At 57.7% G+C, this 68,766-nt stretch overlaps 2 protein-coding genes across 3 annotated transcripts; one reads left to right on the top strand and one right to left on the bottom strand.

The window, feature by feature from the left end:
• Window positions 1–12,387: 12,387 nt before the first annotated feature.
• On the bottom strand, window positions 12,388–15,766 carry CIMAP1C (ciliary microtubule associated protein 1C). The gene is made up of 4 exons (XM_004316022.4): window positions 15,496–15,766; window positions 14,566–14,676; window positions 13,558–13,671; window positions 12,388–12,954 (listed from the first exon to the last, which is right to left on the bottom strand). Exons 1-4 carry the CDS (start codon window positions 15,614–15,616, stop codon window positions 12,473–12,475), a joined length of 828 nt encoding a protein of 275 aa, XP_004316070.1. The 5' UTR covers window positions 15,617–15,766; the 3' UTR covers window positions 12,388–12,472.
• A 10,580-nt stretch (window positions 15,767–26,346) lies between these two features.
• On the top strand, window positions 26,347–61,972 carry CSPG4 (chondroitin sulfate proteoglycan 4). Of its 2 annotated transcripts, none has more exons than XM_033852024.2 (10): window positions 26,347–26,544; window positions 45,489–45,652; window positions 47,144–50,665; window positions 52,042–52,524; window positions 52,857–53,033; window positions 54,669–54,867; window positions 54,947–55,081; window positions 55,181–55,347; window positions 58,773–58,956; window positions 59,274–61,972. In XM_033852024.2, exons 1-10 carry the CDS (start codon window positions 26,457–26,459, stop codon window positions 61,100–61,102), a joined length of 6,948 nt encoding a protein of 2,315 aa, XP_033707915.1. In that variant the 5' UTR covers window positions 26,347–26,456; the 3' UTR covers window positions 61,103–61,972. The 2 variants fall into 2 exon arrangements, with proteins under 2 accessions (XP_033707915.1, XP_033707916.1); XM_033852025.2 differs by lacking the exon at window positions 26,347–26,544 and adding an exon at window positions 35,592–35,755.
• The last annotated feature ends 6,794 nt before the right edge of the window (window positions 61,973–68,766 follow it).

The following is a 68,766-nucleotide window of genomic DNA, read 5'->3' as shown; positions in this document are numbered from 1 at the left end:
GGGGAAGGGGTCAGGAAGGGTTTCTGGCCTGATCAGTGTGCTGTGGGCCCCAGGGGTTCAGAACCTGGTCACCCCGTCCCCCAGGCAGCTGGCAGTGGCCAAGGGGTGGCCAGGAGAGAAAAGCTCAAACCCCCAAGGCTCCTGATCCCAGAGCCAATATCGGAGGGCTGTGCGGGTTCTTGCTGCTGTAGTAAACCCAGCCCCGCTCTGGGACCAGGCCTGTGTCCCTCATCTTTCAGCAGCCCTGGTTACTTCCTCTGAGAGAAAAGGCAGGGCGATTCCCATGACTGTGTTTCCTGCTGCCCTCACAGCCACGAGGCTAATTTTAGCCCTGACATCAGCTTGTAGCTTGGGCGCTGGGTCGGAGGGGGCCATGTGTCTGCCCAGCTCAGAATGTAGGCCCCGGGAGCCCTACCCCCAAACGAGCCAAGCAGCTCAGCCGCACAGCCCTTCTGACACTCCCACCTCCGCCCCCAGCACCCGCCTCCCTCTGCACACCCTCGCCCACCCTCAGGCCTCCAGGAGCTGACCCTGCCCACTTTTCAGCTAACTCCCGAGGCTCTGGGCTCTCTCACCAACCGAGTTTAGACTGGTTGGCAGTCAGCTCCCCCAGTCCCCAAAGCAGAGCAAACATGCTACACCATCTATGTCGACAAAGATAGGATGCTTCCAGCAACCCCAGAACCACATGCTAACCACATCCCACCTTGTGGCGCTGGTCAAATATCACCCCCTCCGTGAAGCACCCCTACTCCTCAGTCAAAGCTAAATTCTCCCTCCTCTGTGCACCCCAAGCTCCCCGTGTCCCCATATGTCACTGTTTTGGGACACACTGTCTCCCGCGTGAGACTCTAAGCCCCTGAGAGTAAGGACTGAGTCTTGTTCATCTCCGTCCCCCCATAAGCCCAGCGTGGTGCTCGGCACACGGTAAGCATTACTGGACCCCAGGTGGAGGGGTCCGGGGTGGGGGGCGTGAGTGTAACCTCTGAGCCAGGGAAGACAAGGCTGCTGAGCCCAGCTCAGCCACCAGTTTGCCCGGTGGTCGTGGTCCCCCGTCCCCCCTCCCTCCCTCCAAGGAAAACAGCATCACTCCCAGGTCTGATGGCTCCCTCTGGGTCACCCTGGAGCCTATGAATGTCTGACCTCTGAGGCCACGCTGTGGGCTGTTCACTGACCGTTGGCCTGGTGGGAAATAACCCAGACCAGACTGTCCCCCTAAGTAACTTGACCTGGGACCTTCCACATGATGCAGTCAGTTCATGGCAGAGGCAGAAGCAAAGAGCATACGTCTAGAGTGGCCAGGATGTAGAGTCAGGACCATAATGGAGATGTAGGAGATGAAGATGAGGAACAAGCAAGGAAGAGAAGGAACAGTTCCACCCGGGGCTCAGCCTCAGCCCTCCCTCCACTGATGCCCCACCTCCCACTCAGCCCGCCCACCCAGCCCCGCCCCAATCCCTGCTCTGTGCAGAGGCCCTGGGCCATTCTGCCTGGCAGGTTCATGAGGCTCATTCAGTGCCTGCAACCCCCCTAAATAGACTCCCCATGCAGCCCAGGTGGTGGGTGACGGTCCAGCTCCCTCTTGCCCGGGTGGGCTCTCGCTCAGGGCAGGGAAGCCCAACCTTACCCCTCCCTGGAGGAGAAGGCTCAGGGACGGTGGAAGGACCGCAGCAGGGAGAACACTGTGCCCTCCCACGGAGGTCAATGGCTTCTCTGCTGGGGGAAAGTGGGCTCCCGAACACGGCTATGGGCCCCAGCTCTAAGGAAAAGACACCCCTCAGCTGTACAGGCCACCGGGATCAGGGTCTCCAAGTCCATGCCACTGCTCTGGGAGGAGAGACAGGGAGTTTCCTCAGGGCCTCTACTTGCCAGCCCACAGAGAAGGGTCCAGGAAGCCAGCATCAGGCAAGGCCCGTGACCTCTCCAGCGGGTGCCAGAGAGCTCCCTGCCCACGGGCCACGGCCTCTGCTGTCCAGTCCTGCTGCAAGGACCCTGATGCTTCACCTCCTAGGCTGGCAGCTACGGATGTGCTGGGCTGAGGCAGGATACCACTGGCCACGGGATCCTCCCCCTGGGTCTCAGTTGCCCCTTGTGTGAGCTCCTGAGGGCAGGACCCAGGGTGGCCCCTCTGTCTCCCAGTCTGGACCCTCTGTCTCCCAGTCTGGACATTCTCCCAGGCAGGGGTGGAGCTCTTCTGATTCTATCCAAGGGCACCAGGGCTGGGCACACGCCAGGCCTGACACAGATTTGTTCCCTCCCACCCCCCTGAGCCAGGAGATGCTGGAGGAGGGGAAGGTGGAGAGGCCCCAAAGCCTGGGATACAGCAGGCCCAGGAACGACCACGCTGCCTTGCCTCACCCCCACCACGGGCAGCAGTCCCGAGGAGCCCCTTCCCAGGTGGCAGCTGGTGGTCATATAGCCATCTCAGAAATGCTCCCGGCAGCCAAACATAAGTGCCCGTGCCACCGTGAGTAGCACAGCTGATAAATTACCACTGAGGGCTGCACACACGCCCCTTCTCTATTTACATCCGCCTTGGTGCCTAAAACTGGATATTTATGCATTCTCAATATTCAGGGCAAACGCTCCATCGCTCAGCGCCGCGTGGCTGCAGCACATTACCCCGGCCCCGCCGAGACACTCCTCTTCCACCTGGTGTGCCAAACCACCTGGTGTGCTTCCAAGTACAGCCTAGACCCTGAGCCCCTGCATATCCCCCACCCCCATCTGCAGGCCTGTGTGCCCCAAGGGGAAGTGGAGGGAACAAAGGGCCAGGCCAGCCTCCCCGCGGGGCCCCAGGGGTCCCCTCCCCCACTTTACAAACCAGCAGCCAAGGCTCAGAGAGGTAGGGTGGCCTGGGCAAGGTCACACAGCATCTCCTCTAGGTCGGGGTTACACCCCCATGTCCCCAGGTGGAGTGGCTCCCTCGTCACCAAGGAAAGTGGCGGAGCTGGGCTGTCTCTCCCGCTCTCCCAATCCTTCTTTGCCTCCTTTACTTGAGGTCTGTCTCCTCTGGCTCTGATTCTCTCTCTAGATTCCTCTCTGTGTCTCTGCACCTGGCTGGCTCTCACCAGCTCAGTCTCAGCGTCTCTCACATCTGTCTCTGTCTCTCCTTAGTGTTCCCATCTCTTTCATCTCTGGTCCCTGTGTCTCTGTCTTCCTCCCACACACACCCCCCACACGCACCCTTTCTCTTCCTCAGAGCCCCTGTCCACCCTGTCTGAGATCAGGGTGGGGGGGAGGCAGATGTACTGATGTCCAGGAAGGGCCTCCTTGGGCCATCGTGTCTCCCCCCACACTGGCCCTGTGAAAGGGGAGCCTCCACGGCCCCTGAGCTGACAGACCCACAGAGCAGAGTGGGGCTGAGGTGAGAGGTTCAGGGGGGCAGATTTCCACTCACTGGAAGCAAGTGAAAGATGGGCTGAGTTTCCCATCCCAGGATCTACAAGATTTATACATCAGCCCAAACACTTGACTTTAAAGGACCCATCTGGTTTGGTGATTGGGGCAGAGTGATGGGGTCCTGGGCCTGCCCTGAGCTGAAAGGGCTAATGCCCTGGGCCCTGAGGACTTCTCACACCTGCTCCCACCCCCCCTTCACCTGCACCCCTCCAGCTGCTCCTTTTGCTCTCTCTCTCTCTCTCTCTGTCTCTCCATCCATCCCTCTCTCCCTCTGTCAGGAATGATAAGAATTAATTAAATGTGTCCTCAGCTCCTGTCTGCTCACTTCCCCCAGGGAATTAACCAGTCCCAGCACTTCAGGCCTTGTTAGATTCCAAGAAAAACATACCACTTGTGCATCTGTAACATGTATGTGTGCACATAGCTGTCCCTGCACACAAAAGTGCACGTCCCGTCTGCTGGCTCATCAACACGTACAAGACTGTGTACAGCTCCATATGCGCTCCTGAATGTGGAGACACGTCAGGATGTTGTTGTGAATACGCATACGAGTCTCTTGGTGTGGCTGTGTGTCTACGCCCTGAGTGGGCATGCACACGTGTGCATAGTATGTCTTCACATTCAGGTTCACTCTGTGTGTGGACAGGTCTCTACTGAGTCTCTGTGCTTGTACTGTGAGTCTGGTTAGACCTCATTACCATGCAAGTCTGTTTGGATGTAAACATATATGTCTCTGTGTTCTGTGTGTGTGTGTGTGTGCATAAACCTGTGTGTGCACATCTAACAGTATGCATGCACTGGTGCATGAGCATGTTGGGGGGAGCACATGGGCCGTGTGTGTGCGGTGTACACACACCCATACACCCTGGCTGCCTTGCACTCACATCTCCTTCCTGGCTCCCCGGGAGCCGGCAGCCTTGTCCCCGGCAAGAGCCGTCTTGCCGCATCTCCGGGGGGATGATGGTGGCAGCAGTGGCAGTACAGGTGGCAGAAGCCCGAAGTTAGGAAGGGGGAGGTGGTGGAGGGGAAGACGCTCGCTAATGAGGCCACCTTCCTTGCCAGCCTGGGAGCTGGTGCCACTCATTATCGTCTCAGTAAGCAGCTCCCCTGGGAAGAGCTGCTGCCGGAGCCCTGCTCTCTCCCTCCCCTGGGATCCCTTTCCCCACCTCCCCACCAGTCGTAAGACACTGCAGGAGCCCTGGGCACCAAGAAGAAGGGCAGACAGAGAGGAAGGCCAGTGCCTGGTCCCACCAGGGGACCCAGAATGCCCGCCTGCCTGCCTTCCTGCTGCCGGGAAGCCCACCTTTCAGTGTACTCCTCTGTGTCAGGACCTGGTTTCCAAAAGGCTTCTGGAAATCCAAATGTGCTTCTGGAGAAAGGAAAGCCTACGCACCCTGACCAGTCCCATCACAAACAATGAGCATGCTCCTGTAAAATAAGCACTAGGCGAGAGTCAGCTTGTCTGGCTGATAATCCCAGTGCTGTGTGACCTTGGGCAAGTGCCCATACCTCTCTGGCTCTTGGTTTTCTTGTCTGTAAAATAGGGGAAGAAGACTAGAGCCACTGTTCTCAAAGAATGGTGCATGCATCGTTGGTGAGATATAAGACTATTTTAGATAATACACAGAGATGGGCATCTGCTATTTTAACTATGTATTTATTTTCATGTATATACTCTCATGTATGTGTGTGTGTGTTTGTGTGTATTTAACTAGCACTTCAGACCCCTGACTTCACAAACATTGCTTAAGACAAGGCTTAACACATTTAAATTTTTTGTTTTTTTTAAAGAAAATGTTGGGGGTGGGAGTTTATTTATTTATTTTGCCTGTGTTGGGTCTTCGTTTCTGTGCGAGGGCTTGCTCTAGTTGTGGCAAGCGGGGGCCACTCTTCATCGCGGGGCGCAGGACTCTCACTATCACAGCCTCTCTTGTTGCGGAGCACAGGCTCCAGACGCGCAGGCTCAGTAGTTGTGGCTCACGGGCCTAGTTGCTCCGGGGCATGTGGGATCCTCCCAGACCAGGGCTCAAACCCGTGTCCCCTGCACTGGCAGGCGGATTCTCAACCGCTGCGCCACCAGGGAAGCCCCAACACATTTAAATTTTAAAAGTGAGCCAGTTTAAAGAAAAATATTAAGTAAATGAGAGGAAAGGCTAGCATCTGAGTATGAAAAAGTCCTGGTGGAAGCTGACAAATGACTGTGGCCCTGGGCCGGAGCATCTCTGAGGCCCTTCCCTCTCTGAGAGGCAGGGGATTTAGGACCCCAGACCCCCGAGAATGAGATATACACAGATTGGGCCCCGGTTCCCACCTCATCCTCGTCATCACCAAGACAGACCATCACGAGGACTGGCAGGAGAAGCTGCTATGCAGTAAGTGGGGTGGTCCCTCCTGGCACAGGCACCCATGAGAACTCAGAGGACACAGAAAGTGTCCACACATGTGACCCCTTGGTGTGATTCAGGCCAGATCAGGCCGGGGCACAGGCATGGCTGAGACTGAAGGCAGAGGTAGCCGGGGTCTGGACAGAGAGGGCTCAGGCTGGGCCTGGTGTGCCACGCAGAGTCGGCAGCCACATCTCCCATAGAGGCTGGAGGGGAGGCTGTCTGAGCCCCCAGGCCGGTGAATGAGCTATTCCACCTGTGCTGCCCAGGGAGAAGCAGCCTGTCGCACAGCCCCAATGCCTCTGTCCTCCAAGTGGCCGAGTGTGAATCCCAGGAATTTACAGCCCAGCTTCCAGTGGGATTTGTGAGTCTGCCTCAAGCCTGGCCTGCAGGGAGTGGCCGCCCCCCATCACCCCCCATTGCTGCTGATTGATGAGGATGTTTCCTGCCAAGAAAAACTCCCCTCTGTGTCAGGCAGCAGAGGGAAAGTTTCCCAGGCCCAAGGGCCAGCCCCTCACCCCATACCTGTCCTCGATCTGGTCCCTTCTCCTTCTCTTACAGCCCACGCCTTCCCACGATCCCCGCAGCCCCACGCGCTGACACCCAAACAGGAGGTGCGCCCAAGGAGCCCAACTCCTGGGCCAGAGCTCCACCTTCCCAGACCTGCCACTTGCTCATCCCTTCCCAGTGCCCTTCAAAACAGATCCATCCCGGAGCCCAAGGCTAGAATGCCAAATTCCAGAATGAATTACTGAGGGAATCCAGCACACACACACACACACACACACACACATACTTCACAGATGAGGAACCAGAAGTCCAGAGAGGGATGGGCCTTGCCCAAAGTCACACAGCAGAACAGTGGTGTGGCTGAGACCTGAACCCACAAGACCCTGGACTAGTCATGTCCATGTCTGGTCACGGCTGATTGTCACACAGTCATGCAGATAGTTTTCATCTCCAGATAAGGACTCCTCCTCTCCAGAGAACTGACGGACCTGGGTTTGAATTTCTCCTCTGTCACTTTGGATCTGAAAGTCACCACTTCTCTGTGCCTGTTTCCTCACCTGAAAAATGGGGCTCAAAAATAATCCTGACCTCCTGGGGTCATTATGAGGTTCAAGTGATATAATACAGGTGAAGTCCCAGGACAGAGCTGGGACCCTGGCAGTGCTCACTAGGTGGTGGAGATTGTCCTCCTGCATTCCTGATGTCTCAAAGGGCCCCACTCCCTGATTTGCTAGGGGATGGGATAGGGTAGTTTAGGGCAGCTGGAGCAGGAGGAAAAGGAGAGGATGTATGTGGGGCTGCAGGGCAGGACTGAGGCCATTTTTTGCTGGGGGAAATCCTGGAAGGGTCCCTGGAAGAGGTGACTTCAAGCAGAGGACGCAGAGCTCTACCTCTCTTGCTCTGAGGCCGCTTGGGGACTTCCTGAACACCACAGGGCTGAGGGGAAGCGCCCTGCCCTGGAAGCCAAGCCCAGCCCCAGCCCGAGCTGCTTCTCTGAGTGATCAGGGTCAAGTCCCTCCCCTCTCGAGGCATCTGCAAAACAGGGCCAGAGAGGACCGGAGAACACACTCTACAGGCATCTTCCAGCTCTGACCTTTATGCAAGCCCATCTAGACCCATCCCATGCAATACCTAAGTTTTACCACTGGGTGGAAGAAGAGAGCGCATCTGGAAGCCAGCCTCCCTGCAGCTGCTGCTGGTCACTCCCTCGCCCAGCACCAGATGTTCTTTGCTCCCCCACACCATCAGCTGGCTCTCCAGGGAACCAGAGCTGAGTGATCACCCATATCCAGACATCTGCTTCTCCCCACAGCCCTGCAGTGCAGCCAGCATTCTCTACTTTTCAGATGGGGAAACTGAGACCAGAAGAGGGGAGGCCTTGTTCAAGGTCACACATCAGACATGGCAGAGCCAAATCTCTAACCCTTTTTCCCAGCCCCCCACAGCCAGCCCCCTAGCTGAGGCTGTGTGAAGGGAGGACTGGAGTCAGGTAGACTTGGGCTGGAATCCTGGTGCCCCCACCCCTAGCTGTGCATCACTAGGCAGGTTCCCCACCCTCTCTGATCCTTGGCTTATGTAGGCGTCTGGCACATGGCAAGTGCTGAACACACGAAGCCACTGCTTTGTTTCCGGTATATTTTATACTCCACGAGAGCAGACACGTGTCTATCTTACTCACCTTGGTGTCCCCAGAGCTAGTATGGGGTGGATGTCCAGAGAATAGCTGCCTGGAGGCCCTCTCCCTCCTGGCCCTGTCTGGCACTCAATATAAGGGTCTAGCCTCTTCCCGTCCCTTCCACCATCCCGGATCAACCCCTTTCCTTCCCCTCCCCCCACACCCTTGGCAGCCAACACCCACCCAGGCCCTGAGGTAGTGGTTCCTTCCCACCTGCTCACCTTTTCTCCCCGTGTCTCTCAGCCCCACTTTTCCCTGTCCCTGCCTCTCCCTCAGCCCCTGTCTCCTGCTGAGCCCCCGCTCTGCACCATACACTGTGTTTACAAGAAAACCATGACATTTTTTTATTTCTGTCTTTTGTCTCCCTTCCTCCCCTGAAGGGAACGCGCTTCCACTCTCCTAGGAAAAAAGGAAGGCTCCGGAAGAGAAAGAGCAAACAAAGGACAGTGGGGCCATGGGTGTCCCCAGCCCCACCCATGGGCCACACGCACACGCGCACACACAATCCTCCTCTTGTCCAGGCCTCCAAGAGCCATTCTGTTATTTGGGGGGTTAATTGAAAAATGTCGATCTTTATTGTAGAGGATAAACTAGGCAGAGGGACATGGGGAGCAAGAGGGAGAGAGAGACGAGAACCAGAGGGAGGCAGAAAGACTTAGAGAGGAAAAGAGTCAGATGGGAGAACGTGGACTCGGAGAGGAGAGAGGAGAAGCCAGAAGGAGCAGGTCGGTGGCAGACTCTTCCCCTACAGGGAGGCTGGCAAGGCAGCTTCTGACCCCACTGGGGATCCCGGGAGAGCCGGGCGGCAGGAGCTCCTATTCGAGCCCTCCTGTCCCTGGGCAGCCCCTGGAGTGGGGTCTCGGAGTGCTGGGGGCAGGGAGAAGGGGTCTGGCTTGGTCAGGGAGGGCTCACAACCACATGCGCCCCATCCAGAGGTGGGACCCCAGCCTGGGACCCTGCTGAGCTCCCTTCCCGAAGCCCTCCCCCACTCCACTCCCTCTGCACGGTGTCGGGGAGGGGAGGGTTCTCATGGTTTATCTACTCTGAATCTCCAGGGCAGTGAGCTCTGCAAGGGAGCCTGGGGGACATGAGTACGTACGTGAGATAAGGAGGAGCCTGGAGAGAGGGGTGTGTGTGGTAGTAAATGTGCGTGGAGTATGCGTGTGTCTGTGTCTATGCCTTTCCCTGGGAATGTAATTTAAGGCCCGTGTTTGAGTGGGTTTGGTGTCAGGGTGTGTGTATGGAGTAGGATGCGCGTGCCTGCGCGTGCACGTGTGAGCAGTTCTGTCAGGAGCCTCTGTGTCCTGTCTCCATGCGTATGTGGGTAAAGGACATGTGTTTGTGCACAACCCCCACCTGTGAGCCTGTGTGTGGTGTGGCAGTGTGTCCCCGCAGGCAGGGTCCCTCTTTTGCCCCTGGCCCAGGGCCATCATCCCCCCAGCCCTGGGAGCCAGAGTGACAACTGGCCCTCAGAGTCCCTCCAGCAACAGCAGAATGACGGCGACCTATCATCCACCCCGGCCAGTGTCCAGGAGGGTTATGGGACTTCAGTTTTACCATCAAGCCCTGGCAGGGGCGACCCACGGTGGCCAGGCCTCCCCCTGGCCCTGGGAAAGGAGGGCGGAAGCGCTGGTAGGTGCCCTGCCATGCACTGACCCTCATCCACCCTCCTATGTCTGCCCCCGCTTGGAGAGCGCTGCTTCCACCAAGCCACGCTCTGAATTCCTGGAGGGCGCAGCTGGGACTCCGAGGCACAGCCAGAGCCTGGCATAGGGCGGGAGCTTAGCAAATGTTTGTTGAACGAATGAATGATTGTGTCTGTGTGATCATGTGCCAGGCTCAGGACCTAAGTACCTGAGGGCACAGGCTGAAGTCCTACAAGAATCAGACCAGGGCTTCCTGCCAAGTCAAGCGTGGCCCCCGATTTGTTCAGAAGGGGCAGGGTCATCACCCGGCCAGGCCTGAGACGCCATGCCCACTGACCTTCTCCAAGTCATCTACGTGGTCACCACCACAGGAGAGGCAAGGCCAAGAGACGGGGACTGCTTCGTCCAAAGGTCCGTCTCAAGCTAAATGACCCTGTCACTTCGTGGGCTGAGGCACAAGGGAGGCCCCGTTTATCTTCTCTGGAGGCCACATCCCTTTCTTGGCGGGGCCATCTCTCTTCCAAACATCTTCATCCCCCGAAGATTCATACTGAATCCTCCAGCCTCCTCTCCTTCCCTTGGGACCTCAAACCAAGGGTTAGTTCTAGCTTTAGGGCTAACACCCAGCCCCTGCCCATAACTGGTGGCAGCTGGGGCCAGGCTGAAGGTCTGTCACAGACTGAGCCATGGAGGCAAAAACTAGGATTTAGTCCTAATGTAAGTCAAGGGTCTCACCCCAGACTGCGCCCTCACTCTAATCACACTGCCAAACCTGGTCACACCCTGAGCCCTGACCCTGTCACACACTGAGCCCTAACCCTGATCACAAACTGAGCCTGGACTTTTATTTAGAGACAGGCTATTAATTTGTCATAGAGCCAAAGCTGTTTCCCTGCCTCTGGGCCTCAGTTTTCTTCTCTCTTTAATGGAGGGCCTTGGGATGGGCTGAACGCTAAATCAGAAAACCCCTACTCAGAGGTTGACCTGTAGCTTCCCTGACCTGGTGACACAAGAGAGCATCAGCCATGCCACCTGCCAACCTCCACCCCTACACAACACTTTCAGCCCAAGCTTCCCTAATTTTTGCAGCCGCCGTGATAAATGGCATTGTCAGCAAAATGACATCTTTCCAATCTGCTGCAAGACAGATGGGTCCCCAAGCTCACTTGCTGTCTCTTGAGCCTGCCCAGACCAGCCCTGTGGACAAGTGGGGAGGACAGGACAGACACAATATCCCAGGCATGGGGGCTGGGGCGGGAGGGGGAGGAAATTTCAGGCCCAGAGTCAGGTATGACCCCAGTGGGGTTTTCTACAAGCCCCTTTTTTTAAATATTCAGTTGTTTGTTTCTTTTTGATATTCCAAAGATATTCTCTGCTCCTTTCTATCTGAAATTAGTTCTTCAATAGCATTTTCATTTTCAATGAAAACCTGAATATTGCTCAAATTCGCAGTGATGAGCCACCAGACACTGGTTCCTAGTGGCCCTTTCCTCCCGCCTCCCTGCGCTTTGGGAAGAGTGGCTGCAGAAGGACATGCCTCTGCCTGAGCCATCGGGCCTGGGGGACATTCAGCCTCCACTCCTCCTTCCCTAAGCCCCTCTCCCTCCACAGTTCCTGCCCTCCCTTCCCCACTTCCGCAGGCTGCAGAGCAGGTGTGGAATTCCTCCCCACATCTCCTGTGACCGGGGGAGCTGGGAGAGGGGCTGGTCCTAGGGCTGGGGACAAGTCGGAACAGGGGATCTGGATACCAAGAATTCAGGAAAGATGACTACCAGACCCTGAGACCCCAGCCTCCCCAGACACCGGCAGGAGAGCTGGCACCAGTCTGTCCAAAAGCGGCGGCGAAGCCAGAAGAGGTAGGGGCTGCGGGAACCGCCTGGACTCATGAGTGAGGCGATACTGCCCCCTCCTGGCTGGTTCATGTCTCCTCCTCTCCTCCTCCACGGGGCCCCGGACGGCTAGGCCGTTGAGGCTGGAGACACACAGGCAAATCTCCAAAGACAGCCTGTGACATGCAGACCCTCCTCCCAGCAGCCCCCCTGCGCTTTGCCTATTCCCTAGGCTGATCGGTAGCTTCCAGGCTCTGCCCATCTTGTCCAGCTTTCTCTCACTGCCCAAGGAATTCTGAAAAGACCACGTCTTATCTAGCCCCACTCACCAGCTATTCCTGCCCAGCTACAGCCCAGGCGCCTGCCCTCTGAGCCTCCCCCGGTTCCCTGCCCCTGTACACTTTGGTCCCACCTGCACACCTTCCCTCTCATCTTTACCTCCACCAAGGATACCCTCCCTCCTACACACTGTCTCTGCTTGTCCTCTTGGGTTCCTCCCGCAGGAAAACTGCCCTGTCCCCCCAGCCCAGCCAGAATGGCTCCTCCCTCCTGCTCCTCTCTTGGGGGCTGACCACCGTCAGGGATCAGAATCAAACAGTTCGGAAGCTGGAGGGAACTTGGACATCCTCCAGGTCCACCGTCCCCCCTCACAGAGGCCCAGAGAGGTGAGGGAGCTGCACAAGTCCACACAGCACATTAGTGGCAGAGGTAGGCCTAGAACTCAGCTCCCCGGCGCCTCTGCCCAGGGCTCCTTGGAGGACACCTGGTGAGCCACAGCAGAACATCCCCCAGACAGGGACTCCTACTACACTGCCAGTATCCCCAGCCCCTCATCAGGGCCCAAAGAAAGCCACTGTGAGTGTTTGCAAAACGAAGGACTAAATGAAAATATTTATCTAATGCCTTCTATGTGCTGGACACAGCAGACATCATCTCTGCTACATAAAACCTTGCTAAGTTGCTCGATTTGGTATAGAAACATAACTTCTGGGGACGGGGGGTGGGGTGAGTGCACCAGGAGAGGCCTCAGTCATGAATGTCAACAACCAGTGGGCACAGGTGGGGCGAGTGCTTGATGCCCATGGTGAAAGCAGGCGTGCGGGACTTGTGCACCGTGACCTGCTGGACGTCATGGGAGCCGGGGCCGGGCCGAGGTGTGTGGTCCAGCGGGTAGGCAAAGCGCCTGGCCATGCTGTACATGGGGCTGCGGTTCTGGTAGACAGATGGCTCAGGCCGGGCGTGCACGGCAGGTCCAGGGCCTCCTGCCACATCCTCCTTGTAGAACCAGTTCTTGTGCAAGGGGCTCAGGCTGTAGCAAGGAGCAGCTCTGTTGGCGGGCAGGTTGGGCCCCAGCAGGAATGGCAGCTGGTAGTGGTTGGGGCCCGGGTTGGGGTCCATCACTCTGTATGGGCACCGGTAGCCAAAGGTGTACTTGGGAGCCCTGCGCTCCCCAGGCGGGTGGGTCTTCTCCAGGTGGTAATGGCAGGAGGCCAGGGTGGGGCTCAGGCCTGAAAGTGGATGAATGAAGGGGAGGGGTCTCAGGGCAGGAGCCAGGCCACATCTCCTGGTGTCCAACTAACGGGTCTAGGGAAGGAGCTGAGGTCTTGGTTAGCCTGGTATGACTTCTCTATAACCACCTTAGCATAGGGCAGGAATATCACCGCCCCTGTGTGGGACTAAGGGATGGAGGGACTTCGGCCATCCTATCAGGATTGTGACACTGTTTTCATAATATAAAAACCCCAGGTATCATAAGAACATCACCCTTGGGCTGTCATTGTCCCTGTGACAGCACCAAGAAAACATCCTGAAATCACTACAGTCCGTGAACTCATTAGCATGACAATATTGCTACCGAGACATGAGCCCTTTGATATTTTTATCATAACATCACCCTGCAACATACATGCATAACGTTGGCCTCAAGACGTTAAGTACTGTGACACAGACACTGTGACATCAGTGTCTTGATATGACATTGCAGGAGGCCAAAATCCGCAGCCACACCTGGCGAAGGGAGTCATCACCCCTTTGCCCCTGCTCCTGTCCCAAGCATGGACCCCCATCCCCCAACCTCCCAAGCCCGACCTCCCTCTCCCGGCCCATCTTACGCAGGTTAGAGATGCGCTCCGCCATGGGAACCTGAGGGCAGCTGGACATTCCAAACCGAGTTATTTTAGGATCCAAGAAATAGCAAGGCCCAGGGTTGCATATGTCCATGATCCCTGCAAGGCAGCCAAGGAAAGGCCCAGTCAGCCCCAGAGGCCGCCCCAGGGTGAGTCTGGCCTGCCTCCAGGCAAGATCCCCCTCCCCCAAAAAAGATCGAAGGCTCCTTTCCAGTTCCTCGGGCTCTTGAGTGTTTCGGGAGCCTTGATTTCCTCATCCGTAAAATGGGGCTTTTAACACATGAACTTGTTCAGAGGAACAGATAAAATAACAGCTGCGCAGGAGTTTGGTCAGCCCCCACCCCGCCGGGGATTGGTGCCAAGGGGATAATAATAGGCATAGTGGCTACTGTTAGTATGAAGAAGGGACCCAGCCCTGGAAAGGGGGTTCCCCTGCTGAGGAGGGTGGGTCACCTCTGGGAGGGGCCGAGGTCTCAGACCCCCAGATACACGCCCCTGCCCACCTTCTCCTCTCACTGGCCTTGGCTGTCATCCCCAGCTCTTCGATGGCCCTCTGCTCCCCACCTTCCAGGGGTTTCTAAGCCACCTGGGAAGCTTTGAGGCCGCCCCCCACCACCACTTTCCCTCCACTCACCAGCTATTCCTGCCCAGCTGCTATGACAGTTGAACCCATGGCAGCCAGAGTGGAAGGGCCCCAGCCAGAGACCACACAGAAGGGAGACCCTTCCAGCTGGATGCAACAGGTCCCTTCGAAGCTCCCTCAGGAGGTCCAGTTGGGAAATGCCCGGAGTTGCCTTCAGAGGGATGGGTCACCTCGCACCCCTGCTGGCTTCCTTGTGGACCCAGCAGGCCACGTGGGTGTCCCACTTAGGACAGGCCTGGGTTCCCAGGCCTCCGGCTACAGATCATGACTCCTCACCTCTCAGCACAGCCCCAAACATCCAACAATAGTAATCCTACGCCCACGGGGATGATGGTGTGGTGGGCACTCACGCTTCTCCGAATGCAGGGTGTGCAGGGTGTAGGCTGGCTCCTGGAACATGGAGACGTCATGGTCTACGTAGCCCGTGCAGGATGGCCGGAGGTATTTAGCAGGCCCTGGACCTGTGAGCACCGACAGAGTGGCCCTCAGCCTGGGCCCGCCAGATCAGAGGCAGGGGAAGCCCCAGATACAGGGTGCCTTAAGAACTCTGGGGTCTTTGCTCTCACTGATGTCGCCCTGAGACAAAGACCACCATTGAGGTGCTTCCTTTGGGGAAAGTGTTCCCAGATAAAATGTGATTTCCCTTGGACAGGCAATGCATAATCAGAAAAGTAATAGTTACAAGTAACTGAGACCTTATTCTGTGCCGAGTACTATGCTAAGCATTTTCTGTGGGTTATTTCGGTTAAGCCTCTCGACAATTCTGTAAGACAGATACCCTTGTTTTTCCCATCTTATGGATGAGAAAATTGAGGCATAGAAATATCAATTTACCCAAAGTCACACAAGCCATTATTGTGAAAATTCTGAGACACCAGCCAACAGAGCCTAAACGTTTAATCACATACTAAACCACCTCCCACATAGAGCAACCATCAGTCATTAACAATGTAGTAAGAATTAGTTTGTCTGCCTTCAGTTGAGAGTAAGATTCAAGGGAAGTGAGGAAAGCTAGAGCTGGGCTAAAGATGACACAGAATCCCTAGCCTTTTTCCAAAACTGGCCTCACTTCAAACCCCTTCCTCCCACCTCTCCTCCCCCCTCCCCCACCCAAAAAATTTCCCAGCAGCTAATACCGCCTGCAAAGTTTAGCTTGGAAGTGCTGATCTTCTGTGGCTTTGAGGAGAGTCTGCAAGGGCTTTGCAGGAGGCAGGACTGGAAGGCTAGGACACCTTCAGCAGCTCTGCAGAGAGACGAATGAGCCCAAGCCCAGGTCTCACCTTTAAGTGTTGCCAGGACAACAGGGGTCTGCTTTATCTCCTGCCCTGAGGGCACCTGCACCTTCTTCTCTGGCTGCTGCCCATAGAACACAGGGTTCCTGACCCCCTTGGGTAGTTTCATGTCTGGGGCCAAGCAGAGGGCAGTAGCAGCTGCTGAGAGACCCTAAGCAGCGGGCAAGGAGCTGGGCCTGGGTGGGGCCTGTTCCAGGGGCCCCTGCCCAAGCCCCTCTTTCCACTTTCTCTCCCTGAAGCCAGAGGCTGTGTGGAGGCTGGGAAGCAAGACCGTCCTCCTGCTTGTGCAGCTGAGGCCGTCTGGGGTACAGCCAGCTGCAGGGCTCGGCAGGCTGGAGCTGGGGATGACATCACTGCAGAACTTAGACTGTTTATTTCCTCCAGTTGCCGTGGCGCCTGAACTGTAGCGTAGAAATTCTACGCTGGCAGCTCAGCTGTGGAACCCTGAGAACTCGGCCCCCCTGTCCCTGCTCCCAACCTGGCTAAGTAGCCTGAGGGTCCCCAGAACCTTGGGGCAGGAAAGAAAAATGGAGAAGTGGAGTGACAGATCCAGCTCTTCACTCCTGGTGGGTGCCCTGAGGTTTCTGAAAGAGCGGACGGGTCATGGGTGAAGGGTTCTTGCCACCTGCACAGCCCCCTGGGGTGGTCCTCTGTTCCCTGTCCCTCCCACCTATCTCCCAGGCTCTGGACACGCCCTCCCTTCTATCACAGTCTGTTTTTTCTTGGGAAAGTATCAAGCCAATTATTTCACACTAAGGTGTGACTGTCTGGTAGCTTCCCAGACTCCTATCCCACAGTGTCTTTAGGGATCCACGTCTAGCTCAAGGAATACCTGCCTGCTGCTGGCATTTCAGGCAGGCAATGGGGAGCAAATAAAGGAGGAGGGAGGGTGGTGCTGAGGCCTCAAGAAGCTACTTCCTGTGCCTGCGGTCAAGAGCACCCCCTGTGGGGGCGGAAGTGTGAGAGAAAACATTGAGGGATAGGGAATATACCCAGCTACCATATGATTGATGGATAAGCCCCAGGGCTGAGGAAATGCTAAACACTCCTTCACCCCGAAGAACCCCAGAGGCTCAGGGGCCCTGGGGCCTGCTTGCACCTAGCGATTCATAGCTCAAACTAAGGGTTTGATCTAGAGGTGTTTCCATCTCGGGGAACAGATGACTGCTGGCGTTAGAGAGAGTGTCTGTCACAGCCCCGGTACACAGATAAGGAAACTGAAGACCAGAAAGGGGCAAAGACTTGCCCAAAGTTTCCCATTACATTAGTAGCAGAGACAGAACCAGAACACAAACCCCAGAGCTCTCTTTAGATCCTAGCCTCTGATCTAATGGAAACCAAACCATGCTCTGAACTCATTCCAACCAACAGGCGCAATGAGGACTCAGAGCAGACCAGCCAGGTGTGCTGGGTGCTCCAGAAACCCCTGGTGGGGCTGAAAGGCTTGGAACAGAAGGCAGGGCTCCCCCCTCCACCAGCGGCAGCAGATCTTTCCTGTGCCTCTCTCATAACCTGTGGGGCAGCCAAGCCTCTGATTTCTGGAGACGGAGGGCTGGGCAAGGCTGGGACTGGCCCAGCCTCAGCTGGCCTCGGGCCACAGGCAGTGCCTCTTCCTCACCTCCGTCACTGTCAGCTTTTCCTGGAGGAAGCTGCAGGCCTGCTGGGCCCAAGCCCTGACGGTCCCCTCTTGCTGATGGGGGCCAGATGTGGGGCTGGGCTCTTCACCTTCCTGGGCTGGGGGGAAGGTGGTGATCTACAAGTATTTCAGACCCAGGGAGCCTTCCTGACACCCACACAAACACTGTTGCTGTCTGCCATCCTTGTACCTGGCTCTCTTAGGGAAACCGAGCCACTCTACACCCCGGAATGTCACAAGCCACCCCACTTCTGCTCCAAAGGCTCCCTTCCCTCCAACTTTAACAGAGACTTAGCTCACCCCTGGAGACAGCCTTTGGCTAGCTTCAAAGCTGCTGCTCTGTCCCTCAGAGCCCAAGGTGGAGCAAGTCCCTGGTTTCCTTGGTATCCACCCAGGCAGTGTCCCCTCCCTGACAAGAGCACATCTCCCCAAGACTCCAGCCTCCAGGGTGCCCCGCCTCATCTCTCAGGGGCGCCATCTGTCTTGACGTGTTGACCTGGTGGCCCTGGCTCATGGTCTTCTTCCCCAGCCCCCAACTCCTGCTATTACCCCAGTGACTTAGGCCTCCCCAGGGACCACCCACCATCCCTTGGCCTCCCAGATCCCAGACCTCCTCATCTCCAAATGCCTCTGCTCCACTCCCTCTCAGCCACCCTCCCCAGCACATCCTGGGCTTCTCACCCTCCTCCCAGGAGCACCATTCCCTGTCCTTCCATTTCTCACCCTGTACAGATTGCCTGCTACCACTGAGGTCCCATCGGTGACCCTGCACCTCCTCCGCATCCTTCAGGTTGCTCTCCTTGTCCCACTTCTTTGCTGGTAAATCCCAGCCCTGAGTCACCGTGTCTGCCTTGCCCTCCTGTACCAGGCAGCTAAAAGCTGCTGGGGGTAGACTCATGACCCACAGACACTGGACTTTTGTCCATGCCGCCCAGTTGCCCATGTCCGCGCTGGTCAGCTTGCTCTCTCCCTCTCCCCAGAGATCATTCAGACATGGCTTATTCCCCTCTGTGTGCCCGGCCCTCCCTGCAGCCCCTGCTCTACCTCCTGCTCACAGAGAGAACAGAGGACATCAGACTGGCCTTGGACTCAAACCCTCCGTACTGCGCTGTCAGAACCAGCAGCTTCCATCTGCTGTCACCTGCTCCCACTTCCCTCCTGGGGCTTAGGAGGACCCACCAAGACCTCCTCCCATCTCCTCTGTGTCTCAAGAACATTTCACTGTTCATTGTCACCTTCTCCTTTCTTTAAAGGAGCCTCATCTGGCTCCTTGCTATCATGTTCTACATACTCTGCATCCCTTCCATCTATTACGAACCATCCAACACAGGAAACTATATTCAATATCCTGTGATAAATCATAGTGGAAAAGAATATTTAAAAAAGAATGTCTCTATATGTATAACTGAGTCACTTTGCTGTACAGCAGAGACTGGTACAACATTGTAAATCAACTATACATCAATTAAATTTTTTTTTAATTACTGCTATCAAAAAAAATAATTAAAATATTTTTTAAATTTAAAAAATAAAAACCATCTTCCTGGCCACGCACACCTCTCCCCAGTCCACAGACAAACTTCCCCAAAGAGGCATTTTTCCTACAGTCTCATTCTTACCTCCCTTTCACTTTCTGACTCCCTGCAGGCTGGCTTCAAGCCCATCGCTGCACCTAAACTGTGACCTGCATGTGGAAGCTGCTGCCAATAGCCACCTCTCACCCTCACTGGACCGGCCTCTCAGCAGCCCTGGGCCACAATGACCGGCCACTGCCTCCTTCTTGCAGGACCTCTTCCTGGTTCCAAGATGTTCTGGTCTTCCTCCCATGTTCCCATTGCCCCTTCCCAAGCTTTCTTCCTGGCTCTTCTTCCTCAGCCTGACCTTTCAGTGTTGGCATATGCTCATTAATTGCAAAGGGAAAAACAGTAACTTTACAGGGAGAATCTTGGCAGGCGCCACCCCAACCAAGGGATGTAAGTTAACATTATTGGGACTTCCCTGGTGGCACAGTGGTTAAGAATCCACCTGGCAATTCAGGGGACACGGGTTCAAGCCCCGGTCCACGAAGATCCCACATGCCGTGGAGCAACTAAGCCCGTGCGCCACAACTACTGAGCCTGCGCTCTAGAGCCCGCGAGCCACAACTACTGAGCCCACGTGCCACAACTACTGAAGCCCGCATGCCTAGAGCCCATGCTCCACAATAAGAGAAGCCACCACAATGGGAAGCCTGCGCACCACAATGAAGAGTAGCCTCCACTCGATGCAACTAGAAAAAGCCCGCACACAGCAACAAAGACCCAACGCAGCCAAAAATTAATTAATTAATTTTTAAAAAAGAGTTCTTTGTACGTTAAAAGAAGAGAGCCACACTGGTTTAAAATAAAGAGAGAATAAAAAGAAAAAAAAAATCATCAACAATGGGAGAGATAGATGCTGTGTACCTCCTGAGAGGATGCACTGAGAAGGACACAGGATCACTTCTGGGGTGTTCCCACCAAGGGTACATAACCTGAATCTAATTGCAAAGAAACCAGATAAACTCGAATCAAGATTCATGTTCCAAAATAAAATAGGTCTGTACTTGCCAAAAATGGCAATAGCGTGAAAGACAAAGAAACACTGAAGAGCTTTTCCAGGTTAATAGAAACTCAATGTCGTTTCTATTCAAATGCAATGTAGGAGCCAGGAGTTTCTTTTGCTGTCAAGGATATTCCTGGGGAAATTGGCAAAGCCAGAAAAAAACCTGTAGCTAGTTAAAAGTATTGTACCAATGTTAGTTTCCTGATCTGGGTTTTGAAAGAGAAGGTCCTTGTTCTCAGAAAATACATATTGAAGTATTTAAGGATAAAGGAGCATTATATCTGCAACTTACTCTCAAAAAATGCTTACAGGCAAAAAATATGTATATACGTAGAAAAGAATTTAAAGGTGATAAAACATTACCATTTGGGAAATCTAGGTGAAGAGTATGTGAAAAATATTTGTAATGGCCTTGCTACTTTCCTCTAAGTCTGAAACTATGTTAAAATAAAAATTTTTTAAGAAAAAAAATGTTGGTGTCTCAAAGTTCAGTCCTGCAGTCTTTTATTGATCACTCTCTCATATATCACAGCAACAAAACATGTATGCAAATTTGTTTAAAATTTGTTTCCTATAACCATAAATAGTAAATAATTATTAAATTAAAAAAAAAAAGTTCAGTCCTGGGCCTTCCTCTCCCATTTCACCACCCTCCTCTCACTGGGAAGTATCCCCACTTGTTGCTTCAATCCCATTATCTGTACCCCAACAATTCCCGAATATATATGTCTCTGGCTCAGATCTTCTTAGGAGTTTAGACTCCCATATCTGACAGCCTGCACAGTGTCACTTGAGATTCTCACAAACATCTAAAAGTCAATAAGCCCAGAGCTTTTCTCATGAGATGCTCCCTGTCCCCCATTTATCTCAATGAATGATGTTACCACCTATCCAAGCCAGAAATCTGGGCTTGTCCTGGACACCTCCCTTGTCCTTACTCCCCACATCCAACAATCACCAAGTCATTTGGGGAGCCTGTGAGCTCCCAAAGGCAGGGCTCTGTCACTTACCCTTGTGTCTCCAGCCCCCAGCATAGTGCCCTGACATATGGTAAGTGCTTAAGAAAGGTTTGTGGAATGAATAAATGAGTTGATCCATTGATTGATCAAGGAAACATCATTCCTCCTCATGGGAACAGAGTCTTACTTTCTGAACCCAGACACAGACCCAGACTGGCTGACTGGACTGCAATTTACATGCGTGGAGGTCTGTGTCAGTCATCTCTTGCTGTGTAACAAATCCTCCTCAAAGCCTGAGAGCTTAAAATAGCAACACACATTATCACACACAGCTTCAAGAGTTTAGGGGCCAGGAGTTTAGAAGCGGCTTAGTTGGATGGATCTGGCTCCAGGTCTCTCCAGAAGTAGCAGTCAAGATGTCAGTAGGAGCTGCAGTCATCTGAAAGTGTGACTGGGACCGGCACATCCACTTCCTAGACGGCTCGCTCATGTGAGTGGTGGGCTGGTGCTGACCATTGACAAAAGGTCTCGGTTCCTCTCCACAGGGGCCTTCCGCAGGCTGCTTAACTGTCCTCAGGCCATGGTGGCTGGCTTCCCCCAGAGCAAGGCAGAGGCCGCCATGTCTCTTGTGACCTGACCTTGGAAATCATACTCCTTCATTTCTGCAATGCCCTATTGGCCATTTGGGTCAGCCTTATTCCATGTGTGGGCAGTGACTCCGCAAGGTTGTGAATGCCCAAAGGTGAGGACCATTGAGGGCCACATCTTGGAGGCTGACTACCACAGGTTTGTCACTATACAAGGACACCTAGCCAATGGGGCCAATAGGAGCTGAAATTCAAGCTGTATGTTCTTGGGTGAAGTGGCTGAAGACAGCCCTGCCAGCTTGCTCCAGCTGCCTCTTGGTCGTCAATCTTGCCTCCCCTTCAAAGGATTCCTGGAAGACGTGCAGAGAACACAACCCTGGCCTCATCATAACCACCAGGCACTGCCCTTCATAGTTTACAAAGCCCCAGCACCTCTGTTGGAAGGCATCACCCAAGCATCATGGCGGTTGTACTGTTTACAAATGAGGGAAAAGGTGCCTAGAAGTGAAGAGACTTGCCTGAGGCCACACAGAAAAGGCTTGGCAGAACCAGGCTTCTGGCTCCTAACCCCACATTCTTTTCACTGCCCTGCCCAGTCGCCAGCTCAGACCCATGTCTCCTAAAGCCCACTGAAGCCTCATTCCCAGTTCTGAGCAGGTATTTCTAACCCTCCTTTTGGAAGCCCCACCCCAGCCCCCAAAGTACCTGTCCCACGCTAGACCCTGAGCAAGTATGTTCACAAATATTCCCTCCAAACGAGGACTATTCATTCCCCCTCCCAGAGGCTCTCTTTGCAGCCAGCTGAATGTCCATTGGTGGAGCAGAGCAGAGGGTAAGAGCATGAACCAATATTTAGAAATAGCACAACCCCAGGAGGAATCAGCTGCAGCCAGCTTGTCATAGCCACTGAAGCCACAGCCTTTGTGGATGTGGTGTGCAAGACGACTTCCTGCTCCCGGGAACAGAGGCTCTGAGAGGGTCCTCTACCACCCCCAGCCCCTGTCTCCCCAAGACAGCTTTCCCCTGGCCAGGGAAAGCCCTGCCACCGGCCACCCGACCACAGCCCACAGCCAGCTCCCGAGGGCAGCAAACATAACATTTCAGCTCCTGAATTGTGCAATGTTGGGAAGAGCTGCCCCCATCCCTCCTGATCCTGGCTGCCTGCACTTGGAGGAGCCCCACGGATGCCGCCAGCCACGAGTGGGAGCAAGACCATGCCTAGCATAGGCCCTGGCCTGGGGCCCACCACCGTGGAGCTCCTGGCCATGTGACTACAGGGCCACAGAATCGGGGCCAAAAAGCCCATGTCCCCTTGCACAGTAGTGGCCTGAGTGCTATATGCTTCATGGCAGAGGTCACTTCCCTGAGGTTAGGACACAGCGTGAGCTGAGGCACTGTCCCATCTAGGACACAAGCACCGGCCATTCACCAGCAAGCTGGCTTTGGCCACAAGCTCCCTGGGTGGGGCCCAGGCGGTCAGGGTGCAAAACACAGAGGCATTCAGATGCCAGGCCCTGGCCAAGGGCAGGACTGAGCCACGGCCGCTGCCAGAGCAGGCGCTCTTCGTCCAAGAGGCATGAGGATAAGAATGACCAGGAGGGCCTGGCCGGCACGCCTGGCTGAACTCTGCCAGCAGAGAAGCGGCAGAGTTGTCTGTTCTCCCAGAGGCCGATCACTTGGGGAAACTGAGGCAGCACAAACCACAGGTCACTGTAGCTTCAGAAAAATTTGAATCCTCCTTCATCCCTGGGGCGTGGGCATCCTTCTTCAAGTGTGTTCTTGAGTCTTCCTCTCCCCTATCCCAGGTACCCTTGTCCGGTGATTTGCTGGGAAGAAATCTGTCCAGGGGGCCAGGAGGCATTGACTCAACTATGTGTGCCCTGGGGGGCACTGGGAGAATACAGAGATCAGTACTCGAGGGAGTCTATGGAAAGGGAGGTCAGTGGTGAGAAGGAAGGCTGCGAGGGCTTCCTGGAGGAAGGTGAGATATGGCCACAGAGGCAAGGGCAGTCGGGGATGGTCACCAGGGACACCCGGCCAACCCAAGCCAGAGAAAGTCAGGGCAAAAGTCAGAAGGCAGAGGAAGAAGGCCTGAGGATGCTAGGGAGGCCCTGGTGGGCTCTACTCAGGATGGGGGTGTGGTGGGGGCTCCAGCGGGGGCACCGCGGAGGCTGGGGAGAGGGCAGTTGGGGAGCAGGCACTGCCTGGTCTAACAGCCTTTGCTCTGAGACAGTAAGAGGAAGTCAGGGATCAGTTCCCAGGCAACAGGAGGCCTCAACTTTCTGCCGGTTTTCCTGGCATGAGGCTGCTCAGCACAAGGCGGGGGGTCAAGTTCTAGGCTATAGGCTGAACAAAGGCCAGGCCTATGTGCGCCGGTGCCCCAGCATCCCTTCTCCACTAGAGCCTCAGTCTTCTCATCAGTGAAAAGGGAACACTGTCCCCCAACACACACACTCCCCAGGGTTGCCAAAAAACCAGGTCAATGTTTTGTAAACTGAGAAGTCCCAGCAGAGAAGCCAGTGTGGGCTCTTACTGCCGTGCTTGTTGCCATTATTTTTCCAGGCCTGTGTTTCTCTCCCCGGTTAGCAACCAGGCAGGGGAAGGCTGCAAGCTAATCCTGACCTGAATCTCAGCTGTGGGCGGGAATTCCGTTTGGAGGCTCCACAGACAGACCAATGACTCCTGGTAGCGGTGGGTAAATCTGTGTGGGTGGGGATCAGGGGAGGACATGGGAGAAGATGGGGAGGGGGAAGGATGGGCAGATGGGGTGGGTAGAAAGCGCCACCCACATTTTTGATTCATAAGCAAAAGTCTTCTCCTCCTTTCTTTTTTCATTTCTAAAAAGAAATCTCTTTTCCTCCAAATGTTGTCTTCTCAGCAGCCTCCGCAACTCTGGGCCCACACTTCGCCAGTAATTAGCCCTTAACAAGGACCAGGTGCCTTGCTGACCTGGGAGAAGGAAAAACAAGGGACAAGTGCAGAATCAATGCTTTATTGCCATCGAGGCCAGCTGAGCACAGCCCCGACCCAGGCTTCCTAGGGTGAACTGGATGGGAGTTGTTGCGTTTGCCAAAATCCCCACAGAACAGCAACAACTGGCTTCTAACTCAACCCCAGCATGCATTTATTGAGTATCTACTGTGTGCAGCCGCCTCTGGAAGCTAAATGCAAACTTTGAGACACATGGAGCAGGTATAGCAGGACTACAGGGCAAGGAGGAAAAAAGACAAGCATATGTTGAACACCTGCTGTATACCTCGGGCTGGGCACTTGAGGTACGTTAAAGGATTTAATTCTGGGACTTCCCTGGTGGAGCAGTGGTTAAGAATCCGCCTGTCAATGCAGGGGACACGGGTTCGAGCCCTGGTCCAGGAAGATCCCACATGCCGCGGAGCAACTAAGCCCGTGAGCCACAACTACTGAGCCTGTGCTCTAGAGCCTGCAAGCCACAACTACTGAGCCCACGTGCCACAACTACCGAAACCTGCATGCCTAGAGCCCGTGCTCCGCAACAAAGAAAAGCCACCGCAGTGAGAAGCCAGCGCACCGCAACAAAAGAGTAGCCCCCGCTCGCCACAACTAGAGAAAGCGCACGCACAGCAACAAAGACCCAATGCGGCCAAAACTAAATAAATAAATTTATTTTTTTAAAACAGCATTTAATCCTCACAAAGCCAATTTTACAGATGAGGAAACTGAACTACAGAGAAGTGAAGTGACTTGCTCAAGGTTGGACAGCTAAGCAGGAGAGCTGGGATTTGAACCCAGAGCCCTGGTTACCACTGTGCTGTGGTGGTAAGAGCCCTGGGCTTGGGGTCAAAGACCCGGCTCCACCTCTTTGCAGCTGTGTAGACTTGCTCAAGTCCCTTAATCTTCCTCAGCTTCAGTTTCTTCTATTGCAAAACGGGGCAAAATTTTGTTGCAAACTCTGAAGGGCTGTACCCATGATAGGACTGTCATCAGGCAAGGGGAGGGGCTGGGGAGACAGCAAGTGGTGGGATGGGGTTGGGGGGTGGGCTGAAGCAGGCAGGTGTGACAGAGAGATTCTGATGGAGGAAAGGAGGGGGAAACACTCCAGGGGTACTCTTCCACCCATTCACTGGACAGAGAAACCGAAGCCAGGCACCGTTGATGCTGGGGCTAGGCAGAGCGCAGGCAGAGCCTCTAGGTGCTGGACGCTCTGCGATAATATTGCCCTTTCTCCTGCTTGGGACAAGGCTGATATTGTTGCCTGGGAGGGAACCAAGAGGAGCAGGACCCCAGCCTGAAGCTGTTAGGTAGGTGCTAAATCCAGGGTCAGATTTCCAGGAGGCAGCCCAGGAAGTTGAAACAGCCAGATTCAGGAGTCAGGCGGCCTGGGGTTCTGGTCCCATGTGGCCAGGGACCTACTCTCCATCTGGCGGCCTTGCAAGAACCACTTCCAGCTCTGAGCCAGCTTCCTCCTCCATAAAGTGTGGGCAGGAGTGTTGTCACCCACCTTGCAGGATTAGTTAGAGGCAACTAAATGATACCAGGGAGTTGAGAATCCCTCCTGCCTTGTGGAAGACTCTAGAACATCTCTCCTTTAGAGACTGGGAAACTGAGGCCCTGTCAGGGTTGCAATGCCAGTGGGCACAGAGCGGGGTAGAACCTCAGGCTGGGGCTTCTCTGTCCAAATGGCGTCCTGAAGAGACTTCAGAGGCAAAGCAGCCCAAAAGCTGTCTGTGGGGTGGAGGGCATCTGTCCTTCCTCCTAGGCCTGGCGTGAGGACGCCCCTGCCACAACCCAGGCGAGAGCAGAGGGCAGAGAAGTGACGGGACTAGCTCAGCTCACATCTCCCGGCGGAGCTCTCCGGGAGCCCTTGCGCCAGAGCCCAGGAGGTCTGGGCTCCTCTGGGATTTTGTCCCAAATCTCTAACGTGGAGCCTGGGGCTGATCGAGCTATAAGGGTCCCCTGACCCCTGGCGGGGAGGAGCAGTCCAGCACGGGCCCTTTAAGAAGACTAGGGGTGGGGGGCAGACAGGACTGCCCCGGCCTGAAACCGGAGCGCGCGCGCCGGTCGGCGCCTGCCCCGCCCCCGTGTTAAGTAGGCGGCGGGACGCCCGGAGCCCCAGCCCGCGCCAGTTCTCTCGACTCGAGACTCTGGCGTCCAAGCTCCGGGCTCCCAACTCCGCTCCTCGCCAGTCCCGCTGCCCAGCCCGCCGCGATGCGCTCCGGCCCGCGGCTCCTGCTCTCAGCCCCCGCCCTGACCCTGGCTCTGACCTTCGCTACGTTGGTGGGACCAGCATCCACAGGTGAGTGAGGGGCCTGAGACGCCGACCTAGACTGGCAAGAGCTGTGGAGGGTTTCTTAGGTAGAGGAAAGGGACAGGAGGACCCAGAGGGGGCCCCCAGACTGGGAAACGAGGGGACTGCACTTCTGCCACCCCAGGTTGGGGTCTCTGGCAGTACCACCCCACCCCCAGGGGATGCAGGACCCCCAGCCGTGGCTCTCGATCTAGGGGGTCATGTGGGCTCTGGTTATCTGAGGTTGGCCCCAGGGTCACTTCCCTAGGGTGTGGCTCTGTGCAGGATTGTTCTCTAGACCCAGTGGAGACACCCCAGTGCCGCCTGGGCTCCCTGTGCCCAGCAGGCTTTCTATGACTGAGTTGGTGCCCAAAGGACACGTAGTGACAGTGAGAAGCGAGTCCCCCACCTCAGACACCCAGGCAAGGAAGGGGGAGTGCTGCAAGGCGTGAAATGGGGAGGAAGCCACCCTGCCCCACCCTGTGTGGGGCCCCACAAGCACCCCAGCCTCCTGGGGCCTCCTCCAGCTGCGCCCCAGCTCTGCTCCTGTTCCCCTTGTTCCTGGGTGCATTTTCTGTCTGGCCTCTTCACCACCACCTTCCTCCTGGCCTCCTCCTCCTCCTCCTGTCTTCTCTCTCCTCTCTCCTCACTGAGAAGGCCTAGTTAGTGACAGACAGGACCACCCACTCTTCAGCCTCCTAGAGGCAGGGCTGGTGCCCCTCAGATATCCTGTGCCCCTCAGACAGCTCTGGGCACCCCCCTGCCACACCTCCCTGTCCCAGGCATTGGTGCTTGCTTCCAGCAGAGACTGCCGTCTGAGAGGTGCTAGGATGTAACCGTCTCTATTGCAATGCCAGAAGTCCCACCATTATGGCATTCTTCCCTTAGTTAAGGCATGGTCTAGTTATGCCGTAGAACTGTGGCCTCAGGACCCATCAGTCATTACTACCCATGTATGTATGAATCAGTGCTTCAGCCTACATCTTTTGGGACCATTCCCAAGAACAACTTTGAGCAGAAGAAGGGCCTGAGTCTCCCTTCCAGGGACCTAGGCCACACCCCTGTCCCCATTAGATGGCGAAGCCAGTTAGAATGGACAGTAATCACGAGGCACCCAAAAGGGAAATGAGTCAGGAGAGGACCCCCCAGTGGGGTGAGTCAGAGCTGGATCCCCAGGCTCCCTCTTCCTGTCCCCAGGGACCCCATCTTTCAAGGTCTCAGGGCCTGGGTTGTGGGCTGGGCCTCTAGAGGGATAGGAAGAGGGCATCTGAGCTGACTAGAGAGGTCTGCTTGCCCAGCCTCCAGCCAAGGGAGGGACTCCGGTACCCACCTCCTTGGGCTTCAACTGAGAGCCACTCTCAAATACCTTCTCGGCATCAACAGTGTGCAGACATTGTGCTGGGCAGTCAGGAGTGCACAGAAATGCATAGGCTGGACTTGGACTCATTCAGGAGGCAGAAAAGCAAATTAAAACTCAAACAGCAATTCCGATCGTGTCTGCAAAGATCCGGATGAGGAGAATGGTGAAGAGAAATTCAGAGGCAAGCTGGGGCGGGGCAGAGGGCGATCCTTGAGCCAAGCCTTGGAGGATGGGAAGGGGATCTGAACTCCAGGCGAGGGCTCGACGAGCAAAGGCTCTGAGGGCGGATGAGCAGAGGGAGGTTGAGATACGGAGTTCCAGCAGCCTGGCTGGAAGGTATATATATTTTGAGCACAAGCCAGGAAGAGCCATTGGGCTGGGGCACAGAAACCTGAGATGGCTGTACCCTATTGGCAGTGGGGAGCCGGCGAAGCTTCTAGAGAGGAGAGCAACATGGTGCCAGTGGGGTTTTATAACATCAAGCTGACCCCGGCCCTTAGGAGGGATTTGGAAGTGGTGAGGGGGTGGGCGAGCTAGTATCCTGTCCCCCTCACAGGCAGAGCTCCCCTCCAAGAGCCCACCTCTGTTTCCATGCCATGTCCCCCTCTGTCCCCCATCCTGGTCTCTGCAATAGGGACAGCCCCTACCGAGGAAGGTATCACTCTCACCCCTCCTGGACACCCATAGCCCCAAAGGCCCCCAAGTCTCAGGTACCAGAGTGAGGCACACTGGGATGCTTTCCCTGCACTCATCAACATTCCAGGGCATCCAGGTCATGGGACCTGAGAGTCAAGCACCTTTGGAGACCATCTGGGCCAACCTTCCAATTGTACAGACGAGGAAACTGAGGACCCAGGGAGGAAGCAAAGTGCTGTAACCCACAGAGAAGCCCAGCTGCCCAACAAGAGCCCCTAGGCGCACTTTGTGGGAGCTCCCCGCCTGCGTGGGCGGCTAGACTTGACCCCTGTGCCAGTGTGGATGCTAAGTGTGATGTCCAGCCGCTTCTAAGCCCTGTGGGAGGCCCAGCAGAGCCACAGGCATTGAGGAGATTGGGTTTGAGCCGAGACTGGGTTTGAGCGGATGTGCTTCCAGCCAGGGGGTACAGCACAAGCAAAACTGGGAGGCCAGAGTGAGCACAGAGCACGCAGTGTCGGTGGCTCCCGCACCTCCTCCCTGCCTGGCATAGCTGACTTTGAAAGGCAGAGGGTGAGGGGCTCACATGGGACTCAGGTGGGAGTAGCTGGCAGAGAGGGTTCCTGCGTAATCTGGGTGAGGGCTCTGAACTGATGGGGGTGTCTTATAGAGCAGGGCTGGGGTGGGGACGGGGGAGCCTCAGGTGCAAGGAATTGAACCAGGGTAGATTCTGTTGCCTCTAAGGATGGTCTGGGGGAACGAGTGGTGCTGGAGACAGCTTCTCAGCCTTGTGTGTGTCTGTGTGTCTGTGTGTGTACGTACACTGCCCCAGCCCTCTAGAGCAGGGCAGGGGCCAGGGCCCTAGGCCCAGCGCCACCCCCCGCCCCCCGGACTCTGAAAAAGCTGCTCTAGACCAAGTATAACTGAGCCCCACTCCCAACATCCACCCGCCTGCCCAGCCAGGACAACAAGAGACTTTCAGTGCTGCCCGCCTGGGGGGCCCAAGGAGGGGGTTGCGCCAGGTGGGCCAGGCGGCTGATGAAGGGCCGGAGGGGAGTGGAGTGTGAGGAACTGGGCGTGCTGCCAAGGAGGGGGCGGGCAGGGGAGGGGGAGTTGGAAATAGCCCTGACTACACACTCGCTGGCGCACACACATGTGAGCCCGTGCAACCGTGCACACAACCAGCGGTGCTCGCAGACCTGGGCTGGGTGGGGCCTTCAGGGAAGGAGGTGAGGACAAGATGGGAGCAGGGGCTGCTGAGCTGCAGCTGGGGCTCCTATTCAGTGCCAAGAGCAAATAAACAAGGGGGCCTTTGGGTCTGGGACTTGAGCCTGTTCCCTTCCAGGTCCCTCCGCTCCTTGCCGCCGGCTCCTGGCCCCATCCAGCTCCCCTCTTGCCTCCAACATGCCCCTGACCCAGCATGGGTCCAGTTCTGTAGAGCCTTCCAGAGTTACGACTCGTCCTCCAGGTGCACGCGTAGGGTGTGTTTCAGAAGTATTGTATTACCATTATTACTGAGTGTGTATGAGTAATTTTTGAATGAACCGAATTTGTGTGAACAGTTTTGTACTTGGATTCTCCCTGGGGTAGGGGCTCCTGGCTCTCTGCTTCTCAGGAGGGCCCGTAACTCCAAACAGGGGAGAGGATGGAGCTGTCTTATAACAGAGCTCCTACCTCCCGAGACACCCCGTGGGGGGCACTAACCATGTTATCCTGCAGCTTCACAGCAGCCCTATAAGTCAAGAAACATTCCCCATTTTACAGATGAGGAAACTGAGGCTCTGAGAACGAGAAGGACTGGCCTCAGGTCCCTCTTGGGGTACACAGGCCATGGTGTTCTCACTCACCCCAACTACAGCCGCCTTTCCCAGATCAGGCCAGGTGGGCGGCCACCGACCAGTGGACTCAGGCCCCCCAGCAGAGGAGAGAGACAGGTCCTCAGGAGAGAGACAGGTCCCTGAGGACCCCAGATCTCTGTTCCCATCTCTGCAGACCCCTCCAGTAAGTGACCCCTACCTTTCCAAACCCTCCCCACTTCCTCACAGCATAAGCAGATCTTCTTCAAGGAAGCCCCCCACTCCTCCACCGACAGCTGGGGTGGCAAATGAAGCCCCATCTGTCTCAGATGTAGGGTGGTGGCTCTGGGGCTGCCGTCAAGGTGGCTTGGTGGCACGGCTCCCTCATCTTCTGGACAGTGCCTCTCCTGTTGACCATTCCTTCCTCCCCCCCAGCTCCTGCCCACGCCCGTGCCGCTCCCCGCCTGCAGAAGAGCCGGCCCCGCCAGCTCTGACGTGCATTAGCCAGGCCTCCCGCCACTGCTCATGCTAAACCGTTTCAATGTGTGTGTCTCTTGCGGTTTAAGTGTCATGGTGGGTCAGTAAGTCAGCCTCCCCTCCCGGACCTCACTGCAGAGACTCCCCAGCCCAGGCCAGCCCCCCATGGTTCATAGGGAAACCAGGGCCCAGAGAGGGACAGCTATTTTCTCAGAGTCACACAGCAGATCCTTAGCAGGGTAGGGGGTAGACCTCTCTGCTGTTTGTCCTTGTACCCTGGTTTGGGTGTGGCCTTCCCCACAGGACCAGCAGCTCCCCGAGGGCAGACCTCCCATCTACTTTTCTCTGAGGTCTCCACTATCTTGCTGCACCCAGGACTGGGCCCACAAGGGGCATAGAGATCACTGAGCCAACCAGGGGTTTTCAAACTGTGTCCACGGTGCTCCGGGGTTTTACATTCCCATATCTGGGAATACGGGATGCTTGCACCGCCCCGATCCATGCACAGCAGTCTCATGAACATGTGTTTACAGATCGGTGTTTGACGTAAGATACAGTTTTGATAAAGTGTTCTGTGGCTTAAAAGAAAGGCTTGAAAACCAATTAATTGCTTTGAGTTACGACATACTGAGAGCAGGGGAGAGTCAGGTCACATACAAGAAAGGACTTCCTGGCTTTCAAAGAATACGGATCAAGATTGATATCAACGGCCCCTGGAAGGTGTCCTTCCCCAGGTGGAGCAAAGTCTGGGGACTTGAAGGCAGGGAGCAGAATGTAGTCCCAGCTTCCTCCCAGCCAGCCCTGGGGACCTGGCCTCTCCTGCCCCAGCATCCCGTTCCTGTCCCTCTCGGAACCAAATGGGACACTCCTGAGTATCCAGGTAGACAGCAGCCTCATGGTGCCACCTGCCTGCAGGCCCAGAGACACCATGGCTGTGGCTGGGCCCTCTCTCCCCCCAGGAGATCAGCCTCCACATTCAAGATGATGCTGTGTCCCACAGGCTGGCTGATGAACTAGACCATCAGATAATAGTCCACAACCCCTGGCACCCTTCCACCTTTGCCCAAGCTGTTCCTTGCAACGGCTCTTCTTTTCTTCTCTCCATCCTTCAAGGTCCAGCTCCAGCATCACCACCCCGGGAGGCTTTTCCAACCATTGATTATTCAGGCCTACAGCCTGGTCTGCCCCCCTTCTGGGGCCCTGCCCTCCATCTCTGTGAGATTACAGGCCTTTCTCCCCCTACCTTCATCTGGCCCCTGCCCCTGTTCTGTGACCTCCATCAGCGTGACACCCAGTAGGTTTACGTACATGGGTGTGCAGACACACACTTGCAAACACACACACACACGTAGTGTTCTCAGAAGCCTGGCTCAGGTCCTAGCAAAGAGAGTGTCCATCCCGGAGCCAGAAGCCTGGGGGAAGCCCCCAACTCAGGACACACAGCCCCCAGCTCCACCACCAGGCCGGGGCCTCTAGCCTGCGCCATCCTTCTCTCTGGGAAGATGGAGAGGGGGTGGAGGAAAGGAGACCAACTTCCGTTCCCACCTAAGAGCAGCCCCCACCCCCGCATTCAGCTATAAATATCAAAGGGCCCAGGATGCTGATTCCCACGACACCAGCCCTCCCTGCCCCTTCCCTTGTGTGCAGTGACTGGGGCAAGTCCAGCTCTCCTACAGCTGGAGGCCAGCCAGGCAGGCCTCCAGCCCAGACACACACACACACACACACACACACACACTTCTCACCGTGGTGAGGGCAGGAACGAATCACCCTTTTTGGGCGTCTTGGAGCAGCTGAGAGTAAGCTTCCCTCCCGCCCCTGTCCTGACTCAGGCCCCACCTCTCCCTCCTCTGAGTCCTCAGCTCCTGGAACCTCTACAGGGCTGGGGGAGACCGGAGGCCAGGCTCATGGTGGTAAAGAACATGGTGTTAGAGAGCTTAGAATTTAATTCCAGCCTCGATACCGGTGACCTGGCCTTTCTGAGCCTCAGTTTTCTCCTCTCTGAAATGGGATAAATAATTCCTACCTCCTATGTGTGTTGGGGATTAAAGCCCTTTGCTTGGAGTAAATGCTCAGTAGATGCCTGGTCCTGAGGTTGCTGTTATCCTCTTATTCCCATCTTCTTCTGGAGCGGGGCAGGCCCAGCAATGGTGGCGGGGGACGGGTGGGGGGTGGTTCCTGCTTAGGAATCTTTGAGAAAGTTTCCAAAGCAGGGGATTGGAGAGGGTCTGTGTGGGATGAAGTGACACGGAAAGGGGGAGGCAGGCTCCCAGGGGACCTGTCAAGCCAGCCTCTGCCTGCCAGCCCAGGACCCTTCAGAAAGGGGGGTGGGGATGGGTCCTGCATCTGACTGACTCACTGGGCTGAGGTCCACACACCTCTCCTGTGTGAGGAGAAGCAGGACAGCCCCTTGCAGCCCCACCCCAAAGCCTAACGGTCCCTTGGATGGAGATGGTTGAGCCAGGACGTAGCACAATCAATCTGTTGAACGAATGACCAAATGAAACTCAGACCCTGTCCCAAGAGCGGATGGGTGGGGACAGAGAGAAGGAGCAGGCCTCGGGACCTTTTATAGGATGGGGAGCCTAGAAGCCTGTCTTTTCCCTGCTCTCTGCCCACCCTTCAGGGGCCCCTCTGGAGGTAGGGGCTGGAGGCCAGGGCCCAGTGATGTGAGACGGCTCCCATGAAGCTCCCTGGGGCTATTACCACCACTCATTAAGCAGTAGTGGCTGCATCATGAGGAGCAGGATCCAGAATGAAGGACTGAGGGATTCTGTCTCTCCTGGGCTGCTTGGACCCATCAGGGGTATTGGTGACGCCTGAGTCCATGTATGCGTAAGATCAGAGTTGGTGGAGGAGAGGGGAAGTGAGTCTCGGGAAATGGCTACAGAGTGGGGTGAGCAGCCTTGGGGAGTGCCAACGGGAGGGACACTGGGTAAAAAGCCTGGGTCCCCAAGTCAAGATCCCAGTGTGGGGGCATCCTCGACTTTCACCCCCAGAGAGGTAACCTTCTGAACAGACTGTTGGGCAAAGACTGGTCAGCTCCCCAGATGTATGCCAATAGAATCCAGGCTCCTGCCCCCGGCTGAGGCTCTATCTCTGGACATCTGGTGCCCATGTGCTTCCAGACACTCATCTGGAGCCCAGCTGAGCCTCGCCAGGGGCAGGTACTCAAATGGGAGCCCATCCTTCCAACTGTTGACAGCCCCGGGATAGAAGAGATATTGTAGGGACATGAGCCAAATGTGTAATGGCAGCCCTTGGGATACCTGGCCCTGCTGTGTGGCCTTGAGCAGACCTCTGTCCGTCTCTGGGCCTCTGGGTAGGATCTTCATTCTCCAAGGTCAGCTCTAAAATGCTGAGCTCAAGCCTCTTGGGAAAAGGACAAAGATCTCTGCTTCTATCCAGAGAGAGCCGGCTGCGTATCTGGGTCCACACAGCAAGGCAGGCTAGGCTCAGAACAGGGCTGAGAGGCGGCCCAGCCTGCCAGAGCTCTCTGGCATCAAGAAACCGTTTTCCTAAGTTGGCACGGAGCCCTGGGGCTCTCCTGGGATGAGAGCAGCGGCTCCTCTCCACCCCCAGTTCCCCTCTTCCACCCCCACCCCCGGCCCCAGCCCCACCCTACCAAAAATAAACCCAGTCACCCCATCTTGTACCAGCCAGACCCACCCAGCCCCTCCAGAGCCAGTTGAGTCACTGCTCAAAGCTGCTCCTTTTTTTAACTGTCTGAGTCACCCGCTGTGGCTGTAGCTGCATGACACACGCCCCAGGCTGTAGCCATCCCACAGCCCCCAACGGCACAACCAAGGGAGGGGAGGGGTCTGAATAGAGGCTGGCAGCAGGTGTGAGCCCAGGCCATAGCCTCAGCCTGTAACTCCTCCAGGCCCGGGGAATTCATCTCCTAGCAAGTCAGAGCCCAGACCTGTCCCCAGCAGTCCTGGAACTGCCCTGCCCGCTCTGTCCAGGACAGTCCTTCCACGATCTTGGTGACAAAGCCCGTGTGCATCAGCTCTGCCCCCACAGCTTTGCTTTGCCTCCAAACGGACCTGGGCCTCCCAGAATTAGATTGCCGGGAACAGAGGGTCTCCAGGTCCTGGGGGTGGGAGGAGGATGCAAGGCCTGGCCTTCTTGGGTACAGGCCACAGCGATGCCTAATTCTTGCCCTTTCTCACCTGGATCCAACTGACCAGTCTGCCCAGAGCACTGTGAAGACTTTCTGTGGGACGGAACCCCCCACTTCAGATCTCCCCTTGCTTCCTCTATCTCCCCTCTATTCAGGGCGTCCGCTGGGCTGCAGATCTCTCTCCCCGGACCCCTGCCTGTCTCTGTGTCCTCACCAAGGCTGTCTCTCCATCTCTCTCTCCCCATCCCTGCGTCTCTCTCTCTGGTTGCCCTGTTCTCTTTCCTTTACCCAGTGCGCTGGCAGGCGGCACCCGCACCCCCAGAGGTCCTTCTCTGCCTCCTGGGCCTTGCAGACATGTAACACACCCTCACCTCCACCCATTCCCACAAAGGACTCTGGGCCCCAGGGACCGATTCTGAGAGAAAATTTCCATCCTCCTCACCCAAGTCCCCTCCTTCCCCTGCCCCAAAGAGCAGGCTACATCCTGTCCCAGGGAATGTCAGGATCCCACAGGCACTGCCTTGGGGGCTGAGAAAGGGGGGCAGGGGGCCTGGGAACGGCCCCACCCCCAGCGCCTGCCTGAGCGGGAGCTGCGCAGCCTCAGACCCCATCCGTCTCCTGTCTGTGGCTGTGGCCTCCAGCTATAAATAGGTGTTCTGATTCTATTTTCTTTAAAAACAAGCACCAGACTGTCACCACAGGCCCAGAAAAGCTCTCCCTGGCTGGGGCAGTGCCCCACTCCGCCCCAGCCATTGTGTCCAGCCTCACCCCACCCCCGGCTGCAGGCACCGGGGCCCTGCAGGGCAGAGGAGGACTGAAAGAAGCTTGGAGGTAAGACAAGTGGGGGGCAGAGCTGGGGCAAGCTCCCAGGTGCAGCCCCTCGCTGCTGGGTCAGCCAGGGAATGTGGCACCCCTCCTGCCCCGTTGGGCCCCTCCCTCCTATCTTGCCATCTCCCGTCACCAGTCTTGTCCCTTTGAGGCTCACAGTGTTAACAGAGAGAGGTGACAGTCACACAACTCCCCAAGCCACGGTTGAGTCTCTTTGCACCCCAAATGCGGAGAAGGAGCTATGGGGAAGGGTGGGGGAGGACTTCTTCCCTGAAGGGGCATGAGGGCATTTCACAGGCAAAAAGGAAAGAGGAGCTTGCTGGGCAGAAGGCCCAGCCTGAGCGAAGGCCAGAATGGGGACCTGTTAGGTGCCCAGGGTCTGGTGAGGCTGGCACGTGGGGTGTTCAAAGGAGTGAACAGGAAAGCCTGGCGGGGCAGGGGCAAGGTCACCCAGCACCTTCAGTGCCACACCAGAGGGCAGGGGCTTGATGGTGGGGCACTGGGGAGCCATCGAAGGCATCCAGGCAAGGGAGGAGGATGGAGCACCTCAGTTTAGGTTAACTGTGACTGCACCTAGCAAAGGGAGGCAGCAAGGGATGGTGACCATGTGTCCTGTGGGATGGCACAGAGAAGCAAGAGGGGGAGACAGACTTGAAGGACAAGTAATGGAGCTGAATGGAGGGAACGTTCATTCATGGTCAGGAAGAGGGAGAGGGTCAGAGCAACTCTCAGGTTTCTGCCCAGCGGTGGGTGCGTGTGGGGCCTTCACTGGGTGGTGAGCAGGTTGGAGGAGAGATGATACTGAGTCTGGCTTGAGCGGGTGGGCTTGGGTTTGGGGGTTCCTATAGATGTTCCTGGTGTAGACGTCTAGGGGGCATTGACCAGCAGGCCCAGAGCCCTGGAGACTTGGTGCTTGAGACAGAGAGATGGGTACGACAGCAAAGAGGCAGTGCCTGAGGTCAGGGGAGAAGAGGTCGGCTGGAGAGAGGGTGGCAGAGGTGGGGCACAGCTCAGTGAGTGCTGACGGACTGAAGGGGTCTGCGGAGTTGTCAGATGGGGGTACTAGGCAAGGAACTATTCCAAGAGGAGTCAGGCCTGCCCAGCAGTGGAGCAGGGGCCGGGGGGTCTGGGGATCTCTGGCAGAAGCTGGTTAGCACAGAGGCCAACAGCAAGGACACTGTGGTGTCCTGGTCCACCCTCCTAGGCCAGGCACAGCACCAGTGCCAGGAACTTGCTCCTCTGCTTGGCTGCTGTGAGACAGCAATGCTGTTAGGAAATCCCTCCTATGGGGCAAATGTCACCACCATTTGATCCTTGCTTTCCCTTAGGTGCTCATGTTTCATCTGTTGGTACCTGTGTATGGGCCTCCTGGATGGCAGATGCGCTGGCCCAGAGATACAGGCCCTGGGTCCTGTCCTCAAGAGCCTCCAGTCTAGCCAGGCCTGTGGCCTCTCAGGCCAGAGGTGGCTGTGCTGTACCCACTGTAGTGATCACACCTCCCCACCAGCCCCTTCCTGCTGGGCTGGGCTGGCCAGGGGCCAGGTGTGTGTGTGTGTGTGTGTGTGTGTGTGTGTGTGTGTGTGTGTGTGTGTGTGTGTGTGTGTGTGTGTGTGTGTGTGTGTGTGTGTGTTGGGGGGCTGATCCCTGCTGGGCTGGCCAGGGGCCAGGTGTGTGTGTGTGTGTGTGTGTGTGTGTGTGTGTGTGTGTGTGTTGGGGGGCTGATCCCTGACCCAAGCCTCTGCTACCCCCAGTCTCCTGGATGTGGGACTTCTGTCTGTGGGGTCATCCCACCCCTCTTTCCTATATTTCAGATGGGGGAACTGAGGCACAGATGGCTGTGGCTTCGCCAAGGCACACAGCCCGTTGAGCACGATCTGTGCCAAATTCGTCCAGGCTTCTGTCCAAACCCACAGTCATTGCTTCCACTGTCCCCCATCCCAGCTCACACACTCACTGTCTCCAAGGCCAGCCTGCCAGGCTGGGGGAAGCCCTGAGACACCTCCCCAGCAGCCCTGCCCTTAGCGGTTTCTCATCCCAGAGCGATGGGGAGACTTGGAGATGAGCAACAGGCGTCCCACCTCTGGCTTCTGCCCAAGAGAGGGGCTGGCCCATCAGAGAGCAGGCTTCTCACCCTGGGCAGAGCCCACACCCCCTGCCTCTCCACCCTCATCTCTCACCTCCAAGACCCCCATGGGCATGGGTAGCACTATCAGAGGTTTCTGGAATGCGCCATCTGCAGCCAGCCTTGAAGAAGGTCCCTCCCTGATCCGGTGGCCCCAGACCAGACCCCATCCAGCCACACTGGGAAAGGCCAGCTGCCAAACCACCCATCGAAAGCAGATGCTTTCCCCTCCCTTCCTCACTCCCCGCCACCTCCATCCCCGACCCTGTCCGAGGACCGGAAAGGAAGGGGAAAAAGCATGTCTTCCCAGGCAGGAGGCCAGCTCTCACACCCTCCTCCCACTGGGGCCAGCCACAGATGCTCCACTTCCGATTCACAGGCAGCAACAAAACCCACCCCCACCCTCCCGCCTTCTGTATGCACACCCCCCTCCCGCCTTCTGTGTGCACACCCCCCCTCCCGCCTTCTGTGTGCACACCCCCCTCCCGCCTTCTGTGTGCACACCCCCCTCCCGCCTTCTGTGTGCACACCCCCCTCCCGCCTTCTGTGTGCACACCCCCCTCCCTGAACCCACAGCACTCAGCTCTGGAGCCACACCCACAGGGGCTCGAGTCCCAGCCTTGCAGCTGCTCAGCAAACAGATAACTGCTGTCTTGGCCCCTCAGTTTCCTCACCCGTAAAATGGGAGCAGCTTCACAAGGACCCTGTTGCAGTGGGGGACTGCAGACCCATGCCAGGCGAGGGTCCTTCGCTCTGTTTCTTCCCTGCCGGGACCCCTACCTCAGCCTGGGCCCACTGAGATGAGGATCCCACCTTGCTTCTGGGGCCAAGAAAGCCAGAAGGAACAGGATGTGGAAAAGGGCATAGACATCCACTCAGCTGCCCTATAAGAAGGAAAATTATAAGGCAAGGAAAGGCCGCTCGGAATTGCTCCATGCCACAGCAGCCCCACCCTGGGGAGCAGCAGGGCCTCCACAAAGACTCCATTGAGGGCCCCGCTTCCTCCACGCCCCTGCCCTCCAGCCTGGGTGGACTCTGGGCTGCTTCTTCCAGCAAAACCTCTCATTTTCCCTCCCACTTCCTCTGTGCCCCACGTGGCCCCGGGGTTGGAACATGTGGCTGGGATCCCAGGACACCAACCCTGCCCCTGTTGACGTCTGTGGACCAAGCTCAGCACCTCCCACCCCAACCCGTTCCCTGCTTCCTCTCCAGGGGTACTCACCTTCCAGAGGGGATCCCTGAATTGGAAGTGTTCCCCAGTGTATGCCACTCAGCATGGGTGGCCTCCGGATGCCTGGTTAGAGGACCAGTAGCTGAGATCAGTGACCAGAGTCAGGGCTCAGCCAATAGCTAAGGAAACTGTTGTCCTGCCCTGGCCTCCTTGGCCTTGCAAGGAACCAGAAAGGCAACCAAAGACGTCAAGTACCCCGAGAGTGAGTCTCAGGGCTCAAGAGTTCTTGGAGCGAGGAGGGATGGGGCCACCTTGACCCCAGCGAGATCTTCGTAGTGTTGAGACGGGGAGGTGGTCAGACAGGGCCTGGCGTTCCTGCTCTCTGCTGAGACAGCTTTTGTCTCCCAAGAGGAAGGCTGCTTCTTTAAGTCCCATGTGATTTTGAACTAACCTACCGTTGTTCCTATGGCTGTGGCTCACAGGGCAGGAGAGGAGCAGGCGGTCGGTAGGCCTCTGGGTTATTCCCCGGTCTGGAATCAGTGGGTAGGAGAGCCAGCGCGGTGAGCACAGTGGGTCTGCAGGTGTGTGAGCCTCTCGCAGGCAACCAGCCCTGGCAGGTAGTGAGCCACCTAGCCTTGGCTCTATGACCCCTGTGTCACCACCAAGGGCAGGTTATGTTGCCCCTTTGGTCTGACCTGAAGTCATCCCCGTCACTTTCGCCCGTTACCTTCAGTGGTAACAGGCTTGGTGGAAGGTCATAGCTCGGTTTGGGAGGGCTGAGCCTTGGGGGGGACTATGGAACATGCTGAGGGAGGGGCAGACACCTGAATAGATGCCGTGACCGCTTCTCCCTTGCCCCAGAGCCCAGGGAGGCAGGTGTGGCCAGGGAGTCATGGTCCAGTACCCAGAGCCAGACTGGGCCCACCGCACCAGATCCTCACCTGCCCACGCTCACCTCGACCCGCTGTGACGCGTGGCGCTGCCCTGCACTCATTCACACTCAGGCCCACACGCAGCCCACTGTGTCCGTTCAGGAGTCTGCAGTGCTCTGTGGGGCTGAGTCCTCATCTCAGAGTATTTGCTTTCCCAGCCCTGAAATGGGCAGGAGCAGTCAGCCTCACCTCCCCCAGGCAGTCCTGGGAGCTGAAGCTCTGGTTCTAAATCAGAGGGAACTTTGCACCCCATCCTCCTCAGGGGTCCCCTGGCTTGGCGGCAGAGTGCTGGTAAAGAAAAAGCAAGTCCCTTGGAGGCGTGAGAGGAGGGGATCAGGCCTGAGGTCCAGAGGGCCTGGGTGATGGGAGCAGAGCCCCGGGCCCATCCCTGCTCTCACACAGGGCCGGCATTCAGCCCGCAGGTGGGCCACTCCACACACACACACACACACACACACACACACACACACACACACAAACACACACACACGAGGGGAGACAGAGAGCCCTTCATCCCTGCCTTGGCCCTCCCGGAACATCCCACCGCGCAGCTCCCCGTCAGACTCCCTCAGGGGGACTCTCCCAGCCTCACCACTGCCTACCCAGGGCCGGGATCTGGAACCAGCATCTGTCACCCCTGGTGCCAAACCCCAAGAGGCTACGGTGGAAGAGCCCAGCTTCGCCCCTCCCTCCGCAGCTGGCTGGTGGGGTGCCCCCTCCTCACTCTCCTGGATCCTGTGCACAGCAGCAGGCTCACTGCCAACATCCTGCCTTTTCTGTCTCTCTTGGTTTTTCCTCCCCCATCTCCTTCCTCAGGCCTCCGTCTGGATCCCTGAGTTCAGTCTTTGTGGAGGAGGGGGTCTTTATGTCTCATTCTCACTTTTACTGCCTTTCTCAGGCTTTCTGTATCTCCCAGGTTAGTTCTCCTCTTCCATCCCCGTCGCTACATTATTATATTTGTGCGTGAATGAATGAATGAATGAATGAATAATGGTTCCCAAGTCTCTCCCCATCCGTCTCTCACCTCCTGCTCCGCCTTGGTACCACTGGATGTACCTTCCCCACATCCTCACGTCCAGGTCTCCCACCACCCACCCTTGACTGTGGGGCCGGGCACTTTCCACCGGCCATCCTGCCGGCAGCTCTGGGCTCCCAAACTTTCTCCCTTATAAAGTCAGGCAGCAGCAGACACCCAGGAATGCTGCCGCTGCCCGTGACGCATGCCGGCTCTGGGGCCGCCTGGCTGCTCCCAGGCAACCAGGAATGTGGTGGGAGGGAGCGCACAGAGATTGACTGCCTGGGGTGGGGTGCCAACAGGTGGCAAGGCCAGGAGCTGCAGGCTTTCTGCTTCTCTCTGTCAGATTGCTTCTCCCCTGGAGCCTCAGTTTGTCTGTCTGGTAAGTGGAAGCCAAGTACCCTACTGCAGACAAGGGCCACAGAGAATCTGATGTTGTGGAACCCATCACCAAGGAGCGAGGGTCCCGGGGCTGGGGAGGCACATCTGGCTCTCTGGACTGTTCTGGGGCAAGGGCAGTACTCCCAGTTACAGCCGGGATGGGACAGAGGGAAGAGGGGGGCCAAAGACCAAGAGAGGGAGAGAAGAGGAAAAGCAGAGGCAGAGACAAGGGAGATGTGGGACAGAGATGGGGAGAGAGACAGACTGGCCAGCCCCAGGGGTTCTGAGGACCCAGAAGGAGCAGGGTCTGCAGCAGCCCCAAGACTGGAAAGGCACTCATGCTTGAGACCCTGCCCCTGGCCAGCCTGGGAGGCAGTGGGGAGCCTGAGAGAGACTGAGAGGCCAAAACCCCGCTGATAGGCAGAGGGTTGAGCGCCATGATGGAAGTAAGCCTCATGTTTGGGGTCCCCCAGGGACAGGGGCCAGGTCCCCATTCATAATCATCCTAGGAGTGGCCCAGGGAGCCAGGAGATGCCAGCATAACCCATGCTGTGCCAGAGGGTGGCTTGTTGGGGGACCTTGGCCTAGGCTTCATCCCCCTGTGTGAGAAAGGGCCACAGTGGGGACGGATACAGACTCTTTCTGTGCCCCCAGCCCTCCTCTCAGGAAGAGGGATGGAGCGCCCACCCTGGGCCCAGACAGCAGCGCCCTGTTCGTGGGCAGGAAGGGTGGGAAGCTGTGGGATTCTCCACCTTCAGCAAACCTCTCGGGTGGATGGGTGCCGGGTGGGAGGGGCTGCAACCCTCCAGGAACACACTGCCCCTTTCATGGAGCCAGGCACAGCCAAAGTCATGGCGGGCGGGCACCGAGGGGCAGGACAGGCCTGGGCACAATCACTGCTCTGTCCTGGCAGCTCCCAGCCCACACGCATACACATGCACAAGCACACAGCCTTATGCAAACCCAAAATACACTCCCAGCAGCCACCCACACACTTGCACACACATGCAAGTACACATCTACACCCCCCTGGACATTCAACTGTGTATCCTCTTCCAGGCAGAGAAACCCATACCTGTGGCACTCGTCCTGACCCTCCTACTTGTCCCCCAGACCCTTTGGGGCATCCTGCCCCCCCCATGCCAAAGGCCTGGAGCCACCCAAGCAGTCCACACCATTAACCCTCCGCACAGTCACGTTTGAGAGCAGACCCAGACCAGAAAGGGACCTCCAGGACTAATCCCCACAGACAGGAGAAGGAAAGAGTGGGAAGGAGTGCCCATTTTACGGAATGGTGACACTGAGGCCTGAGTTGGGCCCCTTCTTCTGGCCCAGAGGGCAGCACGCATAGCTGCTGCAGGCCTGAACTGGTGTTTTGATGAATCATGGGTCTTCTTGGCCCAGGAGAGTCAAGGACAGTTCTCCAGGCAGTAATGATGCCTCCTCTCCTCCCCCCACTGCCCTGGCAGCCCTCTCAGGCTGCTGAGCCTGGTGTGGCCCATGCTTCTTTTCTCTCTACTCCTCGGTCTTCAACATTTCCAGAACCTGTATATCCCTGCCAGTCTCTTGTCCTTGCTTCCCTCTTAGACTGCCCATTTCCCTCCCTCTCTGCTCCTCTACACAACCCTCACCTCCCCCAGGAAGCCCTCCAGGATTGACTCCAAGCTCATGACTTCTTTATCCTGCATCCCCTCTCCATTCGAAGTCCCTCTCCAACTGTCCCCCTGCCCCCAGCCCAGAAAAGGGACTCTGGGTTCTTACAACTGCAGCCCATCAGAGACAGTAAGAGAGGCAGCAGAAGGAGACCAGGAGGTGGGGGGAGTGGCACTGTCAGAGTTTCCAAAATCCTGGCCAGCAAGGCCTCAGAGGCCTCCGTTGGGGCGAGGGGGCTGCCCGGCCTGTGCGCTCCCAGCAGCACAAGGCAGCTTGTGTGAGCCCTTTCCCGCCTGGCCCTGCAGGAAACAGCAGGGCTCAGCCCCTCAATGGGCCCATTCAGCCCCCAGCTCTCTGGAAAGAACCTCTGCTTCCTGTCACCCTCCCACTCTGGCCTGGAGAACCAGGCCTAACAAGCTGCTACTCTCCCCTGCTGGGAGGGTGCTGGAGGCAGGTGGTTCAGGAGTTAGAGACAGCCAGCTACTTAAGTTCCTGCCTGCTCCTCTGCTTGACTGTGCCCTGACAGGTTGACATCCACCTTTAGCGAAAGGGAGTATGGGTGAGGGCTTGTGCTCACTCCCACACAGGGGCAGCAGTGGGCCCCCAACTCCTGCGTGGCAGGCAGGTAAATGTTTAGCAACAGACTCTCCTGGAGACAGGTAGCCCTGATTTGCAGTGTTTGCCTCTTCCCGTGGTATAAATATTCTCACTGGGCAACGTCACCTGGCTTGCAAAATTCCTGAAAATGTAACAATCAGCTCTTGCCAGCCGTCCTGAGTTCCTATGTGCCACCGTGGTGGCCCCACCCTCTGGGGCCACCTGCCCCCACTCTTCGGCTGCGGCTGCCCTCAGCTTAGCGTGCTGCGTTTTGTCCTTAAGAATCGATGATCTTGCAGATAAGGCACCCCCGTAGGTGCCTGCCAGCTGCCAGTTCCCTGGTCTGTCCCTCACGGGCACCGAGGTGCCCTGGGCCTACTGGGCTGTGTCCGCCTGGATGGTTTTGCAGTTCTCCTTTGATTCCTTTAGCTTCGCAGACAAGGCTGTGGTGTTGCCAGCAAGTGCTGGCCAAAGGGGATAAGGAGAAGGGCTTTCAGCTCAACCCCGGGGGGAAGAGCGTCATCCTTCTTGGGCATCCCTCCATCCCTCCAGGCTGTGTTGGCTGCCCTTAGGACATACACGTCTGGGACTCCTCCAGTGGTTGATGCTACTTCTTCAGGTGCATGTCAGCTGGCTCAGGCTGCCCGGGGACCAGCATGTGTATGGCTGGTGCCAGATCATTCCTATCAAGGCCATCAGCCTTTACTCACTCTCACCGGATTTAAGAGAAGCCCAAGGGGGGGTGAATCATCTCTGTAACCCATTCCCGTCTCCCCAGCCCTGGGTGTCAAGTGGGGAGAGTCAACATTATATTTGGCACTAAACTCCACAAAAGGAATGGACCAGAAATTGTGGCATCAGGTTAGAGGCCAAGGGAGGCTAATTTGGGGAAACTGCCTGGAGGGGGTGACAACTTAAAAAGAGGAGGTGTCCCTACCCAGGGACCCCTGACCCTGGGAAACCCCAAATATGACCTCCTGTCTTGGGAGGCCCTCTGGCCTGCCCATCAGGCCATCATCCCCTCCCAGGCCTTGTCTTCAGCCTCAGACCGAGGCTTGAAGAACTCAGCTCTTGTCATCCCTGGCTTCCTGGCCATGGTGGAAATAAAGGGGCCGGATCTGACCGCTCACCGGGGACCTTTAATAGCTAAGCAGCAGGAAGCGATACAGGGTGATGGAGGAAGTTTGGCCCATTTTGGGTCCGGCACTTCACGTGGTCTCCGTCTAGCCTCAGAGCCTTTGCTCTTTGATGGACTCAGGCCAACAAGCTGCCCCCCCTGACCCCCAAAGACGGCTGGGAGCATGACCCAAGAGAGATGCAGGGATGGGTGGGTTGCCTGACTTACCACCACCAGAGCCCAGCTGTGGTCCCAGCCAACCCAGGGGCTAAACCATACGGGCGCTTAGAAGGAATTTGAGCAGAGATCAATTTGGGTAGAGGTGGTTCTCCTAGAGCTTCATTCCTGGGGGTTTTGACCATCGAGCCAGGTGATCAGGCCAGTGACCATTTCCCTTTGAGCCAGACCCAGGATGGAGATTCCTCTGGGGCCCAGGGGAAGAGAGCCAGAGCTGCCAGAGGCCTCTGGCCCCAGAAACCTCCGAGGAAGAGACCTGAGATGCTTGAAATGCTGGGTCTGGCCTCCTTCAGAGCCAGGGTCTGGGCTGGACACAAGGTGAGGCCGTGCCTTCTGGTGCCAGGACCAAGCAGGTGCTGGGACCAGCTGAGGTCACGGGAGAGCGCCACATAGAAGAACCGTGAGGGTGTACCAGCATGCAATGCCCTCCCTGCAGCCCACCCGTCCACCCTGCAGCACCTCTCCTCCAGGCAAGGGGCTAAGCGTCACCACAGCTCTCTCTGTCACACAGCCTCCTTCTTCGGAGAGAACCACCTGGAGGTTCCTGTGGCCATGTCTCTGACTGACATAGACCTACAGCTGGAGTTTTCTACGTCCCAGCCCGAAGCCCTGCTTCTCCTGGCGGCAGGCCCGGCTGACTACCTCCTCCTGCAGCTCCACTCTGGACGCCTGCAGGTCAGTGACATCTCCCTGCTGGATTCCTTCTCTAGCTTTGAGTGGCCCCCAACCGGCTGTGTGACCTTGTGGAAGTCACTTTTGCCTTGAGGTCTCAAGTTCCCCACTGTGAGATGGACAGAAACATCCCAGAAGGTGTGACTTCCTCGTGAACCAGCCCTGCCCTCCTGCCCTCTAGCCACACTTCTCACCACGACCCCTGGCCGGTCCTTTGTGTCCTGACCACCCTGGCTGCTTTCAGCTCCCTGCTGCCTTGTGGTCTCTCGCTTTTGCTCACTACACTCCCTCTGCCTCGTGCAAGCCTCGCTCGTTCCCTGCACCTGCCTAACTCCAGCCTCTCCTTGAAGTCTCAGCATGGGCATCCCTTCCTCACCTGGACTGGGTCCCCTCTCCTGGGTCCCAGCACCCCCGTGCGCTCCTCTGGCGTAGCACCAATCACCCTGATTCACCACGGTCTGTCGATGGAACGACCAATACTGCCACAGCTTCCTCAGTTTTCCGTTTCATCCTTCAAGTCACCACAAGCTTTATTGGCAAAGAGTCTTCTGGCTCTCTCTTGAGGCTTCCCCCTAACCATGAAGAGTTTGAGAACATGAGGTCTTAGTCCAAATTTGGGGGAGCCATCTGCTTCCACACCCCAGGGGAGAGAGGCCTCTGGTCCTCTGAATCCCTCAGCTGCTTTCAGTCCATCTGATGCTGCCATTGCTTCTCACTGCCACAAGGTGTCACTGTTGAACATGGCCTGGTACAACCTAGCACTGATGCTCTTCCTCCCTGCCAGGTATATTGATGCCACACCCCTAGAAAGGTGCTCCATACGTGGACTCTCAAGGCCATACGTTCTTAGTGCTCTGCTCTTTCAGCTTCCGTACCACCCATTTTACCATCTGGTTGTGGGAACACCACACCAGAGCCAGCTCTGGTGTCAGTGTCCTGGGGACAGAACAATGTCTCTCTTCTCTCCCCAAGGACCTCCCCTTGGACAGGTCAAAACACAGAGCATCTGATTGGGCTCCCCATTTCTGAACAGTGAGCCTGGCTGCCTCAATGACCCCACGGTGTTTTGGTCTACTTAGGGGGACTCATCAGGGGATTCCCAGGTGCCCGTTGTGCCAGGGGAAGAATCTTCCGTATTCCAAGGTGATTTTTCTAGCACCTCTCACCCAAGGAAAGAGGGGAGACATAAAGGAATCTAGGCTGAATCCCTAGGAAAGCATCTTGCTGTATGACAGGTCTGTGTGGGCAGGGACCACATCAGATTCACATCGGGGTCTCCTGAGCCCATCCAGGCCTGGCACAGAGATCACTTTGGTGAGTGTTTGGGGGATGCGTAAAGAGATGGCAGGAAAGGGAGAGGAGTGGCGTGAGAAGCCTTTGTCCTAGGCCCTCTGCTCTGGGGACCCCAAGTGTGGGGGACCAGTTATGCTTTTACTGCAGAAGTGATGGATTCAGTGTGCCTCCCCCATCCCCCATTCCCCCGTCTCTCCTCAGGTCAGATTTATCCTGGGCCAGGAGGAGGTGAGGATGCAGACCCTGGCAGAGACACTGCTGAGCGACTCCATTCCCCACACTGTGGGGCTGACCGTGTCAGACAGCTGGGCCTTGTTGTCAGTCGATGGGCTCCTGAATGCCTCCGCCCAAGTCCAGCAGGCCCCCCTGGAGGTCCCCTATGGGCTCTTCCTGGGGGGCACCGGGAGCCTTGGCCTGCCCTACCTGAGCAGAGCCAGCCGACCCCTGCGGGGTTGCCTCCACACAGCCACCCTCAATGGCCGCAGCCTCCTTCGGCCACTGACCCCAGACGTGCCTGAGGGCTGTGCTGAGGAGTTCTCTGCCGGTGATGACGTGGCCATGGGCTTCTCTGGGCCCCACTCACTGGCTGCCTTCCCTGCCTGGGGCACTCGGGATGAAGGCACCCTGGAGTTTACACTCACCACACGGAGCCGGCAGGCGCCCCTGGCCTTCCAGGCAGGGGGCCGGCATGGGGACTTCATCTACGTGGACATATTTGAGGGCCACCTGCGGGCTGTGGTGGAGAAGGGCCAGGGCACCGTATTGCTCCACAACAGTGTGCCTGTGGCCGATGGGCAGCCCCACGAGGTCAGCGTCCACGTGGATGCTCACAGGCTGGAAATCTCCGTGGACCAGTACCCCACACGTACTTCCAACCGTGGGGTCCTTAGCTACCTAGAGCCACGAGGCAGTCTCCTCCTTGGAGGGCTGGATGCAGAGGGCTCTCGCCATCTCCAGGAACACCGCCTGGGCCTGGCTGTCAACGTCTCCCTGCTGGGCTGCCTGGAGGATCTCAGCGTCAATGGTCAGAGACGGGGGCTCCGGGAAGCCTTGCTGACTCGCAGCATGGAGGCTGGCTGCAGGCTGGAGGAGGAGGAGGAGGATGCCTACGGCCCATACGAAGCTTTCTCCACCCTGGCACCTGAGGCTTGGCCGGCCATGGAGCTGCCTGAGCCCTGCATCCCTGAACCAGGGCTGCCTCCGATCTTTGCCAATTTCACCCAGCTGCTGACCGTCCGCCCGCTGGTGGTGGCCGAGGGCGGCACAGCCTGGCTGGAGTGGCGGCACGTGCAGCCCACGCTGGATCTGAGCGAGGCCGAGCTGCGCAAATCCCAGGTGCTGTTCAGCGTGAGCCGTGGGGCCCGCCACGGCGAGCTGGAGCTGGACATCCCGGGTGCCCAGGCACGGAAAATGTTCACCCTCCTGGACGTGGTGAACCGCAAGGCCCGCTTCGTCCACGATGGCTCCGAGGACACCTCCGACCAGCTTGTGCTTGAGGTGTCGGTGACAGCTCGGGGGCCCGTGCCCTCCTGCCTTCGGAGGGGCCAAACGTACATCCTGCCCATTCAGATAAACCCCGTCAACGACCCGCCCCGCATCATCTTCCCGCATGGCAGCCACATGGTGATCCTGGAACACACTCAGAAGCTGCTGGGGCCGGAGGTCTTCCAGGCCGATGACCCAGACTCCGCCTGCGAGGGCCTCACCTTCCAGCTCCTCGGTGTCCCCGCCGGCCTCCCTGTGGAGCGCCAAGACCAGCCTGGGGAGCCAGCGACCGAGTTCTCCTGCCGGGAGCTGGAGGCGGGCAGCCTAGTGTACGTCCACCGCGGCGGGCCCGCCCCGGACCTGACGTTCCGGGTCAGCGACGGGCTGCAAGCCAGCCCCCCGGTCACGCTGAAGGTGGTGGCCGTCCGGCCGGCCATTCAGGTCTGCCACAACACGGGGCTGCGCCTGGCCCAGGGTTCCACTGCACCTGTCTTGCCCTCCAACCTGTCGGTTGAGACAAATGCTGTGGGGCAGGATGTGAGCGTGCTGTTCCGACTCACCGGGGCCCTGCAGTTTGGGGAGCTGCAGAAGCAGGGGGCGGGCGGGGCGGAGGGCACCGAGTGGCGGGCCACACAGGCCTTCCACCAGCGGGACGTGGAGCAGGGCCGCGTGAGGTACCTGAGCACCGACCCGCAGCACCGTGCCGAGGACACCGTGGAGAACGTGGCCCTGGAGGTGCAGGTGGGCCAGGAGACCCTGAGCAATCTGTCCTTCCCAGTGACAGTCCAGAGAGCCACGGTGTGGCTGCTGCGGCTGGAGCCTCTGCACCCCCAGAATGCCCAGCAGGAGGCCATCACCACAGCCCACCTGGAAGCCACCCTGGAGGAGGCAGGCCCGAACCCCACCGCCTTCCACTATGAGGTGGTTCAGGCCCCCAGGAAGGGTAATCTTCAGCTGCAGGGCCTGCGGCTGGCGGACGGTCAGAGCTTCACCCAGGATGACCTGCAGGCTGGCCGGTTGACTTATGGGGCCACAGCACGTGCCTCAGAGGCAGTCGAGGACTCCTTCCGTTTCCGGGTCACAGCCCCGCCACACTTCTCCCCACTCTACACCTTCCCCATCCACATCGGTGGTGATCCGGACGCCCCTGTCCTCACCAACGTCCTCCTCTCCGTGCCTGAGGGTGGTGAGGGCGTCCTCTCTGCCGATCACCTCTTTGTCAAGAGTCTCAACAGTGCCAGCTACCTCTATGAGGTCATGGAGCGGCCCCGCCACGGCAGGTTGGTGTGGCAGGGGGCACAGGACAGTGTCCCCGTGGTGACATCCTTCACCAATGAGGACCTGCTGCACGGCCGGCTGGTCTATCAGCACGACGACTCTGAGACCACGGAAGATGACATCCCCTTTGTGGCTACCCGCCAGGGTGAGGGCAGTGGTGACGTGGCCTGGGAGGAGGTACGGGGTGTCTTCCGGGTGGCCATCCAGCCCGTGAATGACCACGCCCCTGTGCAGACCGTCAGCCGCGTCTTCCACGTGGTCCGCGGTGGGCAGCGGCTGCTGACCACCGATGACATGGCCTTCAGCGATGCTGACTCCGGCTTTGCTGATGCTCAGCTGGTGCTGACCCGCAAGGACCTCCTCTTCGGCAGCATCGTGGCTGTAGATGAGCCCACTCGGCCCATCTACCGCTTCACCCAGGAGGACCTCAGGAAGAGGCGGGTCCTGTTCGTGCACTCGGGAGCCGACCGCGGCTGGATCCAGCTGCAGGTGTCCGATGGCCAGCACCAGGCCACAGCGCTGCTCGAAGTTCAGGCCTCAGAGCCCTACCTCCGTGTGGCCAACGGCTCCAGCCTCGTGGTCCCTCAAGGAGGCCAGGGCACCATCGACACAGCTGTGCTCCACCTGGACACCAACCTAGATATCCGCGGTGGGGATGAGGTCCACTACCATGTCACAGCTGGCCCACGCTGGGGGCTGCTGCTCCGGGCTGGCCAGCCAGTCACAACCTTCTCCCAGCAGGACCTGCTGGATGGGGCCATTCTCTACAGCCACAACGGCAGCCTCAGCCCCCGTGATACCCTGGGCTTCTCTGTGGAGGCAGGGCCTGTGCACACAGATGCCGCCCTACAAGTGACCATTGCCCTAGAGGGGCCGCTGGCCCCACTGCACCTGGTCCAGAACAAGAAGATCTATGTCTTCCAGGGGGAGGCGGCTGAGATCAGAAGAGACCAGCTGGAGGTAAAGGGCTGAGGGCGTGAGCAGGGGTATGGGCCAGGTAAAGGGGATCCTTCCCTCCAGCCTTCATGCCACGCGTGCTTGGATGGTTTGGGATGTGCCTGTGGTGGCTTCTGGGCCAGTGTGTGTATGTGCCTTAGGTATGTAACTGTACATGTGCATGTTGGGTGCCTGAGGGTTTCTGGGGAGTTTATTGTACATACGGCTGCCTATGGGTTACGTGTTCCTCCACATGTCATGTGCACACATGTACATGCTGTGGCCAACCATTCAAATTCCTGGGCCCCACCCAGACCACAGACTCTGATGTGGAGCCTGAGAATCTGTATTCGAACAAGAGTAGGCTCTCTGGAGGATTTTAACAGGTACAAACTTTGAGGACTATAGGCCTTGAAGACAGGCTTGGTTGCCCCCACCGCCCAGCTCCCATGTCCTCAGTTCTTTTTTTTTTTTTTAATATTTATTTATTTATTTTTATTTTTGGCTGCATTGGGTCTTAGTTGAGGCACGCAGGGCCTTTGTTGTGGCTTGCAGGCTTAGTTTCCCCGAGGCATGTGGGATCTTAATTCCCCCGACCAGGGATCAAACCCACGTCCTCTGCATTGGAAGGTGGATTCTTAACCACTGGACCACCAGGGAAGTTCCCCATGTCCTCAGTTCTTTCCCCAGACCTCAGACCAGGCCTCAGGGTCTGGACAGGGCTGCTGACCACCCAGGAACCTCACAGAACAACCACAGGGCATCCAGCAGACCCATTGCCTTGCTGTGCAACCTCACACCAGTTGCTTGCCCTCTCTGGGCCTTATTCTCTTACACTGCCAACTTCTGAGCCTCTTGTGGTTCTGGCTGTCTGGACTTTAGGGCAGACTGTGACTAAACATGTCTGTTGTCGGGAAGTCTTCTGCCGGGAGAAGGCAGCATTTGAGCCAGGCTTTGAAGAGTCTGGGATTTAACAGCAGAGAATGGGGGGACAGTATTCCAGGCAGAGGGACAGAACAAGAATGTGAGTTTGGGGGTGGTGTATAGCCTTTTATGGCTGGACCATCAGATGAGGAAACACCTTCCCTCCAGGCCCTAGACTGGACTGGGGTCTGCAAGCTGCCTGGGGCCTGTACTGTAGGAGTCTGTGTCGCTGAGAAGGATGGGGCGCCCTCTTGTGGCAGTAGCATGGCAGGGGGAGTCAGTGTGTGTGTGTGTGTGTGTGTGTGTGTGTGCGTGCACATGTGTGCGACATATATGTGTCTCTGTCCAAACATTTGTGTGTGGTGAGACTGTGTCCGTGTCACTGAACCTGAGGATGTGTGATTGTGTGCATCGCCGAGGGAGTGTGTACCTCAGAGGCTTCAACAGCCTCCTTCTGTGACCCCTCTCCTAACCAGGCAGCCCAGGAGGCAGTGCCACCGGCAGACATTGTGTTCTCAGTGAAGACCCCACCGAGCTCTGGCCACCTGGTGATGTTGTCCCACGGCGCCACGGCGACCGAGCTGCCCAGCCTGGACCCTGTGCACAGCTTCTCTCAGGAGGCGGTGGACGCAGGCAGGGTCCTGTACCTGCACTCCCGCCCTGAGGCCTGGAGTGATGTCTTCTCCCTGGATGTGTCCTCAGGCCTGGGTGCGCCCCTCGAGGGCATCCACGTGGAGCTGGAGGTGCTGCCCGCTGCCATCCCACTGGAGGCGCTGAACTTCAGCGTCCCCGAGGGCGGCACCCGCACGCTGGCCCCTCCACTGCTCCGCATCACGGGGCCCTACTTCCCCACGCTGCCGGGCCTTGACCTGCAGGTGCTGGAGCCACCCCGGCATGGGGTCCTGAAGAGAGAGGAAGGACCTCAAGACAGGACCCTCAGCACCTTCTCCTGGAGAGAGGTATGGTCAGGGAGGCCCAGGGTGCAGCCCAGCTCTGGGGGCAGGGTCTGGGGGTATGCACAGATAGGAGGCAGGAGCCCGCGTTTACAGAGCACCTCATCTCACCCTCCCTCACTGGCAGAGAGAGATGAATGTCCCCATTTCCTCCACTCCTTCATTCCTTTGCTCTGGGAGAAATGATTGTCCCCATTGCCACCTGCAGAAACGGAAGCTCTGGAGGAGTCAATCTCCTCCTGCACCCAAAGGCAGGGCATGAAACGTGCTGGGCCTGAGACCCACCATGGGTCTCAGGCCTGCTGGGGCCTGACCTCTAGCCCTGGGCCTGCCTGCAGGTGGAACAGCAGCTGATTCTCTATGTGCATGACGGGAGCGAGACGCTGGCAGACAGTTTCGTCCTAGTGGCTAATGCCTCAGAGATGGACCGCCAGAGCCATCCCGTGACCTTCACCATCACCATCCTGCCTGTCAACGACCAACCCCCCATCCTCACCACAAACACAGGCCTGCAGGTGAGAGCATTCTAGGACCACCTCCCACCTCCCCTCACAGAGAGAGGCCAGCACATAGCTCCCCGTCTGTGAGCCTCAGTTTCCTCCTCTGTAAAATGGGGATCCTGCCACATGCCTCACTAGGTTATTGGGAAGAGAGAAGAGCAACTGCACTGAAAATAGAACACAGGTGTGGGGCTTTATCACTGGACACTTATAAGTGCAATAGACAGCCTTGTGAATGGACATGCTTGGTCCTGCTGTTCCCTGGACTCACCCTCATCAGGAAGCTTTTTCCATGGCTCAGGACCAGGACTCCTGAAGAAAGCTCTTTCAGACCCTTAAGGGTGGATTCCAACTGCTCTCTACTCCCACCGCCAGCAAGTGAAGGCCACCGCTTGGCTGGCCGATCCCCTGCCTCTTACGCTACTGCAGAGTAGTGGTGCTGCCATCCAGCAGAGGTGGAAGTTGAGGCCCAGAAAGGTGACGAGACTTCTCCAGGGTCACAGTAGAAGTCACTGGTGGAACAACAAGGGTGTGGCTTGACCAGGGCCGCACAGCAGGGTAGCAAATGGGCAGGGCCTTGAATGCTGACTTCTAGAGTGTGGACTCTGGGTCAGCAGCAGCCATGGAAGGTTTCAAAAGAAGGCTGACTTGGGCTGCCTGTGACGTGGGGCTCTGGGAATCTTTGGTCGTGTAGGATGTGCCTGTGGAGAGCAGCCCCGTGGTGGGGAGGCCAGCAGAGGTTAGGTTTCAGGCTAAGGGCTGCCCTGGACCCACAGTCAGATGGTGCTGTGTAGCACTTCAGCCACCAGGTGGTGCTGTCCACCGTGTTTGTGCCAGGAGCCCGGTGCTAAAGCCTGGCATCTATGCCTTGCCGCCTTCTTTCCAGAGCTCTGGCTGAGGTCAGCCTTGGTGGGGGAGGGAATCCGAGAGGGCTCAGTTTTCCAGGTATGGGAGCCCCTCCCCAGTACCGCTCATAAGTTGCTGACGCAGCAGGACCTGTAACAGGACCCTTGGAACAGGAACAGGATCCTGCCCTGCTCGCAGGTGGGAGGCTTGAGGGGGGATCCCCTTCACTCTGAGCATGGGGTGGGGCTGCCTGCCCCCAGGAAGCCTTCACCCACCTGCCTGGGGGCTCGTGATTGCACTGGAAACACCTGGGCCCCCATCCCAGTGCTGCAAGACCCTGGCCTCTCCAGCTCACCAAGCCTCCCGCCCCATCCCTCACCAGGAAAGGGAGCCCATTTCTAAGTATCCTGGGCAGACAAAAATCACGATTCCCATCGTGTGCCAGCCCCTGCCCAGACTCACCATGGAGGGTCTGAAGGGAAACCCCTGCCCTGCCAGTGAGCCACACTGAGCAGCACTTTGGGTCAGGGTTGGGGATCTCTGGGGAGGGGGTGAGAGCTGGGGTCTTCTTGGGGTTCATGAGCTGGCCTTGACGGACAAGCAGGACTAGAGCAGATGGAGAGCAGGGAGCCTGGGCGTGGGAGCCCTGGGCCAACAGGGGAAGATGAATGAGGTGGAGGGCCCTTTGCGCAGGGGAGCCCAGATGGCAGTGTGGTTGGAGCCCTGATGGTGGCCCCAGGGCCAGGGAGGAAAGAAGTGGGTAAGCTTGGTGGGGGCAGAACCTTCGCACGCTTGTATCCCCAGATGTGGGAGGGGGCCACTGTGCCCATCCCTCCGGAGGCCCTTAGGGGCACAGACAGCGACTCAGGCCCCGAGGACCTGGTCTACACCCTTGAGGAGCCCAGCAACGGACAGGTGGTGCTGCGGACAGCGCCGGGCGCCGAGGTCCACAGCTTCACCCAGGCCCAGCTTGACGGCGGGCTCGTGCTGTTCTCACACAGAGGTGGGTGCCGAGAGGTGGGGGTGCCCCGAGGATGGGCGCCGGCGTGGGCCAGCGAGACCCAACTCCACGTTTGTCCTAGGAGCCCCAGACGGAGGCTTCCGCTTCATCCTATCTGATGGCGAGCATACTTCCACTGGACACTTCTTCCGGGTGACGGCCCAGAAGCAGCTGCTCCTCTCACTGGAGGGCAGCCGGACGCTGACCATCTGCCCAGGTGGGTGTGCCATGCCAGGGGCAGGCTGCCTCCCCAGCAGTCACAGGCCTTGCCCTGTCTCCTGGTCAGAGGCTGACCGTCCCCTTTTGCCTCTCGCAGGGTCCATCCAGCCACTCAGCAGCCAGAGCTTGAGAGCCAGTTCCAGCACAGGCATCGACCCCCACCACCTGTTCTACCGTGTGGTACGGGGGCCCCGGCTTGGCCGGCTATTCCACACCCAGCAGGGCAGCACCGGGGAGGCCCTGGAGAATTTCACTCAGGCAGAGGTAAGGACCACTCTCTACAGCCACCGCTTAGACTCCATCCAGCGTCAAGTGGCCCACTCTGCCCCTGGACACACGTGTAGACACGGGTACCAGCTCCAGCCTCGTTGGCAGCCACTCCCTGGGGCTGCCGTGGTCCAGGTTCTGCATGCCCCGCCCTCCAGGAGCTACCAGGCTGGTAGGGCAGGTGGGGCTTAGCGTTCCAGGGGGAGGAAGGAGGATGCGGGGAATCAGGGCTATAGGGTCCCAGGGCAGGGATCAGGTTCTGGGGCTTGGCTTCCAGAAGGAACTGCTGTTGGACCCTAGGGGGCTGGAAAAGGCACACTGCGTAGGGGACCCTAGACAATCCAGTGGCTGGTGAGGGGCAGTGTTTGGTCTGGAGGGAATAGAGTTTGAGATAAAGGCAGCTGTTGGGCTTGTGGGCAGAGGTGTGAGCCTGGGGCTCAGGTCAAGAGCCAGCCAGAAGCAGAGTGGGTCCTGAAAGCAGACGAGTGGACGGAAGCAGACGAGTAAGTCAAGCTGTGAGTGGAGCTGCCATCCATCCGTCGTGGCAGCTTCAGGACACAGCTATCCCAGAGCACAGCAGAGGCCACCAGCCGTGGGAAGAGGCAGACCTCTAGGCTGCCTCTGCTGGCATCACAGAGCTCTCTGTGCTAACTGCCAGTGGGGCCAGCAGCCGTCGCTTAAATTAAGGCCCCTTCTAAGTGCAGGAGGTACCAAGCATTCCAGGGCAGCCTTGGATCTCCCTGAAGGCGGAGTGCGGTGGAGGTGGTCTTTCAGGCATGGGGAAGGAAGTAACTTTAACGAGGGTGGGAAGATTTCTCAGGTCGCTGACATCAACATCCCCCAGGCCTGGGTTCTCTGTTCTCCCAGCTTCTGCCATGGCTCCCTTCCTGCCCCTCCCCACAATGAAATATTGAGCAGGCTGCAGCAGCTGTGCACCTGAATCCCTGGGAGGCTTTGTCATCGGATGCCCAGGAAGGGGGAGGGAACAGGATGAGCCCTTCAGGCCCCTCCCCCACCCTGCAGTGCTTCCCTCACACCCCAGCAATCTGAAGGACTGAATTGAATGGCCACCAGGGGGCCAGGCTGGCAGCGCCACCCAGGGAAGCTGGGAGGAGGCTTCGTGGCAGACACACCCTCCCCCCTTGGAGAAGTGGGCAGGGCAGGACTGGGTGGTATCTGACAGTGCCACTGTGCCACAATACTCTGAGCTGGGTAGGGCAGGGACCAGGTGTCCCCATTTTACAGATAAGGAAACTGAGGCTCACGAAGGTCAGGTGACTCTATTTAGAGCCCATGGCTAGTAAGAAGCAAAACCAGGGCTATGCCTTCGGACTGCTAGGCCAAGATTCTTTGACCAAAGGACACTACTGATTCCCAGAGGTCAGGGACCCCTCCCCACCTTGCCTGTGACTTACTTCATCCCCAGCCAGACACCTCCCACCCACAAGTAGCTCCTGTACGCAGGCATCCAGGCTGTCACCCCCACTCCTGAGGGTCTCCATTTCCTTCCTGCCCACCCGTCAGCCTGAGCCAGAGGTTACAGCTGGCAGTCCTCGCGGGCCACAGCTGGCCCACAGATGTGTTTTATTTGGCCTGCACATGCATTTAATATTTTAAAATTAGGGGAATCACACACACCCAAAAAAACCAAAACCCTGATTTCCGTTTCTTAAAAGGCCTGTGTTCCCTCTTCCGGCCATCAGCTGAAGAGCAGCTACCCCTCTGACTGGGCTCTGCTCCCCTTCTCGACCATGCGGGGCTCCCCACTTCACCACAACCCCGCTGCTCCTAGAATCTCCTGCACACCGTGACCCCAGTCGGCTTCCATCTCACTATTGCATAAGTCTTGTTTTTCTGAGAGAAGGAAAATAGTTCCCTGTGTCTCCTAAGAGGGGAAAACAGAAGATAAGCCAAGAGGACACACTGGGATTAGAAGGGGGAGGGAACGGATTTCTTGATGGAAGTGGAGACTATTCCTTGGTGTTTAACAGCGGAGGGCCCTAGAGAACAGTGGGTGTGGCTGGAGTGGAGTTGCCATGGGAGGAGTTGGAGGAGGTGAGGTCATGGGTAACGGGGTCACATGGGGTCTTTGAAGCCAAATGGTGGCGAGCCATTTCACTGTCTGAGCAAGAGAGACAGAACCTGACTTTCGTTTTTAAAGACTCACTCTGATTTTTGCATGAAGGACAAACTGTAGAGGGGGGTGGAGCAGGGGCCAAAGCCAGGACACAGTTAAGAGGCTCTTGTGGTAATCCAGACCAGAGATGATGGTGTGTGAGGGGAGGAGAGGAATCAGGGGTGACTCCAGGGTGTGGGGCCTGAGCCACTGGAAGAACAGAGCTGTGCCCTCTGGAGTGGGAAGGCTGGGAGAGGTGGGGCAGGTCAGGGATTGTCTGGGACATGCTGAGTTTGAGATGTCCCTCGGACATCCTCGAGGAGCTGCCCAGGAAGCAGGTGGCTACGAGCCTGGAGTTCAGGAGAGCACAGCCCGGGCTGGAGATACAAATAAGGGGGTCATCTCATGGCTGGCATTTGAGGACATGAGACCCACTAAGAGCACATGGGCAGTGCCTGTAGACAGAGTCTCAAGGCCAAGCCACAGACATTGCGGAGAAGGGGAGGGACCAGCCAGAGCATCTGTGAAGAAGCGACTAGTGAGGTTGGAGGAAAACCAAGGGAGCAGAACTTCCTGGAAGCCACCGGGTGGGCTGGGGGAAGGAATGCTCAATTGTGTCCAGTGCCTCTGAGAACCAGCCACCGGGTCCAGCAACACAGAGGCCGTCGTGCCCTTGGTGACAACAGGAGTGGAAACCTGGGTGGAGTGCACTCGAGACAGCACGGGGGAGAGTATAGACTATTCTTTTTGGATTTTTGCAGCAAAGAAGGGCAAAAGTGCGGGAGGTGGGACAGCAAATGTTGGTGTAAAAAGTGAAGTCGAGAAGTTTCTTCTTTACGGTGGGCGGATAGCATAGTTGCGTAAGGATGGGAATAATCCGTTTGGGGGGAAATGGATGCCATGGGAGAAAGACAGGAGTTGGTAGAAGCAGTGTCTTCACTAAGGAAGAGGGTAAGGGATTTCATGCAGAAGAGGAAAGGCCTGCTGTCGAGAGAAGCATGGATAGAGCATTGCTTTTCCGAGGGGCTCAGAGGTTTGAGGTGACTTGCCCAAGGTGGCAGAGCTGGGATTTGACACAGGCATCTGGCTCTAGAGCCTGGCTCTTCACTGTCACGTGACTGTTTTCTGGCGACCCACTGAGTTGGTGAGGGAGAGCATGGGCTACAGACATAGAGCGAGGCACAGTGGGGAGATCCTCCAGGGAGGCTGGGCTCCGAGGGGCTGCCAGGGAGACCCAAGTGCCCAGTGCTCCTGGGCACTATGGGCTGGACCTGCCTCTCGTCCCAGTAATGGGCTCTCCCCGCAGGTATATGCTGGGAATGTTCTGTATGAGCACGAGATGCCCCCCGAGCCCTTCTGGGAGGCCCATGACGCCCTGGAGCTCCAGCTGTCCTCACCACCTGCCCCTGACATGGCCGCCACCCTTGCTGTGACTGTGTCTTTTGAAGCTACCTGTCCCCAGCGCCCCAGCCGCCTCTGGAAGAACAAAGGTGAACAGCATGGTGGGATGGCAACGTTGGGGGGGCTGGACACTGGGAGAGGCCCAGATAGGAGGGGACACAAGGCCAAGGTCAGCAGCTCATGTCAACTCCCAGGACCTGGTAAATTATAGGGAGGGTGGGCAGGTGGGGAGGCTTTGAGGTCAGAAGGAGGGACACGATCCTGGTCCTCCTGGGACCCTGAGCCCCAACCTGGGGTACCTGGTCTGAGGAGGGAGGGACAAACCTGGCCTTGGGGACCCTAATCTGAGGGTCCATGGCTCTCCCCTCAGTGGACAGGACCTTCATAGCCTGTGTCCCACCCCCAGGTCTCTGGGTCTCGGAAGGCCAGCGGGCCGAAATCACCACAGCCGCCCTCGATGCCTCCAACTTCCTGGCCAGCGTTCCGGCCCCCCGGCGCTCGGAGCACGATGTGCTCTTCCAGGTCACACAGTTCCCCCAGCGGGGCCAGCTGTGGGTGTCCGAGGAGCCCCTCCACATCGGGCGGCCCCACTTCCTGCAGTCTGAGCTGGCCGCAGGACAGCTTGTATACTCCCACGGCGGCGGGGGCACCCAGCAGGACGGCTTCCACTTCCGTGCCCACCTCCAGGGGCCCGCGGGGGCCTCCGTGGCGGGACCCCAAACCTCAGAGGCTTTCGCCATCACGGTGCGGGATGTGAATGAGCGGCCGCCGCAGCCGCAGACCTCCATCCCGCTCCGGCTCACCCGGGGCTCCCGCAGCCCCGTCTCCCGGGCCCAGCTGAGCGTGGTGGACCCAGACTCGGCTCCGGGGGAGATCGAGTACCAGGTGCAGCGGGCCCCCCACAATGGCTTCCTGAGCCTGGCAGGGGCCAGCCCGGGGCCTGTGACCTGCTTCACTCAGGCCGACGTGGATGCAGGGCGGCTGGCCTTTGTGGCCAATGGGAGCAGCGTGGCGGGCATCTTCCAGCTGAGTGTGTCTGATGGGGCCAGCCCTCCCCTGCCCATGTCCCTGGCCGTGGACGTCTTGCCCTCGGCCATTGAGGTGCAGCTGCGGGCACCCCTAGAGGTGCCCCAAGCTTCAGGGCGCGCCTCCCTGAGCCGGCAGCAGCTCCGGGTAGTTTCCGATCGGGAGGAGGCAGACGCAGCCTACCGCCTCACCCAGGGGCCCCGGCATGGGCATCTCCTGGTGCACGGGCAGCCTGCCACAGCCTTCAGCCAGTTCCAGGTAGACCAGGGCGAAGTGGTCTTTGCTTTCACCAGCTTCTCCTCCTCTCACGACCAGTTCAGCATCCTGGCACTGGCCAGGGGTGCCAACGCATCCGCCACGGTGAATGTCACCGTGAGGGCTCTGCTGCATGTGTGGACAGGTGGGCCGTGGCCCCAGGGTGCCACCCTACGCCTGGACCCCACTGTCTTAGATGCGGGCGAGCTGGCCAACCGCACAGGCAGTGTGCCGCGTTTCCGGCTCCTGGCGGGACCCCGGCACGGCCGCGTGGTCCGCGTGCCCCGGACCAGGACAGAGCCCAGGGGCGGCCAGCTTGTGGAGCAGTTCACCCAGCAGGACCTTGAGGACGGGAGGCTGGGGCTGGAGGTGGGCAGGCCGGAGGGTAGCTCTCCTGGACCTGCCGGCGACAGTCTCACTCTGGAGCTGTGGGCCAGGGGTGTCCCTCCTGCCGTGGCCTCACTGGACTTTGCCACGGAGCCTTACAACGCAGCCCGGCCCTACAGAGTGGCCCTGCTCAGTCTGCCTGCTCGGACAGAAGCAGGGGAGCCAGGGAGCAGCGCCCCCACTGGTGAGCCAGGTCTGGCGGCCTCCAGCCCCACGCCCACCGCGGCCAGGGGGCGCTTCCTGGGCTTTCTCGAGGCCAACATGTTCAGCATCATCGTCCCTGTGTGCCTGGTCCTCCTGCTCCTGGCACTCATCGTGCCTCTGCTCTTCTACCTCCGCAAACGCAACAAGATGGGCAAGCACAACGTCCAGGTGCTGACTGCCAAGCCCCGAAATGGCCTGGCCGGCGACACGGAGACCTTCCGCAAGGTGGAGCCGGGCCAGGCCATCCCCCTCACAGCGGTGCCTGGCCAGGGGGCCCCGCCGGGGGGGCAGCCTGACCCGGAGCTGCTGCAGTTCTGCCGGACATCCAACCCTGCCCTCAAGAACGGCCAGTACTGGGTGTGAGGCCTGGCCTGGGCCCAGATGCTGATGGGGCCAGAGACAGGCTTGCTCAGGCCCCGGCCCCAGAGAGCCCTGGGGACACCAGGGGTGGAGGGTGCTGAGAGGAAGCCCCAGGGGTCCGGGACCAAGTGGAGTCAAGAGCTGCAACCTCCCCAGCTCACTCTGAGCCAGGAGAACTGCAAGGGGCCAAGGGCAGAGGCAGGCTTGGAGTCAGTCCCCTGCCCTGGAGCTAGTGTGGGCTGTCAAAACCAGAGCCACTTCCTAGATGGTCAGGACTCTGGGTCCTGGGTCTGTGACCTTGGGTAAGTCACACCTGACCCAGGCTGCTAAGAAGGCAAGGAGAAGAAAGGGAAGGGAGGGACAGATGGGGATTCCTGGCTTTTCCGCTCCAAGCCAGGCCTCCCCTCATCTCTGCCCCAGGACTGAGAGGAAAACTTTTTCCCTTGGTTTTTTAGGGAGATGGTATTTCCTGGAGCAGAGGGCAGGAGGAGAGAGTCCTCCCACTCTCTAGAAGGCATAAGCCAGTGGAGTAATGTATCCAGGGTGTAAGGTGGGGGGGTTGCTCTGGGATGGGTTTATTTAAGGGGCATTGCAAGGAAGCTATTTAGCGTGGTGCTGAGCTAGCCCAGACTGCTGGAGCCCCTGGGGTGAGGAATAGAGGAGGGTCTGAGGCCAGCTCATTCCCAGGGCCCCGCCTTGATGGGCTGATGGCTAGACAAGCATGGGTCTGTGGCCCCAGAGTGGGCTGGGCTGGGGAGCGGGCAGGGTCTCAGGCCATGGGCCCCCGCGGTGCCTGTGCTCCCCTGAGGACTGGGGCGGGTACTTGGGGACACTCGGCTCCATGGGGCCTGGATAAACGGTGCTTCTGGATAAGAGGTTCTGGACAGCCGTGTGTTGTTTGTCTGACCGTGCACTGGGCCCTTGGCCACACGAGCCTGCACTCCACCAGGGTAGGCCATCCCGCCAGACCTCAGCCACCAGGAGAGATGGGGCCCAAATTCCCACCTGTGGCCGCACCGCGCGGCTTGCAGGATCTCAGTTCCCTGACCAGGGATTGAACCCGGGCCACAGCAGTGAAAGCCTGGAATCCTAACCACTAGGCCACCAGGGTCTGTTCCTCTCTATTCATCTCTCAAGAGGTTGGAGCAGCAAAAATGAGGAGGGAGGGGGACTTGGGGATCCCAAGGCTGGGGGCAGAGGGGGACCACCAGAGGTGCCTTCCCTCAGCTCCCTGGAGATTTTCACAAGGCAGATTTCTGCTGGTCTTTACCCTTCCAACAAGAGGACCAGGAGTGCTGCTTCTCAAAGGCAGAGCAAGCAGCAAGGGTTCTGAAAAGTCAGCTGTCCCTGTACATGGCCCGAGCGTCCATCATGTGGTCAGCGATGGACCTGAAACACAGCATCCTCAGAAGGCCCTCGAGTTGCCGAGGAGCCACCACTCTCTGGTCCTTTCCCTCTAGAGGGTTTCCCAGGGTCATGGGCAATGGAGACAGATTCTGGGTCCCAGGGAATACCCCAAGCCCTGGAAGCAGGTTGACGTCCTCAGAAGAAAAGCAGCTGGAGAGCTATCTGTGCTCTGGGGGGAGGTGGGAGGGGGTGGCTGAGGCCTGAGCACAGCTGCATTGGGGGTAGAGAGCACCGGCCAGCTGAGCGGCATCACCTATCCCTTGTGCTCGACATCTGTAACACCTGAACCGAGAGTTAGGGCAAGGGAGAAGATTCCCTCTCCCCGTGGTGCTGCCCCTGGACCACCCCTCCCCACAATGCCTTTCGCATTTCAGCATCCAGCCTCCTAGAGCCTCCCCCACGCTCAGAAGTTTCGGGGAGGAAACCCAGAATCCTGGTAGATCCCTGCCGGAAGGGCCCCCAGAGAACCAAGAGGGGATTGAGAAAGAGGAGAAGAGGCTTGTCCAGAGTCTTACACAGCAAGGCACATAGAGTAGACCAGAGGCACAGCCAACTCCTGTTGCCACACCGAAAGCCTCCGCCTCGTGGAACGTGGCCAGGACCCATAAGTGGGGGGCTCTGCAGAGATCCCTCCATACCCAGAGCTCGCGATCCTGGCCCCAGCTTCCTTTACAAGCCTGGTCTCTCCAGCACACCCCAGGCCAGCCTCATCCAGAGGCCCTGCCCAGGGCATCTCTACGCCACACCCCACACTCTGCCCAGCTTCTCCCGGGAGCTCAAGGCTGCATCCTCAGGGCCCTGATATCTGGGGCCGGTCTCCACCCAGGGCGACGACCAGTTTCCCGGGGAGAGTAAGCCGAGAAGAGGGTGATAGACCTGCCAGGCAGGATCTGGCCTCAGCTCAGGTTTCTCCAGAGGCCTGATGACACCCTCTCTGTTCACATGGCCTGGCCTGGCCTGTCCCCGGTGACCTGGCACGGGCTGACACTGATCCGGCCCCCCTCAAGCCTGGGCTGGACAGTGGGCAGGACCTGGGAGAGAGTCTTTCACTGGGACACCAACCTCGGAACCCATTCTAAATGCGGGGCCTCAATTTATTAGGTAAATACCTTGCAGATTTCAGATATACACCCCAGGCTTAAGGAGGTTGCTACCCACCTTACAAAATAACTCACCATTCGTTCCTTTAAGGAGCTGGTTCCTCCCAGGCGCTGAGGATAGGAGCCAACCTATGCACAAGTGCTCAGGAATGTCCAGGAAACTCTGACCCTCTTACACACACACACACACACACACACTCACACACACACACACAATGTGCACTTGTGCTCACAGCTGTGCACTTACAGACCTTCAGAAACAACACAGAGATCAATACTTTCCTATGTCATTCATAGGCACACACACACAGGTGCACATACAAACTTCAGAGTTAAGTGCTCCTTGCCTATGGCCTTCCCACAGTCCCAGGAGCTGGTCACGTTGGGCCAAGGGCCAGGATGTCCTGCCCATCACCAGACCCAAGTTGACATCAGCAGAGCTGGGAAGTGACCCCACAGTAAGGAGGATGGTGAAGGGGGTGTGGGGAACAGAGTAGGGGTTGCCAGAGAAGCCCAGATTCCCAGGTCCCCAGCTTGGAAACCCTGCCCACCACCCTCAATGGTTTAGCCTCTTGGGTGCTAAAGGTGGGGTTCCTTCTGAGCCCCTCTCCTCATGCTACGAGCTGGCCCTTTAAGTGGAGTTGCTGTGGCAGCTGTGGAACCCATAGAGCTGGAACCATTGTCCTCCAATAGGAAGCAAGAGAAATGGTCCTCCTCCTCCTCCTCCTCCTACCCCCCGCCCCAACCAACCACTCCTGACCAGTGGGAACTGCCAGGGGTGCTAGCATCTTCCTCTGGGCCCTGAAGATTCCAGATTTTAAACGGATAGAGGTACCTGGGCAGCCCCCCCAGAATTCTCTCTTTGGGTCTCCTGTTCTCCTGGGTTTTGGGGGTTTTTTTGCTGTCAGTGGCTTTTATTGGAGTTGGGCACGGTTCCTGCCCTCATGGGGCTCACAGTCTGGTGGGAGGGACGGGTGTGCAGACAGGAAGTTATGACACAGGGCAGTTTGGCATGGCGCAAGCATGGGGCTCTGTGTGAGCAGCTGTCCCTACTCTTATCCAAGAGGAACACAGGGAGTTCATGCAGCGCTGTCAGTCATCTAACCACCATAACACAGCTGCCCTTCCTGAGGGCTCCTCCGGCCGGGCACCACACCTTTGGTCACTGGGTCCTGATGCTGCTGCCACTGGGTGTGTTAGGGGTATACATAGCATCCAGGCTATCCTCCGAGGGGTGCTGCAGCACCTGGGGTTGGCAGCAGTGGGGAGCTCATACTGCCCGGGGCCGAGGAGTCAGAGTTTGCAGAACTTGGAGGCCACGCTGCGCTCGCTGCAGAGATGGGGTACACGGATGATGTCACAAGTGAGGGAGCCCCGCAAGTGAGTGGAGCCAAGATGGAGGCCAGACGTGCTGGACCCCTCTCTCTACAGCCCCTGTCCCATCCCGGGTCCTCTCATAGTTAATGCCATCCCTGGGTAGTTACCGCTAGGATTAGTCAGGCATTTTTGGCAAGGGCATTTGGTGCCAAAAATGCTGTGGGAGATGCAGATAGAAATTTACCTGGCCCTTCCTGAAGAAGCCCAGACATGCCAATGAGTAACTACCACACCATGTATGCCCTAACCCAGCGGCATGAGCTCGCTGGTGCGGGGAAGCCCAGAGTAGGAGGGCAGCTGGCTCTGGCTGCTTCCTTCTCTCCTTACAGAGTGTCGGGCCTTTCCGTGGAAGGAGCAGCAGGGGCTAACGTCAAGCATGACCAACCTACCTCCTGCTCACATTTCTATTCTCAGTGCAATGAGGTACAGTATTTAACTGATAGCTGCTGTCCTCATAAAACATGCCAACTCCTCAGAGAGCCCCTTGTGGCCACCAGGATAACTGGTGGGTTGTGCTTCACATTTCAGATGTCCTAAGAGCCCCTAAAGACAGGAGCAGCCCTTGGTTACATCAACCAGTGGCCAAGAAGGAATTTTCTACCCAAACGCAGCCTCAGCTGGGAGCTGGAAGAGCTCCCCGGGTCCCCAACACGGCGACTGCCAGCTCTGGTAGCCCAGAGCCTAGATCTAAACCCAAGGCTTCCTTCTGATGCCTTGTAAGTTCACAGAGGGCTCAAGTGTCAGTCCTGAAGCCCAAATTAGACGGGTTGTCTAAGTCCTTGAAGCAGAGGAGGGTGAGGCCAGCAGCCAGGTCCGATCCAGTGGGGAGGGTCTGCAGGGAGTTGTCCACTCCCACCCTTACCTCCCAAAGACAGGTCCCTGGACAGTGCAGCAGCTCCCTGCACCCTGCCTTCTGCAATCCAGCTGGTCTTTCCCTCCCAGGCCCCTCCCTGCCTGCAGAGGGAGGGACTAAGGGAGGGGTCCAGCCAAGGTCACTAGTCAGTGCATTGGGTCTCCCCCAGGGCAGAGCAACAGCAGCAGAGGAGTGGAGAAGCTGCTGTCCGGCCCAGGCCTGATCAAGAAGGGAAGACGGGCCTCCCAGAGCTCTCTATCCTACAGAGGGTGGGGAGCAAGAAAGGCTGAACGGAGGCTGCCAAGCTGTCCCTTCTGCCCCCCAAAACAAATGCTGGCTGTGACCCCCAGCCTATGTGCTGCCCTGGTACTGGGAGTGCCTTTGGGGCACCCAACTCCCCTCTCCTCCAAGGCTGCTGAGGCCCCCAAGCCTGGCGAAGGCCTCAGCCCTCTGCACCTTGTAGTAAATGTAGTTCAGGGCTTCCCTGGTGGCGCAGTGGTTGAGAGTCCGCCTGCCAATGCAGGGGACATGGGTTCGTGCCCCGGTCTGGGAAGATCCCACATGCCGCGGAGCGGCTGGGCCCGTGAGCCATGGCCGCTGAGCCTGCGCGTCCAGAGCCTGTGCTCCGCAACGGGAGAGGCCACAACAGTGAGAGGCCCGCGTACCGCAAAAAAAAAAAAAAAAGTGAAATAAAATAAAAAAACATAGTTCAATGCTGTGTGCTCCCTTGGGTCAGTGTCCAGCCAGCCCAGTGCTAGGCATGGAGAGATGACTGGGAAACACCTATTGCCAGACTGTATCCCCTTCTTTCCCGCAGGCCTGGAAGGTCTCTAACCACCAGTCCCACCCAGACTTCCTTTCCCGGCTTCTCTCATCCCCCAGGAGGGCAGGCGAGGCTCCCTACTGCTGCTCTGGCCCCCATCCAGAGCCCAGGCAGACGTTAAGTTTCTAAGGAGCCTGTTTGACTCTGTCCCTTCTCGCTTCTCTGTCTCTCCACGCCCACCCATGGCTCCCTCCCATCCAGACACCTGGGGTCTATCTGCTCCGAACCTCATGGGCAGAACATTTTGACCACATCAAACGTGGAAGCCCACCACAGAGTCAAAGTGGATTAAATAGGGCAGGAGCGGGGAGACCACCCGGAACCCCTCCTACTCAGATTCTCCCTGCTTCTCCAGCCCCTTCTCAGAACGCCCTGTGCCAGCTGGTTTAACCACCTGATCCCAGCCTCTGTGGGCAAGGAGTAGAGCAGAGCCAAGGGTGGCCCCCCTCTCCCCTACCCACGGGACCCCCTGCACTCAACTTGGAGTCCCAACCTTAGAGGAGTGACTTGCCACCATCACACAGCCATTCACTGGCAGAGCTGGGCCTCCTGGAGGCTCAGAACCCCTCCAGATGCCAAGGATGTGTCTCTCAGCAGTGGGATTCCTGGCACCCAGAAAGGCATCGGGGCAAGTGCAGGTGGGCCAGGGCTGCCAGACATATTGGCCAGGACAGAGACCTCCAAGAACCAGAGAGCAGCAAGGGGAGCCCTGATGGGTCTTGTTGGGGAAGGCGGAGCCTGTTGGAAAGGGCTGTTGAGCAAGCAGGAAGGTAGGCGAGGCTGGCAGAGCCTGGGCACGCCTGGAAGGCGGTGACTCAGGCCGGAAGGGCCCTTTCTGAGTCAGCCCTGCTAAAAGGTTGCCTTGTGGGGGTGGCACCTGGACAGGTGGCTGGGGCAGGGCCTGGGGACTCCAAGAAGGTTCCAGGTCTCAGCACCTTAGCCCTTGCGCCCCATGATCTGCCCTGAGAACCTCAGAGTCTGGCTACAGAACACATGAACTGAAGGAGGGAGGGCAGAGGCCGTGACTGCGTCTGCCCAATGAACTTGTACAAGTCCACCCACCTGTTTGAACTCATGATGGGATAATTGACCCTAGAGAGGATGGAGCCAGGCCTGGGGGAGCAGGCTACCTGCTTTCTGCCTAGAGCCCCACTTCTTCATTTCTGCCCCATTTCCTGTCCCTACTGGCAGCCATGGGATGTGGCTAGCTAGAGGGCCAGGCCAGCGCCCACTCCTCTGCCTGAGTTAGGACCTATCAAAACAGAGCAACTGGGGGCTTCCCTGGTGGCACAGTGGTTGAGAGTCCGCCTGCCGATGCGGGGGACACGGGTTCGTGCCCCGGTCCAAGAGGATCCCACATGCTGCAGAGCAACTAAGCCCATGCGCCACAACTACTGAGCCAGCATGCCACAACTACTGAAGCCCACGCGCCTACAGCCCATGCTCTGCAACAAGAGAAGTCACCACAATGATAAGTCCGCGCACCACAACAAAGAGTAGCCCTGGATCGCCGCAACTAGAGAAAGCCCGCGCGCAGCAACGAAGACCCAACGCAGCCAAAAATAAATAAATAAACGAATTTATTTTTAAAAAAGCAGAGCAACTGACCAAGGCTTCTTCTCAAAGGGTCATTGCTATAGCAGCTCTTAGAACAGCACCAGGCACATAGTAAACACTCAGTAAACGTTGACCGTTGTGACGAGTTGCTGTTATAAGAGCAGCTGTTACTGAACAGCCTAGCGTGGGTCTGGTATGGTGTAGGTGCTTCACAAATGTTCAAAGTTGGGGCTATTGTTATTTTTATAATTTATTACAGGCATCACGGTGCCTGGCTCATAGTAGGTGCTGAACAAATGTTCAGTCTTCCTGGAAGGCCAAATGCAAGCATCCCCCATGTGGCAAGAGGGACATGGAGACACTCTGCTTTGCTGGCTTGGGCAGGGAGAGTGAGGTGTACAGCAAGGGGTCAAGTTCTGGGTAGGAGAAGCCAGCAGCCCCACTCTGACCTCCTCCCTTCACCCCCGCCCCACTGATTCAGAGGACCTCCCTGAGGCTGTAGGGAGCGACCATCTGGCTACCTTGGAAGAGGCTTGGCTCCAGGGACCCA

Source organism: Tursiops truncatus, chromosome 2 (assembly GCF_011762595.2).
Source record: "Tursiops truncatus isolate mTurTru1 chromosome 2, mTurTru1.mat.Y, whole genome shotgun sequence".
Classification (NCBI taxonomy): Eukaryota; Metazoa; Chordata; class Mammalia; order Artiodactyla; family Delphinidae; genus Tursiops; species Tursiops truncatus.
Note: the sequence above shows the minus strand (reverse complement) of the source record. Positions and strands in the feature narration are given on the sequence as shown.

Excerpts from the sequence above, each read along its gene's own strand:
- CIMAP1C (XM_004316022.4), bottom strand. The coding sequence starts at position 15,616 with ATGAAACTACCCAAGGGGGTCAGGAACCCTGTGTTCTATGGGCAGCAG. Across the intron at positions 14,677-15,495 it reads TGTCCTGGCAACACTTAAAG|GTCCAGGGCCTGCTAAATAC; the intron begins GTGAGACCTGGG and ends CGGTGCTCACAG. Across the intron at positions 13,672-14,565 it reads CACCCTGCATTCGGAGAAGC|GGATCATGGACATATGCAAC; the intron begins GTGAGTGCCCAC and ends GCTGCCTTGCAG.
- CSPG4 (XM_033852024.2), top strand. The coding sequence starts at position 26,457 with ATGCGCTCCGGCCCGCGGCTCCTGCTCTCAGCCCCCGCCCTGACCCTG. Across the intron at positions 52,525-52,856 it reads GCACCTTCTCCTGGAGAGAG|GTGGAACAGCAGCTGATTCT; the intron begins GTATGGTCAGGG and ends GCCTGCCTGCAG. Across the intron at positions 53,034-54,668 it reads CCACAAACACAGGCCTGCAG|ATGTGGGAGGGGGCCACTGT; the intron begins GTGAGAGCATTC and ends TTGTATCCCCAG.